Source organism: Aquarana catesbeiana, linkage group LG03, assembly GCF_042186555.1.
Source record: "Aquarana catesbeiana isolate 2022-GZ linkage group LG03, ASM4218655v1, whole genome shotgun sequence".
NCBI classification, from domain to species: domain Eukaryota; kingdom Metazoa; phylum Chordata; class Amphibia; order Anura; family Ranidae; genus Aquarana; species Aquarana catesbeiana.
Window position 1 is genome coordinate 552,737,302 of NC_133326.1, and position 72,089 is coordinate 552,809,390.

Below are 72,089 nucleotides of genomic sequence, written 5' to 3' on the forward strand. Positions count from 1 at the left end.
TGGGGTGTCTGGGAGGGGGGATAGGAGAGGGGGTGTCTGGGAGGGGGGATAGCAGAGAGGGTGTCTGGGGGGGATAGGAGAGGGGGTGTCTGGGGGGGTAGGTGAGGAGATGGGGTGTCTGGGAGGGGGGATAGGAGAGGGGGTGTCTGGGGGGGTAGGTGAGGAGATGGGGTGTCTGGGAGGGGGGATAGGAGAGGGGGTGTGGGGGGGGTAGGTGAGGAGGTGTCTGGGAGGGGGCATAGGAGAGGGGGTGTCTTCGGGGGGGGGGGGGGGGGGTGAGGAGGAGATGGGGTGTCTGGGAGGGGGGATAGGAGAGGGTGTGTCGGGGGGGTAGGAGAGGGGGTGTCTGGGGGGGATAGGAGAGGGGGTGTCGGGGGGGGTAGGTGAGGAGGAGATGGGGTGTCCGGGAGGGGGATAGGAGAGGGGGTGTCGGGGGGGTAGGTGAGGAGGAGATGGGGTGTCCGGGAGGGGGGATAGGAGAGGGGGTGTCGGGGGGGTAGGTGAGGAGGAGATGGGGTGTCCGGGAGGGGGGATAGGAGAGGGGGTGTCGGGGGGGTAGGTGAGGAGATGGGGTGTCCGGGAGGGGGGATAGGAGAAGGGGTGTCGGGGAGGGGGGATAGGAGAGGGGGTGTCGGGGGGGTAGGAGAGGGGGTGTCGGGGGGGGGTAGGTGGGGAGGAGAGGGGGTGTCTGGGAGGGGGGATAGGAGAGGGGGTGTCGGGGGGGTAGGTGAGGTGTCTGGGAGGAGGGATAGGAGAGGGGGTGTCTGGGTGGGGAGGAGATGGGGTGTCCGGGAGGGGGGATAGGAGAGGGGGTGTCGGGGGGGTAGGTGAGGAGATGGGGTGTCCGGGAGGGGGGATAGGAGAAGGGGTGTCGGGGAGGGGGGATAGGAGAGGGGGTGTCTGGGGGGGGGTAGGTGGGGAGGAGATGGGGTGTCTGGGAGGGGGGATAGGAGATGGGTTGTCCGGTAGGGGGGATAGGAGAGGGGGTGTCGGGGGGGTAGGAGAGGGGGTGTCTGGGTGGGTAGGTGAGGAGGAGATGGGGTGTCCGGTAGGGGGGATAGGAGAGGGGGTGTCGGAGGGGTAGGTGAGGAGGAGATGGGGTGTCCGGGAGGGGGGATAGGAGAGGGGGTGTTGGGGGGGTAGGTGAGGAGGAGATGGGGTGTCCAGGAGGGGGGATAGGAGAGGGGGTGTCGGGGGGGGTAGGTGAGGAGAGGGGGTGTCCGGGAGGGGGGATAGGAGAGGGGGTGTCGGGGAGGGGGGATAAGAGAGGGGGTGTCTGGGGGGGATAGGAGATGGGGTGTCTGGGGGGGGATAGGAGAGGGGGTGTCTGGGAGGGGGGATAGGAGAGGGGGTGTGGGGGGGGTAGGTGAGGAAAAGATGGGGTGTCCGGTAGGGGGGATAGGAGAGGGGGTGTCGGGGGGGTAGGTGAGGAGGAGATGGGGTGTCCGGGAGGGGGGATAGGGGAGGGGGTGTCGGGGGGGGTAGGTGAGGAGGAGATGGGGTGTCCGGGAGGGGGGATAGGAGAGGGGGTGTCCGGGAGGGGGGATAGGAGAGGGGGTGTCGGGGAGGGGGGATAAGAGAGGGGGTGTCTGGGGGGGATAGGAGATGGGGTTCTGGGGGGGGATAGGAGAGGGGGTGTCTGGGAGGGGGGATAGGAGATGGGGTGTCCGGTAGGGGGGATAGGAGAGGGGGTGTCTCGGGGTTAGGTGAGGAGATGGGGTGTCTGGGAGGGGGGATAGGAGAGGGGTGTCTGGGGGGGTAGGTGAGGAGGAGATGGGGTGTCTGGGAGGGGGGATAGGAGAGGGGGTGTCGGGGGGGGTAGGTGAGGAGGTGTCTGGGAGGGGGCATAGGAGAGGGGGTGTCTGGGAGGGGGTAGGTGAGGAGATGGGGTGTCTGGGAGGGGGGATAGGAGAGAGGGTGTCTAGGGGGGTAGGTGAGGAGGAGATGGGGTGTCTGGGAGGGGGGATAGGAGAGGGGGTGTCTGGGGGGGTAGGTGAGGAGATGAGGTGTCTGGGAGGGGGGATAGGAGAGGGGTGTCTGGGGGGGTGGGGTAGGTGAAGAGGAGATGGGGTGTCTGGGAGGGGGGATAGGAGAGGGGGTGTGGGGGGGGTAGGTGAGGAGGTGTCTGGGAGAGGGCATAGGAGAGGGGGTGTCTGGGGGGGTGGGTGAGGAGGAGATGGGGTGTCTGGGAGGGGGGATAGGAGGGGGGGTGTGGGGGGGGTAGGTGAGGAGGTGTCTGGGAGGGGGGATAGGAGAGGGGGTGTCTGGGGGGGATAGGAGAGGGGGTGTCTGGGGGGGTAGGTGAGGAGATGGGGTGTCTGGGAGGGGGGATAGGAGAGGGGGTGTCTGGGGGGGTAGGTGAGGAGATGGGGTGTCTGGGAGGGGGGATAGGAGAGGGGGTGTGGGGGGGGGAGTAGGTGAGGAGGTGTCTGGGAGGGGGCATAGGAGAGGGGGTGTCTGGGGGGGATAGGAGAGGGGGTGTCGGAGGGGGTAGGTGAGGAGGAGATGGGGTGTCCGGGAGGGGGGATAGGAGAGGGGGTGTCGGGGGGGGTAGGTGAGGAGGAGATGGGGTGTCCGGGAGGGGGGATAGGAGAGGGGGTGTCGGGGGGGGTAGGTGAGGAGGAGATGGGGTGTCCGGGAGGGGGGATAGGAGAGGGGGTGTCGGGGGGGTAGGTGAGGAGATGGGGTGTCCGGGAGGGGGGATAGGAGAAGGGGTGTCGGGGAGGGGGGATAGGAGAGGGGGTGCCGGGGGGGGTAGGAGAGGGGGTGTCTGGGGGGGGTAGGTGGGGAGGAGAGGGGGTGTCTGGGAGGGGGGATAGGAGAGGGGGTGTCGGGGGGGTAGGTGAGGTGTCTGGGAGGAGGGATAGGAGAGGGGGTGTCTGGGTGGGGAGGAGATGGGGTGTCCGGGAGGGGGGATAGGAGAGGGGGTGTCGGGGGGGTAGGTGAGGAGATGGGGTGTCCGGGAGGGGGGATAGGAGAAGGGGTGTCGGGGAGGGGGGATAGGAGAGGGGGTGTCTGGGGGGGGGGGTAGGTGGGGAGGAGATGGGGTGTCTGGGAGGGGGGATAGGAGATGGGTTGTCCGGTAGGGGGGATAGGAGAGGGGGTGTCGGGGGGGGTAGGACAGGGGGTGTTTGGGGGGGGTAGGTGAGGAGGAGATGGGGTGTCCGGTAGGGGGGATAGGAGGAGATGGGGTGTCCGGGAGGGGGGATAGGAGAGGGGGTGTTGGGGGGGTAGGTGAGGAGGAGATGGGGTGTCCAGGAGGGGGGATAGGAGAGGGGGTGTCGGGGGGGGTAGGTGAGGAGAGGGGGTGTCCGGGAGGGGGGATAGGAGAGGGGGTGTCTGGGGGGGATAGGAGATGGGGTGTCTGGGGGGGGATAGGAGAGGGGGTGTCTGGGAGGGGGGATAGGAGAGGAGGAGATGGGGTGTCCGGTAGGGGGGATAGGAGAGGGGGTGTCGGGGGGGTAGGTGAGGAGGAGATGGGGTGTCCGGGAGGGGGGATAGGAGAGGGGGTGTCCGGGAGGGGGGATAGGAGAGGGGGTGTCGGGGAGGGGGGATAAGAGAGGGGGTGTCTGGGGGGGATAGGAGATGGGGTTCTGGGGGGGGATAGGAGAGGGGGTGTCTGGGAGGGGGGATAGGAGATGGGGTGTCCGGTAGGGGGGATAGGAGAGGGGGTGTCGGGGGGGGTAGGTGAGGAGGAGATGGGGTGTCCGGTAGGGGGGATAGGAGGAGATGGGGTGTCCGGGAGGGGGGATAGGAGAGGGGGTGTTGGGGGGGTAGGTGAGGAGGAGATGGGGTGTCCAGGAGGGGGGATAGGAGAGGGGGTGTCGGGGGGGGTAGGTGAGGAGAGGGGGTGTCCGGGAGGGGGGATAGGAGAGGGGGTGTCTGGGGGGGATAGGAGATGGGGTGTCTGGGGGGGGATAGGAGAGGGGGTGTCTGGGAGGGGGGATAGGAGAGGAGGAGATGGGGTGTCCGGTAGGGGGGATAGGAGAGGGGGTGTCGGGGGGGTAGGTGAGGAGGAGATGGGGTGTCCGGGAGGGGGGATAGGAGAGGGGGTGTCCGGGAGGGGGGATAGGAGAGGGGGTGTCGGGGAGGGGGGATAAGAGAGGGGGTGTCTGGGGGGGATAGGAGATGGGGTTCTGGGGGGGGATAGGAGAGGGGGTGTCTGGGAGGGGGGATAGGAGATGGGGTGTCCGGTAGGGGGGATAGGAGAGGGGGTGTCGGGGGGGGTAGGTGAGGAGGAGATGGGGTGTCCGGAAGGGGGGATAGGAGAGGGGGTGTCGGGGGGGGTAGGTGAGGAGGAGATGGGGTGTCCGGTAGGGGGGATAGGAGAGGGGGTGTCTCGGGGTTAGGTGAGGAGATGGGGTGTCTGGGAGGGGGGATAGGAGAGGGGTGTCTGGGGGGGTAGGTGAGGAGGAGATGGGGTGTCTGGGAGGGGGGATAGGAGAGGGGGTGTCGGGGGGGGGTAGGTGAGGAGGTGTCTGGGAGGGGGCATAGGAGAGGGGGTGTCTGGGAGGGGGTAGGTGAGGAGATGGGGTGTCTGGGAGGGGGGATAGGAGAGAGGGTGTCTAGGGGGGTAGGTGAGGAGGAGATGGGGTGTCTGGGAGGGGGGACAGGAGAGGGGGTGTCTGGGGGGGTAGGTGAGGAGATGAGGTGTCTGGGAGGGGGGATAGGAGAGGGGTGTCTGGGGGGGGGGGTAGGTGAGGAGGAGATGGGGTGTCTGGGAGGGGGGATAGGAGAGGGGGTGTGGGGGGGGTAGGTGAGGAGGTGTCTGGGAGAGGGCATAGGAGAGGGGGTGTCTGGGGGGGTGGGTGAGGAGGAGATGGGGTGTCTGGGAGGGGGGATAGGAGGGGGGGTGTGGGGGGGTAGGTGAGGAGGTGTCTGGGAGGGGGGATAGGAGAGGGGGTGTCTGGGGGGGATAGGAGAGGGGGTGTCTGGGGGGGTAGGTGAGGAGATGGGGTGTCTGGGAGGGGGGATAGGAGAGGGGGTGTCTGGGGGGGTAGGTGAGGAGATGGGGTGTCTGGGAGGGGGGATAGGAGAGGGGGTGTGGGGGGGGGAGTAGGTGAGGAGGTGTCTGGGGGGGGTAGGTGAGGAGGAGATGGGGTGTCTGGGAGGGGGGATAGGAGAGGGTGTGTCAGGGGGTAGGAGAGGGGGTGTCTGGGGGGGAGATAGGAGAGGGGGTGTCTGGGGGGGAGATAGGAGAGGGGGTGTCGGGGGGGGTAGGTGAGGTGTCTGGGAGGGGGGATAGGAGAGGGGGTGTCTGGGGGGGTAGGTGGGGAGGAGATGGGGTGTCTGGGAGGGGGGATAGGAGAGGGGGTGTCGGGGGGGGGTAGGTGAGGTGTCTGGGAGGGGGGATAGGGGAGGGGGTGTCTGGGGGGGGATAGGAGAGGGGTTGTCTGGGGGGGGTAGGTGAGGAGATGGGGTGTCTGGGAGGGGGGACAGGGGAGGGGGTGTCGGGGGGGTAGGTGAGGTGTCTGGGAGGGGGGATAGGAGAGGGGGTGTCTGGGGGGGGTGGGTGGGGAGGAGATGGGGTGTCTGGGAGGGGGGATAGGAGAGGGGGTGTCGGGGGGGGGGGGTAGGTGAGGTGTCTGGGAGGGGGGATAGGAGAGGGGGTGTCTGGGTGGGGAGGAGATGGGGTGTCTGGGAGGGGGGATAGGAGAGGGGGTGTCGGGGGGGTAGGTGAGGTGTCTGGGAGGGGGGATAGGGGAGGGGGATAGGAGAGGGGGTGTCGGGGGGGGGGTAGGTGAGGAGGAGATGGGGTGTCCGGGAGGGGGGATAGGAGAGGGGGTGTCGGAGGGGGTAGGTGAGGAGGAGATGGGGTGTCCGGGAGGGGGGATAGGATAGATGAGGAGTATTATACTCAGTATATGGAAGCAGGACACTATTTATATGGAGAAAAGGGTACAATCAGTTTGTCTATGCCCCGTGTCTGTCGAGCTGTACTGAGCTCCACCCCCTCCTTCTAAGATCTTCCCATTGTTGATGTTCAGATTACAGGGTGACTCCTCTTCTTACTAGAAACTTCTAGTATCTCCAGGAAGTTTCCTCCTCCCCCAGTGCTGACAAGTGGAGGGGGCGGGGCTCAGAGGTGGCAAAGCCACTCCGGCCTACAGAACTCCCAGCCAGATCTGTGCATGGACAGCACTGCACGCTGCAGCCTGACCTGCGCTGCTGACATTGCTGCACCCACAGAGACAGAGCTGGAAGACATCTTCACCCACACATCCAGAGCTGAGATCCTGCTGCCCCCAGAAATCCTGAACCTCCAGCACCCAGATCTAGAAGTCAGTTGCATTTACAGATCCAGAACCTGCTTCACCTGGAGAACCCCTGAGAGTATTGGCAAATATCAGCAGCTCAGACTAACCTGAAGGAGATCACAATGACAGCGGAGGAGATGAAGACAGAGCAGGGACCCCAGGAGATCTCCATGGAGGGGATAGACATCAGCCCAAAGGGAGATCATGGTGTGCTAAAGGTAAAGCAGTGACTGACCCTTGCCTTGTGTGATTGCATGCACTGTGCTGCAGCATGATCTGCAAAGTGCAGGCATTGAGGCAGATTTAAAAGATTTGTGAGGTTCGGTGGGCTTGCACTCCAGTGCTCAAGCAGTTTTTATAAGCGGGCTCAACATTTTTTATTTTCTATTATTTCAAGTCCAGCTGATGTGTTTGTTGTATGAATTGTAATGGCTGCATAGAAGGGTGTGTGGGCTGGTATGGAAACATGAAATGTTGGTAAAGATCAGATATTGCAAGGTACAATAATCCACCAGGTCTGGAACGTGTACATGGGATCCCTTGTGCAATGGGTCAGTAGTTTATTGCTAGAGCTGGAAGTCTGTGCACATGTGAAATTCTATGAGCCCCCTTGTATGCACAGAAAGCTGGTTACAGGACCAGAAAGAGAAGCACTCTGGGATTTTGCACATGCCAACCTGCTAGAGACCCAAGTTGGGTCTGAGCATTATGTGGGATGTTGGTCTAAGATGGTGCCACCGGAGCAGAGTGGGGAAGAAGAACTTTGAGATGGAAGGAGGACAACGCTGGACTCCATGGACTTGAAAGTATTTTTTTTTTTTTTTTTGTTAATTTACACACCGGAACAATTCCCATGGAAAAGAAATATCATTTTGGGTAGGCAGGCTGAAGTTCCTTTTTTAAAGGAGAATTTTGGGGTTTTAGAACAAACATGCATACTCCCCTCAATGCTGCAGCATCGGTAGGATGCTGCAGCTGTCCCCCGTTGGCTCTAAAGTCAGGAAACTGAGCGATCGCGTGACCGCTGATCGCTCAGTTCTCGGCTTACTCTGGGTGTCAGTCACCGCTCTCTGCTGTCCTCCTCCAGCACTCACTGGAGCGCCAGGTGGGAGCGGCTGGCTCATGTTCCCCATTGCGTGCAGAGCCAGCTGCAGATCAGGCATCTGGGTGGATCCCGACAATATGGTAGGGATCCTTTCAGAGTCTGGAGTGGCTCTGTGACACAAGTAAGTGCATTCCTGTGACCCAGAAGTATTGCATGAAAATCTTTGTCCATACTTCGCTTTTAAAGACTAGCAGGCATGGAAACCAGCCAAAATGAATGATGGCTGATACACCATACCTGACCCATGTACCCCAAATATATCCAAATGTTGGTCAGTATGATTAAAATGTTTGGCATTCTTTAGTGTACAGTAATGTTGAAGAAATTGCAAATATATCTTCTTTCTTGAAGTATTTCTTCCACATCTGTGACTTATTAGAGGTAGGTTTGCCCAAGGCCTCCATAAAGATGATCGGGACTGCATATGGGTCAGTTCTGCATTGGTTGAGCGATGAAAAGTAGTATGCTCCCACTTAGAGTGAGCAGCAATAAATGTTGGGCTGTGTAGTTCAGTAGCTGGAGAGAAACTGACTGCCCAACCAGGGCCTAGATCCTTCTAGAAAATTCTGCAGAGGTACAATACATCAAGAAAGAAAGTTTATAGTGACAGTCTGGTAGCTTGTTGGTTAGCCTTGTACATCATCCCTCTGTTTTCTGGGGTTTCTTCTGGGTCTTTTGTCCCTCATTCTGTAATGTACTGGTAAAGTAATAGTTTTAACCAGAGTGAGCCTACCATGGGTATGACTGTGGTGAGGTCTTTAGATTGAGTTATGACCATGACGGGGTCATTAGACTGTAAGCTCCTTTGGTTCAGTCAGCATTTTATCTTGCTGCCACCACTGCAAGAGTTTATGCAGCAGGTCACAAAGCAGTTTACCTGTATGAAAAGACTCAGATGGAAGCTACCATTGAGTTCTGGACCATACATTATTTTGAGGTTGAAACGTTCAAGGGCATCGTTACCCGGTGTTTCACTTTGACTTAAAGGGAGTCTGTCACAATCTATACGCTCCTTCTGAGGCTCTTAAATGTCATGGTGTAGTGACAAGCCATAAAATCAGCAAATGGACCTTTAAATATTTTAACACTGCACTTTCTAGTAGTGGGTATGCCCTAGGCCACGTACACTGGGCATTTATGCCCTGTCCATCCAATCCCAGAGCCCCACTCCTGCAGCCTGTCCAAATGTAGCACATGCTGACAGACAATGAGGCTGGACACTGTACCAAGTGACACGCGTGTTTAGAGCCCTATGCCTCTTCGCCTCAGCCAATCATAGGAAGCTTCGTATTCATTCAGAGAATACAAAGCTGCATATGAATGGTTGCGTGCTGCTCAGCCCCACTCCATTTTGTTCCGGGTGTGTAACAGGATGTTAACCTTCCACAGCCACAACAAAGTGCTGTATACTGTATGTAGCTGAGGCTATTGTGGGCACTTGTGTTTTTGGCCAGCTTGGCCCAAATTAACTAATTAAAGCTGTATTAAACCCAAAAGCAAACCTTTAATATATTGCAGCTTACCAATTCTTAGATGTGATGGCTGTATTTTGTTTTCTTTTTTAGGCTTTCTTTCTACTATTTTCATCTAGTTATCCAGCCAGCAAGTCTGGTGTTTTTTTTTTTTTTTTATTACAAGCTCCCCAGCAGAACGTATCAGTTTACATGGATGAGACAAACCACTTAACACTGGCAGGGATGATTAAGATGATCAGCTTTTATTTATTCCTGCAAAACTATTTGCTGTAACTGATAACTGATTATGAAATGGAAGCTGGAGTTTGTGTTCAATTTTTTAGTGTATTTAAATCTGCTAATTTACCACTGCCCTCCTCCCCAGACTGACAATGCCCCTATCCACTGTGCCTCCTGCTCTCATCCAGAGTTGTGTCACTAATACCGGAGGTGTATTAATGGCCAGATCACCAGGTAAAAACAAAACAAAGCAAAGAAAATGAATGCAGCCATCAAATCTAATGCTTGGTAATTTGCAATATAATATATTTTGGGCTTAAAGCGGACCTTCGGTCTTCTTCCTTTTTTTTTTTTCCCATCTATTAAATCTTCTGCCCTTGTTGTTTTAACTTTGGATAGTAAAACATTTTTTTCTGCCAGTAAATACCTTATACAGCCCACTTCCTGTTTCTTGTCTGGTCACTAGCCTAGACTTATGGCTCGGTTCACACTGCAGCAATGCGGGAACCCTGCACATCGCATGTTTCCCGGTGGCAGTTCATACTGCCCTATGCGAACTGCTAGGAGTGTTAATTGAAAGTTAATGACACCCCCCACAATCACAATGTGAACTGCAAATTTGGACAGGAATCGGATTGCATAGGTTTTTACATTCTGCGGTGGACCAAAAAACAGGTCCTGTGCGAGTTTGGTCTGAATGAGATACAAATTCAGCCATACTGTCTGTATGGCTCAAATCGCATCGCACAGAGATCTCATGTGATTTGCAGTGCGGTGCAAATCACATCTGATGTCGGACATTGCATCAGTGGAAACCTGACCCATTGACATCATGCACAGCTCTCATTTTTTGAGTTTGCCAGGAAGGGAGGGGGGATGGGTCATAAGAGAGACAGTGAGGGCTGCAGAGCTGGAGGTGTGCCTCTGTGTGTCTGTATATATCCAGGAAGTGAACAGGCAGCAGCTTCAGCTACCCACAGTTAAAATGGATGCAGCCAGACTCAGTGGAGGGAGATTTCTGCAGCATATTTGGCACAGTACAGAATCACGGAATATTTAAAATAATATGCAAAGTGGTTGGAGGGAAGCTTCAGAATGGCAAAGATGTTTTTATTACAAATTATGTGAACAGACTGCAGTTCCGACCACTTTTAAAGTGAAAATAAAGCTGGAGATCAGCTTTAGGGTTTTGCAGTAGGTTAACAAATGCAGCTCAGCCTGCAATAAACACGCTGTCCCTAGCAGTAATCATTTTTCACCACAAGATGTCCTCAGGAATGATGCCTGGTGTCCCCTATACTGGAAGACTGAGGCCATCCCTGTGGGTGCAGGGGGCTCTTCATTCACAGTGTAAAGATGCAGAGAGCATTCCTGATGTCATCACATCAACCTCACTTGTTGCTCAGCTCCAGCGAAGAGAAAGGGGACACCATCTGTAAAACAAATAAAAAATGAATAAATAAATTATTTGTGGGTTAGAGCCTGGTGTTTAACAGGTCTGTGATATTAAAAGAAGAAGAAAAAAAATCTGTTGCAGTTTCTATGATGTAGGCATCAGGTTTGTCTTGGCATGGTAGACCACAAGTCATTCCTACTTCCTGTGTAAGACCTGGACACAGATACAAGGTATTTGCTGCCCGACATTGCCGTAAATGAAGTGTATGTTTTGTACACTTCAAATAAAGCTTGTACAAAACAAAAAAAGGGGGGTGCGCTGAATCATGCACCACACTGGCCACTAACTGGAAGTTTTTGACTGCATAAGCTACTTTCTGGAAAAGGTGAACTCAGCCTTTCAATGGCCCCTCCTCCACCACTTACCTGAATTGTGACTAGCTTCTCCCTGCAGACATCTGTTGATTTTTGAATTTAACATGGCTCATCCTGCACAGCTGTACCGTCCATTTACAGGTAAATGGGAAGACTACAAGTCCCAACTGCCACTGTGGTGGAGGGGCTTACACATCACTCAGGCAGCAGGGTGGTGACGTCCCCATGTTGATAAAGTCGGCAACCAGGAGAGGATGAATAAAATGTCTCCATTTCATCCAAGGAGTACACATGTTCCAGAGCCAACCCAACGTGTTTCAGCCTATCAAGGTCTTACTCATAGTCGATAGGCTGAAACACGTTAGTGTTGGCTCTGTTTGGAACATGTGTACTCCTTGGATGAAATGGAGACATTTTATTCATCCCCACCTGGTTGCTGACTTTTTCTACATGGAATGACTTTTTTGTGTTGTGTGGTGGAGATTGCAAGTCAGGCAGGTTGAGTGGAAACAGAGAGCTCTTTCCGGCCCTGATTGCACAATTGAGTTGCAGTGCCTTTATCTTGCATGTGTGTTTGGTGATGTCTAGAGCTGCAGGATTAATCATTAAAGAATCGAGATCGCAATTCAACCCCTGCCAAGATCTTAAAACGGCATTTCTAAGATTCAGTGTAGAGCTCTTCTCTGCTGACAGCTGTCAAAAAACCCCCCAGAAAACAGGCAACCTGCCAAGTTTATCACAACATGTTAGGGGGAGATGAAGAGAAACATTGTAACATTGTGTTATTTTAGATTAAAAGGATGAACTTTGGTTTGTGAAATGAGGGCAGTTTAACCATTTAAAGACTAAGCCTTTTTCTTACACTTGTTGCTTACAAGTTAAAATCTTTTTTTTTTACTAGAAAATTATATAGCTGAGACGCTAGAGAATAAAATGGAGGTTGTTGCAATATTTGTGTCGCACTGTATTTTCACAGTGGTCTTTCCTGACCCACACATGTGGCCCTAGGTTTCTTTGGCCCTAAGCCTAGTGTATGAATGTGAGTTAGGGACCTTAGATTGAGTGCAAGGACTGATGTGAATGTACAATATGTATGTAAAATGCTGCGTAAATTATATATATTAATTATATCTCTCTCAAACAGTCCTGCTGATGGGTTGAGGACCTCCAACGCCCCTGTCCAGCTCTCCTAGAGTAGCTGACGGTCTCCTGGAATCTCCTCCATGCTCTTGAGACTGTGCTGGGAGACACAGCAAACCTTCAGGCAATGGCAGGTGCAACCTCTATAGGGTCCTGGTATTGCCTCCTGCTACCGGTAGTGACACTGACCTTAGCCAAATGTCATTGGCCTCCACCTATAAAACCACTCATTTTTTGGAGGTCATCTCATTGTTGCCTATCTAGTGCACCTGTTGTTAATTTCATTAACACCAAAGCAGCTGAGACTGAATAATAACTCCCTCTGCTACTTAACTGACCAGATCAATATACCAGGAGTTTAATGGACTTGATGCAATACTCTGATTAAAAAGTGTTCCTTTAATAAAAAAAAAAAAAATATATATATATATATATATATATATATATATATATATATATATATATATATATATATATATATATATATATATATATATATATATATATATTATTTATACGGAAGCTCCATACAGGGCTGGGGGTAAACAATGCAGGAGTCTGATGATGCAATGATCAGAGTTGCACTGTTCTGATGGCTTTAGTGCAATTTAGTATCTGCACATTTTTTATTTTTTTCATTTTATTAATGTATATGTGTTTTTATTACACTTTTGCAAAAGTCGTTTATGCCTTTTAAGGTCACATTTCAGATTTTGTTCAGTCTGTACATTATGTAGTCTAAATGCTTATTCGCTGGAAAAACGTTGTCATTGATTTTAAAGGCCTGTCCCTTAAGCTCTGTTTTTTATGTTGCACAGTCGGGCATGTTTGCGCTTTCTCTTCTTTATAGATTTAATTAAAATTAATAATAGAGGGGATCTGTGGATGTCTGTTCTCAGGATTTCCTAGACGCTTCAAGATCTTCTGACAATATGCAGCGACGCCCAGAAACAGGCCACACCCCCAAGCTGTTGTACCGTGACCTTATTGTTTGGCTCCTCCTCTCAATTTTACCTAAAGGCTCAGGTGACCAAGACAGAGACAAAGGAAATTGCTGAGCTCATGCAACCTGTCTGGAGAATAAATAATAGATCTATACATAAGATTAGTGTGTTGAACTTATCGTCTTTTTATTGTTGTACCTTTTTGTATTCTGAACAAATGCTGCATAAAGTTGTAAAGAATGTTCTTTTAATGTTGAAGTTTAATTTAAAATGTATTATTTTTTTCCTTCCGTGGTTACCACTTTTTCGCCCCTTAACCACATGTTCATTTTTTTTTTTTTTTTTTTCATTTCTGTAATACGTACTAGTCCAAGATGTGATCACTAGGTCTCTGTGCTTCTCTGTGCAGTGCAAGTCAGATCATGGCTGGTGGGAGGGGCCAGCGGTGTGCTGTAAACTTCCTGAAAACAACACTGCACCCTGCCTCAGGCCTGCTCGGAGGAACGCTCAGTCCTGATGCAGGCATTTGGGTGGCTCTTGTAACGATCAATAGCTCATTTTGTCTAGGGGAGAAACAGTTTTACTTACCTGATCCTTTGCTTCCCTGGCAGGTGGAGCTCCCCATAATCCCCTGGTGGGCTAAGGACCCTGCTCTGGTCTGCATGATGTCAGGAGGGCACAGCCCCTCTACAAGGGGTTTTTTTTTTATTTTCCCTTCTTCTTTCTCCAGCAAATCAAGAAAGAGGGCAGTGGGACAGAGAATCCTATGATTGGGGATAAAGTCAGCGTCCACTACACTGGCTGGCTGCCTGATGGGACCAAGTTTGATTCCAGTAGAGACAGAAAGGACAAGTTCACCTTTGACCTGGGGAAAGGTACGGTCTTCAAGCCGCTGTCTGAACACCGGCTCCATCTAGTGGTAATGCAAAAATTGTACATAGAGTCTTCAGCATGTGAGCTACATCATAGGCCTCATGCACACTGGAGCTCAAAGAAGCTGCTTTGAGCTCTTCTGGGCTTTTATTTTTCTCTGCCTGTTAATTCCCCTCCATGTTATCCAATGACATGCACACTATAAGTGTTTTCTGAAGTGCTTTGGAACGTCCTGTCCTAGGATGACAATACTCGCTGTACAGAAGAAAATGTTCTTAACCAGTTCCTGATGGCTAGGCAGGGGTTTCATTGCTCTTAGTGGACGTCGTATGACATCCCTCAGAACGGCTGCTCATGCGCGCCAATCTGTGGTGCGGTGTGATGCTCGGACACACCGCATCACCAACCTTGGTAAAGAACCTATGACATAGGCTCTTACCATGTGATCAGCTGTGTCTATCAGTGTAAATAGGAAGTGCCTGTTATCGGCATTCCTCTACTCTTGCTGACCGAGCGTGAGAAGCGTCTTGCCTCACAGCGATCAGAGGTGCCTGTCATTTCCCACCACTGATGAATCAGTGCTGCATATTAGTGCTTCCTCGCACGCCTCATCCATGCCTGTCAGTGTAGCCTCATCAGCACACATCAGTGAAGTGAAAAACTTTATTTAGAAAATTTTATACCAATTTTTTGGCCTTTTTTCATTTGTTTAGTAAAAAATAAAAAAAAAAACCCAATGGTGATGAACAAAAGAAGTTTTATCTGTCACAAAATAAAATTTTTTTTTTTATCTCAACCCCCCCCCCCCCCCGCGCTCCACCTGGGTCTCCCATCCCACCGGGAGGCCTGAGTGACCAGCCGTCCGCCAGCTGCCCGAGGACCCAGATCGGCTTTCTTCGGGTCTCTGATCTAGTAACCCAGAGGCGCCAGTTTAAAAAAAAAAAAAAAAAAACCCTAGATCCCTCCATAAATAGTACCTGTCACTGTCTATTGCTGTCACAAGGGATGTTTTAAATCTACAGACTATCGGCACCTGATATCGGCTATCGGCCTGAGAGGAAGCCGGAATATCCAGCTGTCACGGCTCCCGATACCTGGCGGCTTCCGTGTTCCATCTTCAGCCTCCTGATTGGCCAGGACGCAAAACCAGAAGTGACGTGATGACGAATTTTGATTTGCTAAAGTCAAAAGTGGGAGGGTTCTGCGCCCCGAGCACACTGTAAAATAAGCCAATTAGAGCCTCAGGCTCTAATCACGTGCTTGTTTAACATTGACGGACCTAATAAACTTCTGTTAGTCCGGACCCCCTCAGTGCACTGTACACACATAGAACAATTTAAAAAAAAAAAAATCATGATATGACTAACGTTTTTTTTTAACTTGTTAGTCATATTATCATTTATTTAAAAAAAAAAAATCGTTCTATTAATTGCTTTCCTATGGACTGGCCACCACTGTCATTCAGTAATGATAATCTCCAGCTGTAAGTTCATATCATCTTCTTCTTACAGGTCAGGTGATTAAAGCGTGGGACATCGCTGTGGCCACCATGAAAGTTGGAGAGATCTGTCAGGTTACCTGTAAGCCAGAGTATGCCTATGGAGCATCAGGGAGTCCTCCCAAAATTCCACCAAATGCTACGCTCATCTTTGAGGTACAAGAGACATTTTAACTTCTTCTATTGGTGAACGTTTTGTGAGTTTTCATATTCTTCATCATCATTTTTTTTTGCCTCCAGATTGAGCTTTATGACTTCCAAGGTGAAGATCTGTCAAAAGAAGAAGATGGCGGTATTATTCGTAGAATTCGAGTGAAGGGCGAGGGATATTCCAAACCCAACGAGGGCGCCGTGGTAGAATGTAAGTGATTGACGATCCTGCTTAAGGGGGAATCTCATGTTGCCGTGTCCACATGGCCTTTTTAATCACTTCCGCCCTATATCTGTGCACCCCTTATGAACCACAACAGTTTTTTTACTTTTACACTATAGGCCTTTTTATTTAGAAAATTACAATGTAATACTTTTTTTTTTTTTTTTTTTGAGAAAGGGGGGAAAAAAAAGCTAGGCTTTTATTTGGCAATATTTCTTTGCAAAAATGTATATTTCGTAGGGACTGTATAGACAAAAAGAAATATGTAGTGCTATGTTTACAAGGAAGTGTCAGATCTCACACTACAGGCAGAGGCCATGCATTAACATGTGCAGTGCCATGCCTCATGTTTAAACTGAAACTACTGACAGGAATGTGAAGATTCCTTGTAGTGTAGACTCTGCGTATAGAACAACAAATGACACTGTGAGACTACATGATAAATGCACATCTTATGCGGGTGAAAAACACAAGGTGCAGGTGGGAATATTTACCATTTCTTGAAAGTGGTTGTAAAACCTCACATATTCCCAGTGAAGTGACTGGCCTCAGGTGATACACAGAGATGAAACAAAACCTCCTACATAAGTTGTACCTGTTCATTTGCAGTCTTCTCTTCTGAACATAGTCCAGAATTTCTAAATCTTGTCTAAGCTGTCAGAAAACACTATGCAGAGCTCAGTGAGGAGAGTTTCTGAGAGCTGATTGGAGGGAAGAGACCACCCCCCCCTCCACACAGCTGACGGGAACAAAGCTAAGGCTGTCAATCAGCTGGAGCTCCCTCCCTTGTCACCTTTGTTTTCTTGGTGTCAGGGAAAATTGTTAGAAGTGATTCATGCAAATAGCAGAGGAACGAAGAAGCAGACAGAAATGAAACTTGCTGCTCTTAATTGAGACAGGTACACACTATAGAGGGGTATGCTTTGTCCATATTTCATGTCTGAGGTTTACAACCACTAAGTGATGGTATATGGAGAATAAAAGAAATGCCTTTCCTTATATGAATGAAATCGCTTTTACACATGCATTTTGACAGTTGCTCTTGCTGTGTGATACAAAGCAATTACCGGCTGTCTATTTGCGGTGGAGAAAGTGGTGGCAGAAGGAAGAGTAGCTGGGAAGAAATGTGTCCTAAAATCTGATTTTTTTTTTTTTTTTTTTTTGACATATCTCTCGCATTCAAAATCTTTAGGTAGTTAAAGTTTGGAAGGTAAAGGACAGTTGTACCTTTTCAGTTACATTTAAAAGTTTCTAATTACTACCCACCCCCCAATCCTTGGCTTCAAACATTAGGACTCGTTCACATATATGCATGACAATTGATCGGAAAACCGTGCAGACTTCACTTGCAGAGACATCCGTTTCACATCAGTTTACCTCAGTTTTCATGCATGTGGACATCAGTTTTCATGCGAGTCGGTTATGTGCCCTATTCGCACAGTGTTGATGTCATGTTAGTCTTTAGTTTTCCTGTGCAGAAAACTGCATACAGTTTGCAGATTCCTGCGCAGAAAAAATCTGCACAGTGTCGTGTGAACAGGGCACATAAAGAACCCTTGTGTTTTTTTAATTTTTTTTTATTTATTTATTTTGATCCCTTGCCGAATGTGTGCAGAAAAACTCCTGTCTCTGCACCATGGTGTGAACAAGGCCTACGTTTTTAGAAGAAGCTGAATGTATACATGTCTAGCGACTTCACCCACCACATGAAACTGAAATATCTGTTTTTGTTGGAGTTCTTTGATTAGCCTAAGCATATTAGAAGATAGATCTATAGCAGTTTAGGGTCTAGTTGAGGACCATAGAATAATCTGTTTCTCTGCTATTTTAATACAGTGAAGCTGCAAGGAATCCACAATGAGCGCGTGTTTGACGAACGGGAGCTGCAGTTTGAAGTTGGAGAGGGAGAGAGCCTCGGGATCCCCCCGGGAGTGGAGACTGCACTGCAGCAGATGGAGAAAGGAGAGGAAGCTGTGCTCTACCTGAAACCAGAGTGAGCTGACTGTCCTGATGTGGTGGTTGTTTGTTTATTATGGACTGTGTCCTACTAGATTCTTGATTAACCACTTGACCTCCGAAATATTTACCCTTTTCATGAACAGGCCATTTTTTTTGCGATATGGCACTGTTGCATGACCGCGTAATTGTTAAAGTAACGCTGTACCCAAACAAAATATGTCTTTTTTTTTTTTTTCTTACCACAAACGGAGCTTTCTTTTGGTGGTATTTGATCACCTCCTGCATTATTATTATTTTATTTATTTATTTATTTTGCGCTTGGATGGCGTCTACAAACTTTGGGATATTTTTATTTGATTTTACTAGTAATGGTGGCATTCAGCGATTTGTAGCAGGACTGCGATATTGCGGCGGACATTCTGACATGTGACACTTTTTGGGGGACCAGTGACACTAATACAGTGATCAGTGCTAAAAATATGCGCTGTCACTGTACTAATGACAGTGGCTGGGAAGTGGTTAAACATCAGGGGCAACCAAAGGGTTAACTGTGTGTGTGCCTAGCCAGTGTTTTAGTGTACTGTGTGAGGTGCTTTTACTAGGTGAAGCAATGACATTTGTCCCCTGTCTTGCAGGGACACACATTCTATCCCTTTCCTCCCGTCAGAACGCCGTTCTGGCTTTAAATAGGTAGATCACCGTTCTGTGTCTTTTCCTCACGATTGGCAGATGCCAGCAGAAATCAAGTCCGCGGTACCCACAGATTAGCTCTCACTGTGTGTAATCCCGGCAGGAGTGAGCTGCTGGCGGCGCGCATGTGTGCCCCCTACCCGGAAGTGTCAGATTGTGTGTGTGTGTGTGTGTGTGTGTGTGTGTATATATGTATGTATGTATATGTATATGTGTGTGTGTATATATATATTCTTGCTTCACTCTAAAGTCAACTTCAAGAGAAGTGTTGATTACATTTATCTTGCTCTATATTTAAAGTGGAATTCCTGATTAACCTTTTAACTATTCTTAAAAATGTCCCCTCCTTTCTTAGGGAACCACCGGCATTCCCTTTCATTATTCGCATCTTTAGTTATGCTGAATCAATATGTTATCTGACTGAGTATTCAACTTCTGTAATATCATCTAGTTTTCTTCATGTTTGTTATATGCACTGTTTAATATTCATACTGTACCATGTACTGGATTTTATGAAACAGTTGCCTGTAAATTACCAATAAAATATTTGAAAAGAAAAATGTCCCCTCCTCCTTCTTCTGTCTATCCTGTCTACCCTATGTAAAAAAGATCCGTATACCTGTTTTTTAAGCCCGTTCTGATCCAGTCACGTGATCCTGTAGCTGGCTGCTCACTGACACAGGGGATCATGTGACTGGACTGGATTAGGCTTTAAAAAAGTGTGTATACATGTCTTTTTTTACAGCAGGTAAACAGGATAGGTAGTGAGAAAAGATATACCTGTGCTCAAATCCCAATAGCTTGTACATCTATTTTAAACTATCAGGTGCTAAATCCTGGATGAACCCTCTGCACACTGCTATATACCCTTTCCAGCAAACTTCGCAATGGAAAAAAAGGGATTTTTAGTTCACACATTGCAATACATGCTTAAGCCGGCCAACTACGTCCAAGAAATCCCCTTTTTATTGCCAGTACACTGTTTTGCCACTACAAATGCTACAGTGTACACCATGCCAACCTGGGGCATAAAGACACAAGGTGACATGGTGTCCACCATGGCAAAGCAGTGTAGGACTGGCCATAAGAGGGATTACTTTGACGCAGTCGGTGGGCTTAAGAATGTATTGCAATATGTGTGAACTAAATCCCTGTTTTTCATTGCATTTGCTGGAAAGGGTGTATAGCTGTGTGCAGAGGCTCCATCCAGAATTTGTAGTGTTAATATGTGGTCACTCCCCTTTAGCACCTGATAGTTTAAATACGTGTACAAGCTATTGGGATTTAAGCACAGGTATATCTTTTCCCTGTTGTAACGCAAGTCAGTGATCAGACCTGAACCTAGTAGTTCTCCCCCACCTTGTGTATTTATGCCCCAGGTTGGCATGGTGTCCGCTGTAATATTTGCAGTGGCAAAGCAGTGAAGGACTGGCCATAAGAGGGATTTATTTATTTTTTACGCAGTTGGCTAGCTTAAGCCTGTACTGCAATACGTGTGAACTAAAAATCCCTGTTTTTCATTGCATAGTTTGCTGGAAAGGGTGTATAGCAGTGTGCAGAGGGTCCATCCATCCAGAATTTGTAGGATAGGTAGAGAGAGATTTTTTAGAATATGGTTATATAAGCTATGGTTAGACAGGAATTCCACTTCATCTCCACCCTCAATTCCTTTCCCTTCCCAAACAGTATTTCTGCTCTGGAAGAACAGTTCAATTGATGATAATAGACAGATTCAAGGCTGTAAATAACAATGTAATTCATTTCCATTGAGTAGTTTGGACACTTGTTCTGTTTGGGGAAAAAAAGGTGTAATATAAGACACATTATTCTGAACATTATCCAGCTTGTGGAACGTAATTACACTGATCATAGCATCATTCTGTTACAGATACGGTTTTGACAGCGCAGGCTATGAGCCATTTCAGATCCCACCCAATGCCGAATTGAAATACGAAATCAAACTGAAGAGCTTTGAGAAGGTGAGTGTTGTCCTCGGGCGGTGGTTTCTGGGTGAGTGTTGTCCTCGGGCGGTGGTTTCTGGGTGAGCGTTGTCCTCGGGCGGTGGTTTCTGGGTGAGCGTTGTCCTCGGGCGGTGGTTTCTGGGTGAGCGTTGTCCTCGGGCGGTGGTTTCTGGGTGAGCGTTGTCCTCGGACGGTGGTTTCTGGGTGAGCGTTGTCCTCGGGCGGTGGTTTCTGGGTGAGCGTTGTCCTCGGGCGGTGGTTTCTGGGTGAGCGTTGTCCTCGGGCGGTGGTTTCTGGGTGAGCGTTGTCCTCGGGCGGTGGTTTCTGGGTGAGCGTTTGTCCTCGGGCGGTGGTTTCTGGGTGAGCGTTTGTCCTCGGGCGGTGGTTTCTGGGTGAGCGTTTGTCCTCGGGCGGTGGTTTCTGGGTGAGCGTTTGTCCTCGGGCGGTGGTTTCTGGGTGAGCGTTTGTCCTCGGGCGGTGGTTTCTGGGTGAGCGTTTGTCCTCGGGCGGTGGTTTCTGGGTGAGCGTTTGTCCTCGGGCGGTGGTTTCTGGGTGAGCGTTTGTCCTCGGGCGGTGGTTTCTGGGTGAGCGTTTGTCCTCGGGCGGTGGTTTCTGGGTGAGCGTTTGTCCTCGGGCGGTGGTTTCTGGGTGAGCGTTTGTCCTCGGGCGGTGGTTTCTGGGTGAGCGTTTGTCCTCGGGCGGTGGTTTCTGGGTGAGCGTTTGTCCTCGGGCGGTGGTTTCTGGGTGAGCGTTTGTCCTCGGGCGGTGGTTTCTGGGTGAGCGTTGTCCTCGGACGGTGGTTTCTGGGTGAGCGTTTGTCCTCGGGCGGTGGTTTCTGGGTGAGCGTTTGTCCTCGGGCGGTGGTTTCTGGGTGAGCGTTGTCCTCGGACGGTGGTTTCTGGGTGAGCGTTGTCCTCGGGCGGTGGTTTCTGGGTGAGCGTTGTCCTCGGGTGGTGGTTTCTGGGTGAGTGTTAATGTGTGTTCTAGTTGAGTATTGTCCTCAGCTGGTGCATGCTGGGTAAGTGCTGTTCTCAGAAGTTGTGCCTGCGTGGTATGCACTATGGGAATGTTGTCTTTGGGCAGTACTTGCTGGTTTTTTCCTGAGCGGTGCATGCTGGGGAAATGTTGATGTGTGCTCGAGTGGCATCCTCAGCGGCAGATGCCAGGGGGAAGAGGGAGTGTTGTCCCGGAGATTACATATTAGGGAAGTGTTGTCCACAGGTCGTGTCTGCGTGGAAAGAGTTGTCCTTGGGTGATGCGTGTCGGGGTTTTTCCCGGGCTTTGCTTGCTGTTAGCAGCAATATAACATCAATTTCTTACAATGCTCTCTGTAATACTATTTTTTTTTTCCCAATCAGGCCAAGGAGTCATGGGAGATGAATAGTGATGAAAAGTTGGAGCAGGGAGTTCTGGTCAAGGAAAGAGGATCACAATATTTCAGGGTAGGTGTCAAAAATAACAATTTTTAGTATATTTTGTCGGAGGTTTTATAAAGTTATGAGAACACTTTAACATATAATCGTAAACTATATTAGTAGCTCTCTAAAGAGCGCTGTATTATATTTTCAGTGAACACGAATTTAAGGTCATTTTACTGTAAAGTTTTTATAAAAGAAAATTATATTTTAGATTTAGCTGATCCGTCTAGCAGCAGAGATCACATGACTAAATGCTTTGGTATTTGATCATATAAGTAGCTGCCATGGAATTTTTAGCAGCCTTTATTTAACCACTTGACCTCAGGAAGATTTACAGCTCTTCATGACCAGGCACTGCGCTACTTTAACTGACAATTGCGTGGTCATGGAACACTGTATCCAAATATAATTTTATGTAATTTTTATCCCAGAAATAGAGCATTTTATATTCTAATATTTCTATTCTAATAGAGCATTTGTTTTGTTTTTTTTGTGCGATAAACAAAAGACCGACAATTTTGAAAAAAAAAAATAAATGTATTTTTCACTTTCTGCTATAAAACATATCCATTAAAAAAATCTAACTTCTTCATGAATTTATGCTAATATGTACTCTGTACATATTTTTGGTTAAAAAAAAAATTAAAAATCCCAATAAGCGTATATTGATTGGGATATACAGTGCCTTAAAATATTCATACCCCTTGAAATTTTCCACATTTTGTCATGTTACAACCAAAAAAGTAAATGTATTTTATTGGGATTTTATGTCATAGACCAACACAAAATGGAACATAATTGTGACGTCGAAGGAAAATGATCAATGTTTTTCCTTTTTTTTTGTTTGTTTGTTTATTTATTTTTACAAATACATGAAAAGTGTGGCGTGCATTAGTATCCAGCCCCGTTTTACTCTGATACCCCTAACTAAAGTCTAGTGGAACCAATTGCCTTCAGAAGTCACCTAATTAGTAAAAAGAGTCTACCCGTGTGTTATTTAATCTCAGTATAAATGCAGCTGTGCTGTGAAGCCTTCAGAGGATTGTGAGAACCTTGATGAGCAAACCGCATCATGAAGACCAAGGAACACACCAGATAGGTCAGGGATAAAGTTGTGGAGACATTTAAAGCAGGGTTAGGTTATAAAAAAAAATATGCCAAGCTTTGGACATCTCAAGGAGCACTGTTCAATCCATCATCCGAAAAAGGAAAAAATATGGCACAACTGTAAACCTACCAAGACATGGCTGTCCACCTAAACTGACAGGCCGGGCAAGGAAACCATAAATCAGAGAGGCCCATGGTAACTCTGGAGGAGTAACTCTTCCAGCAGGACAAAGACCCTAATCATACAGCCAGAGCTACAATGGAATGGTTTAGATCAAAGCATATTCATGTGTTAGAATCGTCCAGACCTAAATCCTATTGAGAATCTGCGGCAAGACTTGAACATTGCTGTTCAGACGCTCTCCATCCAATCTGACAGAGCTTGAGCTATTGTGCAAAGAAGAATGGGCAAAAATATCACTCTCTAGATGTGCAAAGCTGGTAGAGACATCCCCAAAAAGCCTTGCAGCTGTAATTGCAGTGAAAGGCGGTTCTAGAAAGTATTGGATTGGGGGGGCGCCGAATACCAATGCACGCCAAACTTTTCACATTTAGTTGTAAAATAATTTGAAAACCATTTATCATTTTCCTTCAGCTTCACAATTATGTGCCACTTTGTGTTAGTCTATCAATAAAATACATTTACGTTTTTAAATGTAACTTGACAAAATGTGGAAAATTTCAAGGGGTATGAATAGTTTTTCAAAGCGCTATATATACTGGAGTTTTTAATTTAATTTTTTTTTTTTTTTTATATATACTTGTAATGGCAGTGATCGCCGACTTAAAGTGGGGCTGCAATATTGTGGTGGACATACTGACACTAACATACACTTTGTGGGAACCAGTAACACTAATGCAGTGATCGGTGCTAAAAAATCTGCGCTGTCACTGTACTAATGACAGTGACTGGGAAGGGGTTAAACGGCTAGTGTGTTTAACCACTTCAATACTGGGCACTCCCCCTGCTCCCTTCCTGCTCAAGTCCATTTCAGCTTTCAGCGCTGTCGCTGTTTAAATGACAGTTGCCGGGTCATGCTACGCTGTACCCAAACAAAATGATAATTTTCTTCCCACAAATAGAGCTTTCTTTTGGTGGGATTTGATCACCACTGCGGTTTTTATTTTTTGCTAAACAAATAAAGACTGAAAATTTAGAAAAAAAAAATTTTTTTTTTCTTTGTTTCGGTTTATAAAATTTTGTAAATAAGTAAGTTTTTCTCCTTCACTGATGAGGCTGCACTGATGGGCGGCACTGATGATGGGCACTCATAAGTGGCACTGATTGGCATCACTGATTTGGAGGCACTGGCAGGTATTGCTGGTGGGCACTGATCGGCATCATGTGTGGGCACAGATTGCCACCAGGGATGCCATCCCTGGTGGTCATCAGTGGTGGCCATCCCTGGTGGTCCTGGGTGGGCATCGGAGGGGGGGGCTGTGCTGATAAACAATCAGCGCAGACCCCCCTGTCAGAGGAGCAGCCGATCGTCTCTCCTCTACTCGCGTCTGTTAGACGCGAGTGAGGTGAACCCGATAAACTGCTCTTTCCTGTTCCTGTATCAGATTAATCATCATTTGCTCAAGTACTCTTGCAAATGCTTGGTATGGGTGCAACCCTAATACCAACCATAAAAACATTCTTTGTATTGCCTACTGCAGTGTGCAAATAAAATGTTCATGTATAATTATTTATTTATTTACTCCATCTCAGGTAGGGAAGTTCCGTCCAGCTGTCATCCAGTACAAGAAGATTGTCCAGTGGCTGGAACACGAGAGCGGATTGTCAGATGAAGAGAGCGCAAAATCCAAATCCCTGCTTTTGGCGGCATTTCTAAACCTGGCCGCCTGTTACCTGAAGCTGGCAGAATACAGGCATGCTCTGGAACATTGTAACAAGGTGAGGACAGAGCAATTCTTATAAATATTTCATATACAGTAAAACCTTGGATTGTGAGCATAATTCAAATCCAAAGCACTTGTATATCAAAGCGAATTTCCCCATAAGAAATAATGGAAACTTGGATGATTCGTTCCACAGCCATTTATTCATAAGTCCTTCAGTTTATAGTCCATATAAAAAGATTATAGCAATGTGACCAGGTTGTGTAACCATAAAATGTCCATCCACAAATGGAAGCCTCCACAAGGGGATTAGAAGCGAAATCCATCAGGAGCTCCAGAGTATAAAAGAGAAGAGAGGCGCCTCGAAGTTTTGCAATATGTTGCTAAATGTTGTACCTTCATTAACCATATTGCTACATTTAGAGGCGCCTCTCTTCTTTTATACTCCGTTGTGACGCTACTTGTATATCAAGACATCGCTTGTATATCAAGTCATAATTTAATAAAAAATGTAGCTTGTCTTGCAAAAGCTCTCAAACCAAGGTTTTACTGTACTGTATACCACATATAAACAGCAGAGGGAGTACTTGAAGGCACTTTTCAGCAGCTTTCCACCAGCATCGCTTACTGCTATGCTGTGAATTGCCTGAAGAGTACAAGTTTTGAAAATCAACATTGAAGTGGACCTTTCAGGAGCTCTACAAGTCATAAATTGCTGACTTGTCACAATACATGGCATCAGTAAAGCTTCCAAATATCCAAAGCCATCCTTGAGCTCCAGTCCAGTGACTTTGCTTATGAATAGATGATGTATTTGGTCTGCTGCAGGCAAGAGGAAGCATTTCCTCAGCTTTCTCCTGCTTTCCTTGTGATCAGACTGCAACATTGCAACTCTGTAGTAAGTCACAAGGGGAGAGGCTGCTGCAGGAATTGATCTGTCAAACATTTGTGAACACAGACATAAGGCCCGTACACACGATCAGAAGCCATCTTCTGATCGGAAGTAAAATTTCATCCTAGCGAACGGTCTGACGTTTTTCTGATCATTAGAATGCTGCTTTCGACAGCCGATTTCAAATTTTCAGATGACAAAAACTGGACGTGCAGGCTATAAAATTTTTCTCGTATGTGAACACAACATCCGATTTTCGTTTTAATTAGTACGGTTTTCATCTGACAAATCGTAAGACCAAGACTACGCATGCTCAGAAACGAACAAACACATACAAAACCATTTAATACATTACATGAAAATTTACTGTATGAAAAATTTCGTATGTAGAGTAACCGCTTCTCTTTCGATATGAGACTTGCATGCAACAAAAAATGGACGAAAATTTGTCCGATAATCTGATCTTGTGGACCAGGCTTTAGAAATTTAGAGGCACCAGGATTTGCATGATTCTGTCATCTCTGAGCTGGCATCTCGGTCCAGGAAGTAAATGGTAACTGTGGATAATGCCTGAGCAAAGATTACTCCAGCCTTCTGGAATAAAAAAAAAAAAAGATGAAGACATAGTCAGGGGAAGTACTGTGCTGTGATCTCTGTTAGAGGTAGTAAATACCTGGAAGTGTTACACTGACACATTACCTAGCATGATCGGACTTAACATGAGAAAATATATCTAACACACCTCCTTCCCCCTTCATCAGTTCGCTAATTACATTTCTAGATAAAACCTTTTCATTTTCATTAGGGCTGAAACAACGATTATAATTTGATTATTTTCATTATTTATTATTATAATAATAATAATAATAGTTGGTCAGCCAGTTAGTTGGCCTGCATACAGAATGCATTATTTAGTTACATATCAGGAAATAGAGTGCAGCACACATACAGCTCAGTACACCCTCCATACATGTCAGTAAGTGCCTGATGGCTTGTGAATGTGTGAGGAGCAATGCTTCATGGAACATGCAGTCCTGGGCAGGAGACGGAAGTGATTTAAAGTGATTCTAAAGTCAGAAGTTTTTTTACCAGAATGCATTCCATGCATTCTGGTAAAAAAACCTGTGACCAGCTCATCGTATACTTGCCTGATATCAAACTAGTACTGTACCTGAGAGCAGCAGCACCCCCTTCTCCCCCTCTCCCCTCACAAGACTCAGATGCAGCAATGGGAGCCATTGGCACCTGCTGCTGTCAATCACAGCCTGTGAGGATGGAGCAGGGGGCAGATCCGAGACGCACTGTGTGTGTCAACAGAGGGGTTCAAGCCCACACAAGTACCTCTATAGCAAGCGGCTTGCTATAGGGGCACTGAAGCCAGAAGGAGGCAAAAGCACTGGTGGGGGACCCCAGAGGAGCAGGATCCGGGCTGCTCTGTGCAAAACCATGACACAGAGCAGGTAAGGATGGCAAGTTTGTTGTCTAAAAGAAAAAAAAAAATCAACCTTTTTACAATCCATTTTAAGGGCTCTGTGTGGGGAAAATACGCACCTTAACACAGAAGCTGGAGGCTGATAGACTGGAGGTAATAGAAGGCAGGGCTCAAAATTTGAAGTCCTGAGCTACACATGCCTACCACTGCAACATGCTTTTATGATGTGTTTTTGAAGCTTTGTACATAGGAGTCATTTGTAAGTCAAATGTTTGTAACCCAGGGAGCGCCTGTATATCCTACTTCTGGGAATTATTTATTATTCTACATATGATATATATACTGTGTGTTTATTGCTTTCACTGTTTCACAGTATAAATTAACCCCTTATAGTAGTGATTATCTGCAGCTTTTTTTTTTTTCACTATAAAGGGATCGTTTGTTTTTTAACCCTATCATGACAAGTGATACAAAAAGCATGCTGCTTCTTCTAAATGTCTTAATGAATGCTGGCACAGGCAGCTTGTTTCAAGCAACCTGCCTATGACAAGGGAGTATCGCAATGCATGAGTTTGTAGATGTCCGTCTGGAAGAGGAGGCATTCCTAGGCAGACTTAACTTGCATGCAGTCCTCCTTAGATAACACCCACATATAATGCTGAGCATCCATGATTAAAGGAACTGAAATCCAATTAATGAAAAGGGTGGGCCAGGGACAGTCGGGGTGGGGAGCGGAAAGCTATATGGTGCTGGACATCCTCGAGGCATGATTGAGGCAGTTCGATCTGACTTGCTGCATTTTTAAATGCACATTGTTGGAAGATCGCAGTGAAACCAGAGTAAGTAATTTCAGTACAGGAGAGGAGCCTGTACAACTGTGTAAGACTGGAGTGAAGGCAGCTTTACCAATATATTTGTCTCCCCTACAGGCACTAGAATTCGAACCCAACAATGAGAAAGGATTGTTCCGCCGGGGCGAATCCTACATAGGAGTGAATGAATTCGAGCTGGCAAGGGATGACTTCACTAAGGTGATCCAGCTTTACCCCAATAACAAGGCAGCACGAACTCAGATGGCCAAGTGCCAGCAGCGTATACATGAGCAACACCAGCGGGAAAAGAAGATCTATGCCAACATGTTCCAGAGGCTGGCGGAGAAAGAGGAAAAGGTGAGAGAGCGCGCATTGTGGTTGGAGTGGCAATGTCTCATCAGGAAAACTTTAAATTAAAAAGCATTCCTTTAAAAAAGATTCAAAAGGGAATTTGGATAACCCAAAAGAGAAAAAACACAATTGAAAAGCATTAGTAGTCAGGTGTTCATGTTCTGCTATTAACCTTTAATGTGTATATGTCTCCCAAAAAAAAAAGATATTGTTGAAGCATTCAAAGCCCCTGTTGTGTTTTTACTAACATCTGGGGCTCCAATAGAGTGATTTCCCATCACTTCCTGTCCTGGTTGACCATGTCTTACGTAGACTAAAATACAAATCTGACAGGGGTTCTAGCCTTCCCTACTCTACTAAAGAAAAGTATTTTATTCCTGTCTGATGCTGTTCTATAGTTCCCTCACTTCTTTTCTAGTGAAACATTTTCAGCAGGAAAGGGAATATTGGGAAATTTCCAAAACTGAGCCTCAGGCAGCAGTAAAACTTGGCAAGGGTTCTAATATAATAAAACTATAATCCTGCCCTTTTTTTAAAACTGGTTCGGCCACATCTGGAGTGTTCTGGTCAGTGACGTCACTAGGGTTGGTGTCACCTGGTGCGGTAAAACATGGTGTCACTCCCCTCCTGTGTAAGCTGCCCAGCACCCTGCAGGCAGCGTACAGTCACGGGGTGCACCCCAAACTGCCCCCTGTAAATGATAGTATAGGGTGGTAAAGTGACAGGTTAGGGTAGGTTGGGGTGGTATAGTGGCAGGTTGGGATGGCATAGGGCAGGTAAGGATAGTATAGAGTGGTATAATGGCAGGTTGGGGTGGTATAGGGCAGGTTAGGGTATTATAGGGTGGTATAGTGGCAGGTTGGGGGTGGTACAAGGCAGATTGGGGTGGTACAAGGCACCCCAACAGTGACAGTGTGCTGTGCAGTAACTTATAGCATACCTCATGCTTGCAGATGAAGACCCTGGCGGATGGGAGGGGCTGCTGTGTCCTCACCTCTATCTCCTTCAGCTGTGGGATCAGCGTGAACGGGTCTGTGAGAGGAGTGGATGAGGCGGCCACACCCCCAGCTCCGCCTACCTACAACGGCTGCCTCTGGAGATATTTGAGATCGGACCCTGAGTGACAGCTGGGGAGTGTTATAGGCAGCCTGAGCCACTCCTGCACGGCTGAATGCCCTCCTCGCACTGCTCCGGTGCAAGCTAAAGTGTTTAATGGGTGGTCCCGGTGTCACCCCTCTGGCAGGTGTCACCTGGTGCGGGCCGCACCCCCATAGCAACGCCACTGGTTCTGGTCACCAGTCCTCACAAAGGATGTGCTGAAGCTGGAGAGAGTCCAGAGAGGGGCAACAAAATTAATAAGGGGACTGGAGTACTACAAGCACTAAACCTATTCTCTCTGGGGGAAAAAAGGCACTTGAGAGGAGATATGATAGCAGTATACAAATACCTCAATGGAGATCCCAGCGTAGTAAGAAAAAACGTTTCAGTCTCGGAGTGTAAGAGGACACAGGGCCCACAACGAGATTGGAGAAGTGGTTTAATCTTAAGCTGCACTGGGGGGTTTTTCACTGTCGGGGTGATGTGGAACTCTCTTCCACAATTAGTGGTGTCAGCGTGGAGTATTGATATTTTTAAAAGACTCTTGGACCTGCATCTTAGTGAACACAACATACAGGGATATGGGAAATGATTATCGACACTGACACACATACACCATCACAGGTTGAACTGGATGGACTACTGTCTTTATTCAACCCTACCTACTATGAAATATTTCTCACCATATCTTAGACTGCTTTCACACTGGGGCGCATTACAGGCGCTATAGCGCTAAAAATAGCGCCTGTAAAGAGCCTCTCCTCTCACTCCAGCGTGAAAGCAGGAGGGGTTTCACACAGGAGCGGTGAAGTCCTGCAAGCAGCATCTTTGCAGCGCTGTAGGAGCAGTGTACACACCGCTCTTAAAGCGCCCCTGCCCATTGAAATCAATGGGCAGCGCCGCCGAATCGCCAGCAAAACGGCGCTTTGCGGTGGTTCTAACTCTTTTTTTCAGCTGTTAGCGGGGGTTAAAAGCCCTCCACTAGCAGCCGAATAGCATCGGTAAAGCACCGCTATGTTTATTTTTTTTACTTTACCGGCAACGCCCCAGTGTTTAAGTAGCCTAAGACAAAAATAAAACGTTTTGGGAGCATATACACATTAAAGAGACCTGTCGCCACACTATGAATTTCAACTAAAATCTGCCCATACGATCATATGTCCATTTAAAGGGTAACACCGCTTTTGTGGAGGGGGAGGGGGGGGGGGATAGCAAAAAATTATAAATATATAGCATAAACATTTGCATCTCAAGTCATATTGTAATTGAATGTTCTTAAAAATAACCTTTTTTCCTTTTCAATCTGCACCGCTGTAAAATGCAATGCAATATGGCTACCTGGAGGCCTTCTGTACAAAGATACGCCCCAGAAATGTAATTTCCGGCTTGTGTGATTTAGCTTACTGATTTTCCCAGAAGTTTGCCCTAAGATGCCAGTCAGATTTTTGGCATCCCCTGCAACAAAAATTTCATTTTTGGTGAGATACTCCCAAAGGGAAGTCATGTCTAAAGGGATGCAGACCCCGCCACCTTCCTCATTAGAGCTCTGCAGGTGATTGATAATTATAAACCCACTTCCATACAGATTCACAAATACCATCATGCCTCTGGAAGTCATGCCTATGACTGTCAGGCTTGCAATGCCATAGGAATTGTAGTTCCACAACAGCTACAGTGCCAAGGTTGCCTACCCCTGCTATTGTCTAGTCTTCACCTCTGCCCTGGCAGCTACTTAAAAGGGTATGTAGGGTGGGAAGGGACAGAGGAGCTGGGCCAGCACAGACTGTAATTGGACACTCCCTGAAGAGGTAAGGGCTATGACCTGCACGGAGTGAGGAGGCCTTGCTAGGGAATTGGCTCTTCCCGAAGTGTCAATTCCATAGCAAGTTCACAGTCACATTGACACTTGATTAACCACTTCAGCCCGGAAGATGTGGCCGCTGAATGACCGGCCATTTTTTGTGATTCGGCACTGCATCGCTTTAACCGACAATTGCACGGTCGTGCGACGTTGCACCGAAACAAAATTGATGTTTTTTTTATTTCCCACAAATGGCACTTTCTTTTGGTGGTATTTGATCGCCTCTGCGTTTTTGTTTTGTTTTTTGCACTATAAACAAAAAAAAGCGACAATTTTGAAAAAAACACTATTTTGTACTTTTTTCTATAATATCCCCATTGCTTTTAAAAAAAAAAAATAAATAAAAATTTTTCTCAGCTTAGACCGATATGCATTCTTCTACATACTTTTGGTAAAAAAATTGCAATAAGCTTATATTGATTGGTTTGCGCAAAAGGTATAGCATCTACAAAATAGGGGCTAGATTTATATTATTATTATTATTATTATTATTATTATTATTATTATTATTATATATATTTTTTCTTTAACTAGTAATGGTGGCGATTTGCGATTTTTATCGGGACTGCGACATTATGGCAGGCACATCAGACACTTTTGACACATTTTTGGGACCATTGGCATTTGTACAGCGATCAGTGCTATAAAAATGTCACTGGCAGGGAAGCGGTTAACACCAAGGGGTTAACTGTGTTCCCTGTTTGTGTTTCTAAGTGTGGGGGTGGGGGGGTGGTGGACTGACCTAGAGGAAATGACAGATCGTGGTTCCTAGCTATTAGGAACTCACGATCTGTCACTCCTCGCAGAACAGGGATTTGTGTGTTTACACATACACGTTCTTGTTCTGCCTCTCGTGCCTGCGGTCGCTCGTGGCCGGTGATCATCGCGACTGTCGGCCATGAGCATCGGCGCGCCTGCTATCCCGATCCCACGAGCCAATGTATAGCTATGACGGCTCGCGGGATCGTGACAACCTGCTGCAGTATAATGGCAGCGGCTGGTCAGCAAGCTGTTAAACATTTAGTTATATAAAGGAGAGGACTGCATTTAAAATACTTGATTTTTCTGTGCAGTATTTTTTTTTTTTTTTTTAAAGTTGGTGATAGGTTAAGTTCATTTATCATTATTTTCTGTTCTAGGAGTCTTCTAAAGCTCCCAAAGAGCAGTCCCTGGCCACCACTGACGTAGAGATGAGCGAAGCAACATCCACAGAAGAGGCTCAGCACAACGGAGCCACAGACATCGAAATCAGTGAAGCATAGGAGTAAAGGAGCGAGTCCCTTTTATACAAATCAATCCATCTCTGCGCCAGTAGGGTAGGGGTTATGAAGATTTGTTATGAGAGGAGGGTGGGGATGCGGTTATCTGTACAAACTTTCCACACGCCAGTATACCCATAACCGCTGTACAATCTCTCTTCATTCCAGCCTGTTCACTCATTCTATCTCAGGAGTTTATATCCCATCGGCCTATCGGGAAAGAGCACAAGTGAGATCCTTTCATCTGATTGGCCACCGATGGGAAATTGTTTACCTGCACTCTATCGTTCACACTAAGGGTTTTGAGGAGTCACCTTGTCAATACACCCCTCCTAGGGGCCTTGCTTGGTTCAGCTCTTAAATCACAATTTCCATGTCAGACTGGTTTAGGTGCTTTCTGCCCCTTCTTATCTGCTGCAATTTTTGTTTCTTATTTTATTTTTGTTCATTTTTGTAATGTTTATTTCACTGTGTTCATCTCCTGTAAATAATAAATAAATGTATTATTGGTGCTTATTTTTGTGATGCTTTTTTATGAATATCAAAAACTTGGTCGTGTATTAAAATGATAGGAGTATTTAAATAGGGGAAAAAAAGCAATAGATGGAAAGAAAATGGTCATTAGCAGAGGGGCCTTGGGCTATGAGGCCCCATGTTGTGAGGGGTGCAGTTAGGGTGGGGACGTCTCCTGCCTCTGCATTACCTGGTCCTATACTGTGCGGAACTGAGTTTCCAAACTGCTAACTCAGTCTTGCAAATCACACTAGGAGACTAACGATCTACTGTTGTAACCGGCGGTGCTCCACTGTCAGTGTGACAGCCATCTACTTTCTTTTCAGGAGCTCTGTGTTCCTGATTAACTGAGTACAACCCCTGGCTGTTGCAGTTTACACAAGGAGAGCCATAGCTGTCCTTTTAGAGGCAATAGATAACAGAGATCACAAGCAAGCCCTTTAAATCTCCCCTCCTGAGTCGATCTTACTTTCCTGACGGCTCCATGTCAGTAGAGCTGGGATGAGGCCCCACCCAACCCCTGCATAATCAGGACCTAACTCCTAAAACTGTGCCCACCTGTAGCTTTGGCATTCCTTTTCCTGTCTCCTGTATAAGGACATGCAGCGTCTCCCTTCCTATCTGTTTCAATGGGCTGGTTGTCCGTCCAGAAGTATCTAGAGGCTGGACACGGTGCTCCACAATCTGAGGTGCAGGGAGCCCCACTGCTGGTCCTCGGGGTGGTGGTATGCTGGCTAAGTAAGTCAAAACCAGAGAAACTTCCCAGCTCAACTCATCAACCAGTCTGCTTACCAACCGAATTGACCTGTCTAACACTGTGTTAAAAACAGGGGTTTAGTTGGCACACATTTGCAAACGCATGCATAAGCTGCAGAGCCACTTCACTGTACTGTATTACCTGCAGAAAATAGGTAATTATATACATCTTTCTTACAAAGCTTAGCTAGCATAGGTGTTATCTCCCCAATGGGAATTAGTATCCCTCCCTTACCCTATCCAAAAAAAAAAAAAAAAAAGGCATGCCTTTAGCTCTACTTTAAACTGGAGCAGACAGAATCTGACATTGTGTGCAATGTCTAGATGTCACAGATGAACTCAAAACACGTTAACCCCTCCAAAAACAATTTCTCAATCATTGGTGGTCAGTGGCATTTGACCACCAATGTTGGATTCTGTCTGCTCCAGTCTAAAGTAGAGCTAAAGGCATGACTTTTTTTTTTTTTTTTTTTTTTTTTTTTTTTTTTGGATAGGGAAAGGGAGGGATACTAATTCCCATTGGGGAGATAACCCCTATGCTAACTAAGCTTTGTAAGAAAGATGTATATAATTTACCTATTTTCTGGTTCAGTCACTTTACAAGCCATCAATGGAGTACTTTGTCCTCTCCCATGCAGCCGCTGCTTGCTGACACTGGGATGAACATATGACCAGACTGTAGAGGCCTAAAAATAGGTTGTATATACAGATCTTTCTTACACAGGTTATTTAGTGTAAGTGTTAGAAGAGGGAGGAGGCTAGTTAGGGTAAACAGGATTATATTTGAACATCCAGTCCCAGGCAGACAACAAGGGACAAAGGGCTCTGCTTTCATTGGATGCTATGAAGGCCTTCGATAGCATCGAATGGGAGTATTTATGGGGTGTTCTCCAGAGGTTTGGATTTGGGGATGTATATATCTCCTGGGTTCGTCTGCTATATTGCTTTGCCCAGGCAGCTATTAGGGCATCGGGTAGAATGTCTCGTACTTGTGCTGGGAAGGGGCACGAGACAGGGGTGCCCTCTGTCTCCCCTGCTCTTTGAGCTAGCTATTGAACCTTTGGCAATCACAATCAGGGTTCACCCGGGTATTACTGGCTTCTGTTATGGCGACAGACAAGAGAAGTTGATGCTCTATGCGGATGATACTATGATTCTGCTGGGGGACGTTGAAGGTTCCCTTCGGGAAACTATGTCAACCATAACGGAATTTGTCACTTATTCGGGGCTACAGATCAATTGGACAAAATCGTCCCTAATGCTTATAGATGAGGAGGGCAGGCCTCCCGACAACAATTCCATGTCCACATCCTTTAGGTACTTGGGAGTCCAGGTAATGCCAAGCAGTAAGAGACTATGGGAGATTGAACATCTCCCCACTACTGCAGAAATTCCAAGACTGAATTAAGACATGGAATTCATTGTGCCGGTCGATGGCTGGTAGGGTGAATCTGATCAAGATGATCCTCATGCCCCAGCTCCTATACGTACTCCACAATTCTCCAGTAGTGGTTCGTCTGAAAATGTTTAGAATCGTAAACTCCTTATTCCGCCTGCTAATTTGGAAGAATCGCCCCCCCAGGATAAAACTCTAACATTTACAGCGCCCTAAAGATGAGGGGGGACTAGCCCTACCGAACCCATGGTTATATTATTTACCAGCGCAGCTCCAACATCTAATAGGGGTTTTGGACGGGGAGACGGAGGGGACGAGTATTACCCGTAGTTCTTCAGAGACTGTGATGCTACACACAGTAAAATGAGATTCAGTGCCAACGGCACTTGAAGCTCTAGCCTTTGGGAAACCAAATAAAAACTACCCGACCTACAATCTTCTCCAGAAAACTTGGAACAATATTATATACCTACAGGGAGTGACAGGATACACGGAATTCAGTCCGATATGGTCCAATGGGACATACTTTGAACTAGCGCAGTTACAGCATGGGGCCTTATGGAAAAGATTTGGAGTGATATACATTAGAGATATTTTTCAGAACGGTATTCTATTACCCTTGGACACTCTGCAGGAAAGGCACGGCTTGCCGTCTAATATGCGATTCCATTATATGCAATTGGAACATGCTGTGAAGGCTCAGAGCAACGCTTCAGAGTGGTCTCCTTCACCAACACCATTATTTAACCTAGTCATGAGAGCCACAAACACTAAAGGTTTCATCTCTCAATGCTATAATATGCTCTTGCAGAGCTTCTTGACTAAGCATCCCTTGAGAATGATGGGAAAAGTGGGAAAGAGATGTGGGGCAGATGGAGACCAGTGGGAGGAGATTCTACAGGCGGTGCCCATAAGCTCGTTGAATGTGTCACAAAGGCTAACACAACTGTACTTAATTCTGAGGGTGTACTATACTCTACATAAATTACACAAAATGGGTCTTAGATCTACTCCGATGTGCACCAGATGCAAAAGGGACCATGGGGATCTAATCCATCTACTGAGGTGCCCGAAGCTTCACTCCTATTGGGGTGGAGTGGTGGATACCATAAACAGGGTATTTCAGATCTCAATGCCCACTGACCCAAAACACTGCTTATTAAATGTGCTGGAGGTCTATGAATGGGAGGAGAGCATTAGAATAGCAGTTACCAGGACCCTATTATTAGCACGTAAGATGATAATGCTCCACTGGATATCAGAGGACCCTCCCACCGTTAAGGAATGGATTTCCGCAGTTGGGAACATGATCAGAATGGAGAGAGTGGTATATCAGCATAGGGGATGCACTTGAAAGTTTGAGAAACTCTGGGGCCCGTGGTTGGATGTGCCTGGACTAGTTTCGGTGGATCTGGTGATGGGGAGATTGCTGGGTCTAAATGCTGGTTAAATACACTTGTATAGTTTATTGCTCTGTACGAAGGACCCCACTTAGGCAGGGAATTCTGCCAATTAGTGATGAGAATTTACAATATATGCAATGTAACTGTGTATTGTCGAAGCCTGGTTATGTTTGTGTATGTTGAATTTAATAAACTTATTTGGATAAAAAAAAAAAGTTAGGGTAAACAGGAATTCCGCTTCAAGGAAATTCCCCTTAAAGGAGGACTGTCTACAAGCTCTAATTAGCCCAATGCACAGTATTTTGGTGATCGGGAACATACGTCTATGGCCTATGGGAATACTGTCCCGGTAGCCGTTGTCGCATGTTAACTGGAGCACAGCCGTGGCAGTTTTATGTTCTCTTGACAAAACAGTAGTAGGTTGCCGGGCCATTTTTTTCCACATTGTAAGTCCGATGTTGTCGCCATTGTCATGTCAAACCTGATCTTCCGCCTTCAACACTGCCCGTCGGCTGCTGCCCAGACGGGTGGTACATCATTAGTCTGGTATCTCCGCCTGAACCTGCCCACCATGGGGGACCCTGCCGGTATTAAGACTACCGATGGCATAGCTTTTGGCTTCATAGACACACGCAACTCCCGGCAACGCAACAAGCCTATGTACCATGTCTGGGATTTCCAATACCATGTCGTGTCAGGCAGGGGATGTATCTTGTCAGTGTTGCCTTATGTGTTTAACCTATATCATGAGGCCATCTTCAGAAAAGCTAATTTGGAAGTAGAGTCTGTTGGTATCAAGTTGGCAGCTGAAACATTAAACAGTCTGCGCTTTGCAGACGACACACACGCATCACCTGCAGCAAAGAAGATATGCTGCATCTACTGAGAAAAGTCACAGCATGCTTGGTACACGTCTACGGCCTACAGGAACCCTGTTCTGGTACCCGCTGTCACATTTAAAAAAAAAAAAAAAAGGCGCAGCTGTGTGCCACACACTGACAGGGAAGATTATCTCTTTCTCACATTGATAAGAGAGCCCCCCAAGGGCCTCAACCTCCGCACACAAACAGCAAAGGTGGAGCCCCTTGAAAGTGCTGAGGCACAGAGCCTATGAACTACCTTCTCCAAAGCTCCTGAAGTGGATTGGCCTATACCAATGCAGAAAGGGGTACAAGAAGCAAGCTCCACTAGGGCAACAAGCATCATTTTGCTGGGGCTCCCTGCAGCTCTTGGTCAGTTAACGCTTGTCTTGTTGACCTTCCCGGAAGGTGTAGAGGAGAGCCGCTTCTTCTCCCCACTGACGGTGGCTGAGGGTGTACCGGGTAAGATGGTGGATGCAGGGGGCGTGGCCTGGACATGGCTGAGTGAGGCTGCTTTTCTTCTGAGCTCCTGGCCTGTCCCGAAAACCCCGGCTAAATACACATTGCTAGAGGCATGCTACCAACTAAACGGCATAGGACAAGAGCATCTACCCGGGGTACACCCGTTGGAAGGAGCCCAGGAGAGATTCGCCACTATTTCCAGCAATTACAAGGCGCATCTCCGGGAGTCACTGTAGCAGTGCCGCGAGGCCTACCACGCGGCGAGAAGCAGAAAACCCCCAGACAGAGCGGACACCCAGCATTATCCTGTCTCCGGGACGCTGTTAACAACTCTCCGGACAGTAACGGAGGCCCTACGAGGGGCACAATGGCATCCCCACGATCTCCGGAACCCATCATGCTCGATCAGGACATTCGGGCCCTGCTTCAGGCCCTCCCCACCCGTTCCGACATTGAGGCGCTCATCCTCAAGCTGGAAGAGACACACTGGAGGGATATGCAAGAAGTAAGGGGTGAGGTGGCTATGCTGGCGGAACGAATGACCACAGGGGAAACATCGGTATCCTCTTTGGAGGGGAGAGTGGCAGCGCTCGAGCAGGAGAGGGATCATCACCGAGACTCCGCCGTTGCCTTGCAGTTACACCTCGAGGACATCGAGGACCGGAGTCGCAGGAACAATCTGCGGCTCCGGGGGATTCCAGAAGAAACCACCGCGAAGAGACGGTCAAGGAAATATTCCGTACTGTGCTGGATAACCCTGAACTCAACATCGAGTTAGACAGAGTGCATAGAGCCCTTGGCCCCAGGTCTGAAGACCCGAGCAGACCGCGAGACGTGGTATGCAGATTGCACCGCTACACTCAAAAGGAGACTATCCTCCGCCTTGCCTGGGAATATGGTGAAGTGGAAGTGAGAGGCAAGCAAGCCAGAATACTCCCAGACTTATCGAGGGCCACACTGAGACGCAGAGCCCTCCTCCGTCCTCTCCTAGAACTTGCCTTGCAAAAAGGCTTGACATACAGATGGGGATATCCGTTGTCAGTAACGTTCCGCAAGGACACAGGCTCTTTCTCCCTTCAAAAAACCACAGATCTACCAGCGCTCTTCAGATTCATGGAAGCAGAACCAATCCAAGTACCTGACTGGCTCCAGTTTTTACCACGTCCACAAGGACGATCGGGTCCCCTAAAGCTGCACGGACCCCTCCCTCCTCGCCATCAAAGGAACAGAAGGAGACGCAGGACGGCTTCAGAGGGAGAACCGCGTGAGTAGGCCTGTGGCCAACCCTCCCCCTATCCAGCCTTACTTAATTCAGGACAGACCGCAAGGAACTTAGTCCCCGCACACAGGGAACTGTAGCTTGGTCACCTTTGCTGTTTAGAGGGAGAGAAAATTAGACAAACTGTACCCTAATCTCCCCCTACCTAACCTCCCCTCCCTCCCTCCCTCCAGCCTCAAGGAGTACACTGGGCCTGGTGATGGACGGAGCTGTGACCTAGAAGATCCCTTGACATTCTAGAGGGAAAACATAGGCATAGCGTCTAAAGGTACCCGCCCCTCTCCTTAAGTCACACCTGAACTTGTTTGTCTTCAGGCGCGGTACCTGTCCTCTCCGGTCCATCGTAATTAGTCCTCCCCCGCATACCTGAACGGACTTTACGTAAGGCACTCAGGAACCTTTCTTTTTTTATTTTGTTTGAAACTATGCAAACTAAACGGATGCAGGAGGCTGAGTGATATGGGAACGGCAGGTGATGAGTCTTCACCGATACTCACCGCTACACGCCTCACATTTGGGGATAAGCGTACCATGGAACTATTGAGGCGACAGAAGCCACACACAGTGTGACGACCCGGATTCACTCAGCAGTTACTGTTATTCACCATACTGCTAGGACACAAGCCGGTATTAAAGGTCTGACACTTATGCTATGAGGGGAGGAGGAGATCCACCATAAGTTTGCCAGTTAAAGGTTATTGACCATGTAAAAGTTTGACCACTTCGTCAAGGCCTTGTGCGGGACTGAACACTCATGATTCTGAGGTCTCATCCTGTACATGGAACTGTTGAGCTCAGGTTGAATGTTCCCCTTACTATACAGTTTACTTTTAGTACATCCCATGCGGCTCAACAATTTTATACGCCACTGGATGGGGAGGAAAATATGACTTTACGTCATTGCACTTGCCGAGTTATTATGTTTACATAATTGTGTTCGTTGGGCTCTAGATAGGAGAGCTCCACTCTTTCATTATTTTTTTTTTTTTTTCCCTTTTGTGTCTCTCGTTATACCATGCCCTCTTAATGGTAATATTTAGAATGCTAATGTGTCTGGAATGTTACAACTTATTAGCCTGTTATGTTACTGTTAATGACACTACGCACACACATATTGAAATCATAGTTAGCCGGGGGTGGAGGGAGAGGTTTGGGGGCTCACTCCCTGGCCCTGTCTATCCACCGTCCCACATAGGACAGCGCTCCAGTCCCAGTATATTGTCTGGGGAGCGTAATAGCCTAACTGGCTAATTTAGTAGTTGCACTAAGCTGCACTATCTAGTGACAGCCTCTCTATTTTCTCCTTCACTCTTTCTTGAGTTCATTCATCTTCTTCTACTTGACCTGCTTCTCACCCTCTTTACTCACCCCTTGCTAGTCCCCCCCCCCCCCTCAACTCCCCACCCCCTCTCTGGGATTCAGTCTTTGAACACCAGCAAACCCATCACCCACAACCATGACCTCCATAAACATAATTTCTCTTAATGTAAAGGGCCTAAACACGCCTGAGAAAAGAGGTATGCTAACCAATGACATGAGACGCATGGGAGCTGAAATTGTTTTTTTGCAGGAGACCCACTTCAGGGAGGGTGCCCTACCGACACTACAGAACAGATTTTTCCCAGTGGTATACCACTCCAGATACACAGAGGCTAAGTCTAGAGGGGTCTCCATTCTAATCTCATCTAAAATACCATGGTCACTTACGGAAGTAAAGTATGATAGAGAAGGCAGATTCCTCTTCGTAAAGGGGAAGATAGGGGACACAAAAGTAACCCTAGCTAACCTGTACGCTCCCAACACACAACAAGACAGATTCCTTAAACGTCACCTAGACCTACTATCACAATTCTCAGACGGACACCTGATCCTGGGAGGAGACCTTAATATTCCCCTCACCCCTACGGAGGATACTTCCACTGGAACCTCCTCGACCTCGCGAGATCTACGTAAACGTATCGTTACGACGTTACACAATTCACAACTGATTGACGCCTGGCGCCTTCTCCACCCGGGAGAAAAGGATTTCACTTTCTTTTCCAAACCACACCAGACGTACTCCAGAATCGATTACTTCCTGATCCCCCACAGAGATTTACAAGCGGTTAGAGAGGCCACTATAGGTTCAATCACATGGTCAGACCATGCCCCGATTACACTGCGATACGTTCTTCCAGACTTGAGGTCGACACAGAAACCACCGTGGAGACTGAATGAGGGACTACTGAAAGACCCAGAAGTTCTAGCTGAGATAACTAGAGAGATAGGACACTATTTCTCCTCTAATTCTACCCCTGACTGTGACACAGGACTAGTGTGGGAGGCACACAAAACCGTTGTCAGGGGGATACTCATCAAACACGGCTCACAACTTAAACGGCAAAGAATCGCACAATTGAACACTTTGCTTAAAAAATTAGAAACACTAGAAGTACGTCATAAACAGACACCCACCAAACAACTGGAAATAGAGTTAGACACGACCCGTACACAGATTACCGACCTACTGCGCTATAAAGCAAAAGCGGCGATACAAATTAGCAAAAGGAAACATTATGAATCTGGTAACAAATGTGGGAGACTGTTAGCCCAATCACTACGAGAGCAGAAAATAGCTTAATATATACCCCACATTATGTCCCCTAAAGGCCAGAAAGCCTCTTTACCACAACACATTGTGCAGGAGTTTAGCTCCTTCTATTCATCTCTATACAATTTAAAAGAGACACAAGCTACCCCCGAAAAAACGACAGATTACATATCATCCTCCCTGATGCCGACCCTCCCTGACGATGCAAAATCCATACTAGAAGACCCCATCACGCTAAGCGAACTACAACTTGCTTTAAAAAGGTCTAAATTGGGTAAAGCGCCAGGCCCGGATGGGCTCACAATACCTTATTATAAGACCCTTCTCCCCTCCCTAGGTCAACATTTGGTTAGACTCTATAACAATCTAGGCACTGGGGGAAAATTTCATAAATCCACATTACAGGCACAAATCTCTGTTATACCATAAGAGGGCAAAGATCCAAGCCAATGTGGCTCCTACCGCCCGATCTCCCTTTTGAACACGGACCTAAAACTCTTTACAAAGATCATCTCCATCAGATTGCAACAACACCTTACCTCACTAATTCACCTAGACCAAGTAGGCTTCGTCCCAACTAGGGAAGCTAGGGACAATACGATTAAGGTCCTCAACCTACTTCATATAGCTAACAATACCAAATCACCATGCATTTTACTAGGAACAGACGCCGAGAAGGCGTTCGACCGGGTCAGCTGGAGGTTCATGTTTGCAACGCTGAAACACATAGGACTAGGTGATAGAATGTTACACTGGATCTCCGCAGTTTATTCAGACCCATCGGCCAGAGTAAGAGCGAACGGCGTGATTTCGGAAGCTTTCCCAATTACTAATGGGACCCGTCAAGGCTGCCCCCTGTCACCACTGCTTTTCGCGCTATCCCTGGAACCTTTCCTATGCCACATTAGATTGAACCCAGACATTACAGGAATAGAAGTAAATAAAAAGCAATTCAAAATATCTGCATATGCTGACGACTTGATGTTCTCCCTCACGAACCCAACCATTTCTCTCCCCAACCTTATGAAAGAATTCCACACTTATGGCCAACTAGCTAATTTGAAAATTAACTTTAGTAAGTCCGAAGCGATGGGTTTGGGAATCCCACAACCACATCTCACACAACTCCAAAATAGTTTCCACTTGAAATGGACCACTACAGCTCTGAAATATCTAGGCACACACATACCCCCCGACATTCTCCCAATTGTTTAAGCTTAACTTCCCACCCCTATTAAAAAAAGTCCAACAAATGCTAGATAAATGGAATGGGGGTCTTCACTCCTGGTTTGGACGTTGCAATATCCTCAAGATGACAATTCTACCCAAATTTTTGTACCTTCTGCAGACTATCCCAATACACATACCAGCTGACTACTTCAACCAAATACGATCAATATTTATCAAATTCCTTTGGGCAGGTAAAAAACCACGACTACACAGGATCCTCTCATTGCCCAAACGATACGGAGGAATGGCAATGCCTGAACTCCAAACCTACTATAGAGCTACACATCTGTGTAGGCTCATCGACTGGTGCAGACATACAACCACCAAACTATGGACGCAACTTGAACAAGCGCAAAGCGCATTCCCTATACACAGGATCCCATGGTGTTACACGGCACTCCCAACAGACCTCAAACGCCACCCGTTAATAGGCAACACGACACGGGTCTGTGCACATCTGATAGACTCGTCCCCCCTATTTGCCCGTAATTCACCACTTAAGCCCATATTAGGGAACCCTCTATTTGAACCAGGAATAGGGGAGGGAAGATTTCGGGAATTAAGGGAAGTGGGAATATACCAAGCCTCACATTTCAGTGTTGGGGGGAGGTGGAAGACTATCACAGAGTTGTCCGACCCTGAAGGACAGTTCTGTCTGGATTTTTTACGATCATTACAGCTCCACCATTTCCTCAGTAGTATGCCACCACCCAATGCTACTGATCAAACCCTCACGCCCATGGAAGATCTATGCTCGGGAACGGAACCCTTGCTACACTCACTTTCTCTAACCTATAGCATGTTAATCACTCCAACAGGAGATTATAAGTTACGGGGCCTCTCCAAATGGGTAAAAGATCTAAAATGTCAGTTCACCACCAACAAAACGCATCACATCCTGCAGTTCACCCACAAATCCTCTTTATGCACCAAAATTCAAGAAACAAATTTTAAAATCCTTACTCATTGGTACAGAACACCAGCTCTGCTTAACAAATTATACCCCTCGTCTCCGGATGTCTGCTGGAGATGCCAGGAGGAAAAGGGCACACTCCTCCATATTTTCTGGTCCTGCCCTAGGGTCCAGAACTTCTAGAGAGAAGTCTGCCAGCTAACGCAGAGATTTACAGACCGTGTTGTACCAGATGACCCAGCGTACTTCCTATTATACGCCAACGACACCCCCGCACGGGTTTACAAGAAATCGGTGGTACGACACTTGCTGGATGCGGCGAAAACTTGCATCCCAATCTTTTGGAAGTCCACCCAACCGCCAACCATAGCTCTCTGGCTCCAAAGAGTGGAGGAAATAAATCAGATGGAGGACTTAATCCTCACAAGCCAAAACAGACAGGAAATATACTCCAAAACTTGGCAATTATGGAATATGTTCAAGTACTCAGAAGAGGGCCAGGCACTCCGAGGTAGATGAGGTTATCATACACTCTGTTCCCAGGATTTTCTGCGAGTAGATACAGGCAAATACACGTACTCGTTAATCAATATTCGAATCCCCAACCCCCCCCCCCCCCCCCCATACCCCTCTTCCCCTTCCTTTCTAACTTTGTCTATTCCCATTTCATTTTTCTAATCTGTTCTTTGGTACACTAGATACTCTTTTAGTCTCTTGGTTCTTTCTCTTGAAATAATAAAATAAGTGGAGAGCCGCTTGATCCGGGACTAAGTTCCACCGCGATGCTGAAGACACATGCAAGACACACTGACAGGCAGAGGACTAACAGAAAGTACATGATAGAGGGTTTCCTAGTTTTATGCCATCAAATGGAAAACAGGTCAGAAACTAGGTGGTAATATAACCTGTACGTTATCAACCCTGTAATATGTTTTTTATGCCTCCAAATTATGGAAAAGAGATGTCATAACTTCCATTTCTGTCAGTGTACAATATATATTATTTTTTATACTTACGTATGTGCTTATGTTGACTGCAGTCATACCATTGTTGTATGTCCCGGTGAACCGGTTTTCTAACATAAATAAATAATTAAAAAAAAAAAAAAAAGATGGTGGATGCAGACGAGCACTCTGTGGTAATATGGGGGTCGGGGGTGTATCAATTAATCAGTGTGGTGCCATCTCTTTAACATCTGCTCCCTTAGGTTTCCCAACAAGCTCCTGCACCCCTCCTTTTGATATTCCTCCCATCTACTCCCTTGTGTACCCCCACAAACTCCTGCACCCTTTCCTATCTTACTCCCTTGGGTACCCCAAAAACTTCTGTACTTTCCCATCTACTCCCTTGGGTACCCCAAAAACTCCTGCCCCCCTATTTTTGAAGCTCCCTATCTACTCCCTTGATACCCCACCTTTTGCTTTCCCTGTCACCCTTCTCCCCACACATACTGCCCCTGGCAGGCAAACTATGCCCCTGTCCCCCAGCATTCCACTCTCATGTCACTATGCACTCATATGTCTCCTCCCACTGAGCTCCCCTGCTTTAGCTGGCACATTCTTTTTTTTTTTTTTTTTTCAGGTTACAATGGATAAATAACTTACAATGAAATGTTACCTAAAGTTTATGTAAATGCTATGTTACATATGGAGTGTAATCTCTTTCTGTTTGAACTCCTGTGTTTTCACTCCACTTATTCCAAGCCACTTGTTTGCAATCCTTGTGAGCAAGCTCGGTGAGTTGTGCACTTGCTTATATCACAGCTGCAAATACTAAAAGTGTTACTAAACCCACAACAGTAAAATCAGTCTGTATATGCAGTAAAGCATGCTTGTTATACTCACTGTGGAACCTAAGGGGTTAATCTTCTGCATTGTGTTAAAAAAAAAAAGGCAGTTTGATTCGGTCTTGTCTGATCCTCTCCTTTTATTGTCCCCAATCAATCTGCTGATAGAACAGAGCCTTGGGGGAAAGTTGCACATGCTCAGTTTGGTGTGTATTGCTAGAAATTTTTTTGTTTTTTTTCTTGGGACAGTGCATGTGATCAGCACAGGGCCAATTGGCACTGTCCAGACAGAGGGTCAGGGGTTCTGCAGCCTCATAGGACAATCAGGGGAGACTGAATACTCCTCCTACAAGCTTTAACCAGTGCTCTGCTGGACACTGATAAAAGTCAGAACACTGTTCTAACTGCTGGTTAGGAAAGGTATTTAGCAGTTTATATTTACTAAAATAATTGCATTTCCATGTTCTGTGTACTGTGGGAGACCAGATATAGTGAATGCAGGGTCCTGGGTTTAGGAACACTTGAAAGAGGAGCTCCAGTCTCCCCCCTACAAATACTGTAGCTGCTGACTTTTCATATAAGGACACTTGCCTGTCCTGTCCAGGGATCCAGCGCGGTCCTCACCTGAGCTGATTCTTCAATCAGCTTCGGGTGCAGGCGTCAGCATCTTAATTAAGAGAAACCAGCAGTAAAATCTTGTGGCTTCACAGCCGGTTTCCTACTGTGCATGTGCTGCGTAAATGGTCCCACAGTCTTCTGGGACCTGTGATGTGTCCCAGAAGGCTGCAGGGGGGATGGTTGAACTTCCGCTTGAATCGCCACGTCAATCCACCAGAAGTGGAAGCAGGTACTTGTGAAAACCAGGTACCCACTCCCCCCACTCCAAAAAGTGCCAAATGTTAAAGAGGAGGAGGGGGATGCAAATAAGCAAAACTTCCTCTTCAGCTTTAACTGCAGAAGAATAAAATCAAGTCTCTTTCACCCCCTTCCTGCCCAGGCCAATTTTCAGCTTTCATCGCTGTAACATTTTGAATGACAATTGCGCGGTCATGCAACACTGCACCCAAATGAAATTTTGATAATTTTTTTCACACAAATAGAGCTTTCTTTTGGTGGTATTTGATCACCTCTGCGTTTTTTATTTTTTGCGCTATAAACAAAAAAACGACAATGTTGAAAAAAAAAAAACAATAAATATCCCAATTTAAAATAAAGCAAAAAAAAAAACATTTTCTTCAGTTTAGGCCGATATGTATTCTATTACATATTTTTGGTTAAAAAAAATCACAATAAGCATATATTGATTGGTTTGCGAAAAAGTTATAGCGCCTACAAAATAGGTTATTGATTTATGGCATTTTTATTATTATTTTTTATTACTAGTAATAACGATGATCTGCAATTTTTTATTTTTTTTTATCGTGACTGCGACATTGCGGCGGACAGATCGGACACTTTTTTGGAACCATTGACATTTATACAGCGATCAGTGCTATAAATAGCCACTGATTACTATATGAATGTCACTGACAGGAAAGGGGGTTAATACTAGGGGGCGATCAAGGGGTTAAATGTGTTCCCTGACTGTGTGTTCTAACTGTTGGGGGATGGGACTGACGGGGGGAGGAGACCGATTGGTGTTTCTATATACTAGGAACACACAATCTGTCTCCTCTCCCATGACAGGATGTGGATCTGTGTGTTTACACACACAGATCCACGTTCCTACTCTGTCACAAACGATCGCGTGTGCCCGGCGGACACCGCGGCCGCCGGGCATGCACATTGGCTTCTTGGTGACGCAGGGGGGCGCGCACCTCCTATGCCGGCGGGAAGCAGAGGACATCATATGACGCCCACCTGGGATAAGAGTCCCCCTCTGCGTACGTCATATGACTATGGGTGGGATGGGAAGTGGTTAACATAAAAAACAGCCAATGCGTTTTCAGGGCCCAAATTTACTCCTCTTTCATCAGCGCTTAAGGTATAACTAAAGGCAAAACTTTTTTTTTAAGTGCAGAGAGATTAGAACACCTATTAGGTTTTTATTGCTACTTCTGCGCCCGTTGGTTATATTCCCCCTCTCTATTTGTCCTGTTTACCATTATCATTTAAAGCAAAAGTAAAAGGAAATCCCAAATTTTGTGCTGTCCCCAAAAAAGTGGGAAAACCTAGTTCTGGTGACCCCAAGAGATTCTTTTAATTTGCAGGGATTTCCTCTCACTTTCTTCTTTTGGCTATGGGACAGCAAGTGAAGGTAAATCTCCCCAGGTGGCAAAAAAAAAAGAAAACTGACAGGGGTTATAATCCTTCTTTACTCTATTCAAAATTAACAAACTATCATGTTTTACTTACTGTACCTGCTCTGTGCAATGCTTTTGCACAAAGCAGCCTTCGATCCTCTTCTTCTCGGAACCCCCGCTGGTGCTCCTGTCTCCATAGTATGCAGTAGGTTAAACTCTGCAGATGTGAATTCATTATTCTATCGTAAGGAAGCAGACTAAAGCAGGGTACACACATTCAACAGGTTGAATGAAGAAAAAAAACACAAACAGATCCCTGCATCAACACAAATGCCACTGCTCGCTTGTTTTCTGACAGGGAACCTCCCCCCCCCTCCGCCCATCAGAATACACAGATCAGTGCTGCAGCCATTGGCTGCATGTACCTCTAGTAGAACCTGGAATGTTGACATCACCCATAGGCTTCAATAGCCCATCCATTGTTGATGCTTCCTCCTCTCCCCTGCAGCAGTGCTGGCTGACATAGGGGAGCCAGATCATATGACTGGACCAGAGCGGACTGAAAATAGATACATCTTTCTTACACAGGTTAGTTAGCATATGTGTTAAAAGGAGAGAGGGGACAGTTTTTGAGAGTAGTTAGGGTAAGATGGAATTCCACTTTAATTGATATCAATAAAAGTTTTTGCTTTTATACACTATCCCCAAGTGGTACTAGTAAAGTCTTTTAAATTATTCCTTGTTCCTTTCCATATATAATTCTTAAAGTGATTGTAAAGTCTCGTTTTTTTTTTTTTTTTTAAATACCAAACATGTTGTTATACTTACCTGCCCTGTGCGGTGGTTTTGCACAGACCAGCCCAGATCCTCTTCTTCTTGGGTCCCTCTTTGCTGCTCCTGGCCCCTCCCTCCTGTTGAGTGCCCCCACAGCAAGCAGCTTGCTATGGGGGCGCCCCAAGCCGAGCTGCAGCTCTGTGTGTCCATTCAGACACGGAGCTGCTGTCAAGCCCTGCCTCCTCTCTCTCCTGATTGGCCAACTGATTTTGATTGACAGTCGCGGGAGCCAATGGCACCGCTGCTGTGTCTCAGCCAATCAAAAGGGAGAATCATGGATGGCCGAGGGACTTGTGGACATCGCTGGACAGAGATGGGGCTCAGGTAAGTATAAGGGAAGGGGTGCTGGGGAGGCTGCTGCACACTGGGTTTTTATCTTAATGCATAGAATGCGTTAAGATAAAAAACCTTCTGCCTTTACAACTCCTGTAACTTGCAATGTGCATTTGAACTTGCTAGAAAATTTGACTACTCCAGGAAGAGTCAATCCCCTAACATAGTCCCCACCCCTCTTGCACTTTATACCCGTCTTCTTCTTGGAATGTCTAATTATTGCCTGTGCTGGCCCAGTGTCTTCACTCCTCCCTTCACCTCCTTATATAACCTTTTATGTACTTTCCCAGGGACCTTTCCCAGGTACCTTCAAGGGAGAATACTCTAGTGTGGCACTTGAGTTACAACTTTGAGACTGCTGGGGCTGCTGGCATTATCACATCCAAGATAGCGGTGGTGGTGGTGGTGGTGGGAGGGGGGGTCTTTAATACACTATATCTGCATTCTGAATTCATAGCACTAGGTGGTGCTGGTGTACTGCACTCATTTTAGCACAGTATTCAGGATGCTGAGCACAGAATTTAGTGTACAGTATAACATATCAGACAGTGTATGCCAATGTTTATCTCTTGCCTGTACCAGCAGCAGCCTTCCAGCTGAGCATCTGTATGACACAGTTTGCCGTGAACAGTTTAGAACAAGTTATACTGGATGTTGTAGTTCCTTAGCAGCATCTACTCAGAGTCTGTATAACTGCTAGGCACAAAGGTAAAAAAAAATGGGCAGTTTATTTTACAAAACAAGACCGTTGCATCAGGAGGAGGGAGCCAAAAGTGCATAGTTTGTGATGGTATCCAGTCCTAGGACTACAAAATATCTGATTGGAATTCGGGTCTAAATAATAAAATAATATAAAGGCTGTAAAGAATGAACCATTGCATTTTCAGATTTGGGGGTTCTTTAGATTTCCTGGCTCCCCCCACCTTTTCCATGTGTCATGGTGAGTGGCAGCAGCCCAGTGAAGCACAGAAGAGAGCAGCCTGGTCGGTTTTGTGAAGTTTGGCATCCCCAGTCTGATGGGTTGTGTGAAATTTGCCATCCCTGCAGTACACAAGATATGAAATCAAAAGTATTGAAAAAATAATGCGCCAACCAGAAAGCAAAGCAGCCAACACCACAATCAGACAAATTGCAAAAAGGTATGGAAAATAAGTGTGGCGCTAAAAAGATGTACGTTGTTGGGCAAAGCCGGACAGAATGGTATCTGAAAGGTAATATGCACTACAAAATGTATTAATGAGAGAAGATTGTGTGGGAACTGTTAGTTGGCACTAGCAGAAAAAAATTAAGTATCTAAACCAAAAGTATATAAGTAAATCATATAGGTGGATCGTGAATAAATCAACTATAATGTGACCCCTGAAAGAGAAAAAAGTAACACAACACTGTATATCAATAAATAAAGAGAAAAGGACTGCCCATCCTAATTCTAGGGAAAGGCAGTTCTATACATGTGAACCTGAATGATATCAGGATTTAAGAAAAATGTTAAATAAACATAAGTGAAAATGTCCACGTGATATGGAATAAACTAAAAAATAGTGACAAAAAATATATAACATATGAACTGCCAGTGAGACTAAAAGTCCATCCAAAACTGATATCTCAAAGTCCACATGAGGCAATATAGAACAATCAGCGGCCGTTGGGGTGGATAAAGGAAAACCAGAGAACCCCAGATTGACATCCACAAGATACGATAACAAACATCTGTATACAGGGGATAGGTGTAGATACCCTTACCGGAAATGGTGGACTCCCAGCCAATGACTTGGGAGTCAAACTGGCTTGTATTGGAGCAAGGGGAGTAGCTCCTGGTTCCCCACGGCTGGAGATGATAAAGGAATGGCGACACTCACCGACTCTACCATTCAATCTCACTGACCAGTAGCATCAGAAATGTCAGTGGCGGGTACTCGTTGCAGATCCAACTTCCTAGGCGGGATGTCATTCTTCAAAAATAAAGGGAAAGAAACAAGGGCTTCCCCATAGTGTAAATCCGCTTGGGACTAGCTTTATTGAAACAGAATAATAAAAAACAGTCCAATTCTTCAAAGAGGAGTAAAAAGTAAATATAGCGCTAAAATAAATGGTGGCAAGACAGGCAAATTTGCCTGCCTTGCCACCATTTATTTTAGCGCTATATTTACTTTTTACTCCTCTTTGAAGAATTGGACTGTTTTTTATTATTCTGTTTCAATAAAGCTAGTCCCAAGCGGATTTACACTATGGGGAAGCCCTTGTTTCTTTCCCTTTATTTTTGAAGAATGACATCCCGCCTAGGAAGTTGGATCTGCAACGAGTACCCGCCACTGACATTTCTGATGCTACTGGTCAGTGAGATTGAATGGTAGAGTCGGTGAGTGTCGCCATTCCTTTATCATCTCCAGCCGTGGGGAACCAGGAGCTACTCCCCTTGCTCCAATACAAGCCAGTTTGACTCCCAAGTCATTGGCTGGGAGTCCACCATTTCCGGTAAGGGTATCTACACCTATCTCCTGTATACAGATGTTTGTTATCGTATCTTGTGGATGTCAATCTGGGGTTCTCTGGTTTTCCTTTATCCACCCCAACGGCCGCTGATTGTTCTATATTGCCTCATGTGGACTTTGAGATATCATTCATATGTATGAGTTTTGGATGGACTTTTAGTCTCACTGGCAGTTCATATGTTATATATTTTTTGTCACTATTTTTTAGTTTATTCCATATCACGTGGACATTTTCACTTATGTTTATTTAACATTTTTCTTAAATCCTGATATCATTCAGGTTCACATGTATAGAACTGCCTTTCCCTAGAATTAGGATGGGCAGTCCTTTTCTCTTTATTTATTGATATACAGTGTTGTGTTACTTTTTTCTCTTTCAGGGGTCACATTATAGTTGATTTATTCACGATCCACCTATATGATTTACTTATATACTTTTGGTTTAGATACTTAATTTTTTTCTGCTAGTGCCAACTAACAGTTCCCACACAATCTTCTCTCATTAATACATTTTGTTGTGCATATTACCTTTCAGATACCATTCTGTCCGGCTTTGCCCAACAACGTACATCTTTTTAGCGCCACACTTATTTTCCACAAGATATGAAATAGCTGAAGGAGTTGTAAAATTCTCACTTAATTGTTTTATTCTTTATGGCTGTAAAAATAACAAGAGCAGCTATGCAGTATGCATTTAAAATGTTACTAAACCCACAACAGTAAAATCTGTCTGTATATGCCAGGGATGTGCAATTAGCGGACCTCCAGCTGTTGCAAAACTACAAGTCCCATCATGCCTCTGCCTCTTAGTGTCATGCTTTTGGTTTTCAGAGTCTTGCCTCATGGGAATTGTAGTTCTGCAAAAGCTGGAGGTCCGCTAATTGCATATTCCTGGTATATGCAGTAGATCATTCTTATTATACGCACTGTGGAACTTAATGGGTTAATCATCTGCATTGTGTAAAAAAGGCTCTTTGATCCCTTTATGGACAAATCCCCCCCCACCTGCAGGGTCTCTCTTGGCAAGTCCAGATAAGACACAGTGAGGGGTAGTACTGCTGCACATGCTCAGTTTGGTCTCTATTGCTGGAGAGAACATTTCCTTGTTCTCAGAGCTAGCCAGGTCACATGATATTGACATCACACATGTGGGTGTGTATACAGATCCTAATTGACAGCCCAGTCCCTCCCTCCTCCTCCATGCCCAGTAACTAAAAAAGAACACAGTGGGTGGGATGTCTCATCTTGATTGATGGATGATCCGCCTCCCATAACAGCATGAGGACACAGGCTGTAATGGAAATCTCCTACCTGAACACTCAGCACTCAGGCAGATCCTGCAGTTTATCATGTGACTGTGGTATACAGATCAGCCAAAAAAGTATATAGTGGCAGTATTTTAATGTAAAAAGAAGATTTATAAGCTGTGGGCACTGTGGGGGGGGGGGGGGGGGGGGGAATTAACTATTTTCATATTACTTGGGTTTAGTAACACTTTAACCACTTCAGCCCCGGAAGGATTTACCCCCTTCCTGACCAGAGCACTTTTTACAATTTGGCACTGCGTCGCTTTAACTGCTAATTGCGCGGTCATGCAATGCTGTAACCAAACGAAATTTGCGTCCTTTTCTTCCCACAAATAGAGCTTTCTTTTGATGGTATTTGATCACCTCTGCCGTTTTTATTTTTTGCGCTATACACGGAAAAAGACCGAAAATTTTGAAAAAAAATGATATTTTCTACTTTTTGTTCTAAAAAAAATCCAATAAACTCAATTTTAGTCATACATTTAGGCCAAAATGTATTTGGCCACATGTCTTTGGTAAAAAAAATGTCAATAAGTGTATATTTATTGGTTTGCGCAAAAGTTATAGCGCCTACAAACTAGGGTACATTTTCTGGAATTTACACAGCCTTTAATTTATGACTGCCTATGTCGTTTCTTAAGGTGCTAAAATGGCAGGGCAGTACAAAACCCCCACAAATGACCCCATTTTGGAAAGTAGACACCCCAAGGAAATTGCTGAGAGGCATGTTGAGCCCATTGAATATTCATTTTTTTTTGTCTCAAGTGATTGAATAATGACAAAAAAAAAAAAAAAAATTACAAAAAGTTGTCACTAAATGATATATTGCTCACACAGGCCATGGGCATATGTGGAATTGCACCCCAAAATACATTTAGCTGCTTCTCCTGAGTATGGGGATACCACATGTGTGGGACTTTTTGGGAGCCTAGCCGCATACGGGGCCCCGAAAACCAATCACTGCCTTCAGGATTTCTAAGGGCGTACATTTTTGATTTTACTCCTCACTACCTATCACAGTTTTGAAGGCCATAAAATGCCCAGATGGCACAAACCCCCCCCCCAAATGACCCCATTTTGGAAAGTAGACACCCCAAGCTATTTGCTGAGAGGCATGTTGAGTCCATGGAATATTTTATATTTTGACACAAGTTGCGGGAAAGTGACAATTTATTTATTTATTTATTTATTTTTTTGCACAAAGTTGTCACTAAATGATATATTGCTCACACAGGTCATGGGCATATGTGGAATTGCACCCCAAAATACATTCTGCTGCTTCTCTTGAGTACGGGGATACCACATGTGTGGGACTTTTTAGGAGCCTAGCCGCGTACGGGACCCCGAAAACCAATCACCGCCTTCAGGATTTCTAAGGGTGTACATTTTTGATTTCACTCTTCACTGCCTATCACAGTTTCGGAGGTCATGGAATGCCCAGGTGGCACAAACCCCCCCCCAAATGACCCCATTTTGGAAAGTAGACACCCCAAGCTATTTGCTGAGAGGCATGGTGAGTATTTTGCAGCTCTCATTTGTTTTTGAAAATGAAGAAAGACAAAAAAAAAAATTTTTTTTTTCTTTTTTTAATTTTCAAAACTTTGTGACAAAAAGTGAGGTCTGCAAAATACTCACTATACCGCTCAGCAAATAGCTTTGGGTGTCTACTTTCCAAAATGGGGTCATTTGGGGGGGGGTTTGTGCCACCTGGGCATTCCATGGCCTCCGAGACTGTGATAGGCAGTGAAGAGTGAAATCAAAAATTTACGCCCTTAGAAAGCCTGAAGGCGGTGCTTGGTTTTCGGGGTCCCATACGCGGCTAGGCTCCCAAAAAGTCTCACACGTGGTATCCCTGTACTCAGGAGAAGCAACAGAATGTATTTTGGGGGTGTAATTTCACATATTCCCATGGCATGTTTGAGCAATATATAATTTAGTGACAACTTTGTGCAAAAAAAAAAAAAAAAATTTGTCTCTTTCCCGCAACTTGTGTCACAATATAAAATATTCCATGGACTCGACATGCCTCTCAGCAAATAGCTTGGGGTGTCTACTTTCCAAAATGGGGTCATTTGGGGGGGGTTTGAACTGTCCTGGCATTTTATGCACAACATTTAGAAGCTTATGTCACACATCACCCACTCTTCTAACCACTTGAAGACAAAGCCCTTTCTGACACTTTTTGATTACATGAAAAAATTATTTTTTTTTGCAAGAAAATTACTTTGAACCCCCACACATTATATATTTTTTTAAAGCAAATGCCCTACAGATTAAAATGGTGGGTGTTTAATTTTTTTTTTTCACACAGTATTTGCGCAGCGATTTTTCAAACGCATTTTTTGGGGAAAAAATACACTTTTTTACATTTTAATGCACTAAAACACACTATATTGCCCAAATGTTTGATGAAATAAAAAAGATGATCTTAGGCCGAGTACATGGATACCAAACATGACATGCTTTACAATTGCGCACAAACGTGCAGTGGCAACAAAATAAATACATTTTTAAAAGCCTTTAAAAGCCTTTACAGGTTACCACTTTAGATTTACAGAGGAGGTCTACTGCTAAAATTACTGCCCTCGATCTGACCGTCGCGGTGATACCTCACATGCATGGTGCAATTGCTGTTTACATTTGACGCCAGACCGACGCTTGCGTTCGCCTTAGCAGCGGGACACTATTTGTGCTTGCCACCTCACCAGCTTGAACTGCACTTATGGGACTCGCCACGTCACCAAGTGTTACTGCAGTGCTGGTTTGACTACGACCGGGGTGTACTAGGCCGCTGGCGCTTGCCAGTTCACCAAAACGCTACCAAAAAAACTGTTAACGATCGCAGGGATCAGGCCTGACTCTGCGAACGCTGCAGTTATGCGTTTAGTGTTTTGTAAGTGATAGTGATTGATCGATACTGCACTTGGGTGGGCTGGGCCGGGCGGAGGGGCAAAACGCAGGTGCTAGCAGGTATCTGGGCTGATCCCACTAACACTGCGTTTTTGGGAACCCTAAACTGCTGGGGACGCCAGTATAGATCTGATCGGATCAGATCAGATATTGATCAGTTCAGATACTATACCACTAAGGGAGGTGTACGGTGCGTGCGTGGGTGTTAGCGCTACTGGCACTAACCTGACGCTGCCTGGGGCTGGTGCTTGCCAGTTCACCAAAACGCTACCAAAAAAACTGTTAGCGGTTGCAGGGATCAGGCCTGACTCTGCGAACGCTGCAGTTATGCGTTTAGTGTTTTGTAAGTGACAGTGATCGATCGATACTGCACTTGGGTGGGCTGGGCTGGGCCGGGCGGAGGGGCAAAACGCAGGTGCTAGCAGGTATCTGGGCTGATCCCGCTAACACTGCGTTTTTGGGAAGCCTAAACTGCTGGGGACGCTAGTATAGATCTGATCGGATCAGATATTGATGCGTTCAGATACTATACCACTAAGGGAGGTGTACGGTGCGTGGGTGTTAGCGCTACTGGCACTAACCTGACGCTGCCTGGGGCTGGTGCTTGCCATTTCACCAAAACGCTACCAAAAAAACTGTTAGCGATCGCAGGGATCAGGCCTGACTCTGCGAACACTGCAGTTATGCGTTTAGTGTTTTGTAAGTGACAGTGATCGATCGATACTGCACTTGGGTGGGCTGGGCCGAGCCGGGCGGAGGGGCAAAATGCAGGTGCTAGCAGGTATCTGGTTTGATCCCGCTAACACTGTGTTTTTGGGAACCCTAAACTGCTGGGGACGCTAGTATAGATCTGATCGGATCAGATATTGATCTGTACAGATACTATACCACTAAGGGAGGCGTATGCTGCGTGCGTGGGTTTTAGCGGTACTGGCGCTAATCTGACGCTGCCTGGGGCGACGCATATCACCGCCGGGCGATCAGGGGGCTAAATCTTTATTCGGTAATAAACGGCGGGTGCCCTGACACTATAAAAAAATAAACAAACTAACCAGCGTCACCCGTAACGGTTATACAGTGATCAGTGGTGAAAGGGTTAACTAGGGGGCAATCAAGGGGTTAAAACATTTATTAGATAGTATATGGGGGTCCCTGTCGCTATAAAACGCTGACGGCGAACCTAAATATTTACCTCACTAACTAGCGTCACCAGCGACAATAATACAGCGATCAGAAAAATGATCGCTTAGTGACACTGGTGACGGGGGGTGATCAAGGGGTTAAAACTTTATTAGGGGGGGTTAGGGGGGTATCCTAGACCTAAAGGGGGCCTAACACTCACTGCCCTAACACTGTAACTGTCACAAACTGACACCAATACAGTAATCAGAAAAAAAAAAAAACCTGCTTGGTGTCAGTTTGTGACAGGGGGGGGGGTGATTGGGGGGGGGTCGGGGGGCGATCGGGGGGGGGATCGGGGTGTTTTGTGTGCCTGGCATGTTCTACTGTGTGTGTAGTGTGTTGGTGCACTCACATTGCAGTCTTCTCTCCTCGGCCCGGAACGGAAAATACCGAGCCGAGGAGAGATGACATCATTTCCTCTGCCTCTGTGTACAATACAGAGGCAGGGAAATGATCCCATTGGCTGGGAGCGATCGCGAGGGGGGGGCCACGAATGGATGGCCTCCCCCTCACCACCGATCGCCGGGGAAGATTTGCCGACCGCCGCAGGCACCGGGGGGGGTCCGATCGGACCCCCCACCCGCGGGCAGGCAAGGACGTACCTGTAAGTCCTTTTGCCTGCCTGTGCCATTCTGCCGACGTATATAGTCGTGCGGCGGTCGGCAAGTGGTTAATGACTGAAAATCCTTACAGCTAAATGCTGATGCAAAAGAGCATTATATGTACGTATGAGGTATTCCCCTGAATGTAATACTTTTATGTTCAAGCATGTACAGTCATTCACTTCCAACTAAAGTTGTCCAACTTTACATGCCACTTGCATCTCCCCGGGCACAAGAAAATTCTGGGAACTTTACGCTAGACCACCTTTGCACCTACAAATGTCCAGGTACATGATCCTTAACAGTGAAGATAATCTCAAATAATAGGTCATAGCTGATAACTCAGCAAACACATGTTTTGGTTATTAATAGAATGTCAAGAGAAATCAAGAGGCACCCGGTGTGGAGGATTGATACCACATGTTAGAAAAGATCCTTACCCTACCACTGGTGTTTATCCATCATACTGGATGCCTTTTGATTTCTCTTAAATAGAGATGGGAGAGATGGGAGGGCCTGGAAAAAAATTTAAATTTGGGAAAAAAATAAAGATTTATGTTTTTCCCCAGAAAAATTTGAAAAAGAAATGTGGAATATGTTCTTTTACAATGATAAGTAATATATATGTAACATGGTATTCAAACTATATAACATTAAGATCTTAATGAAAGATTTCTGAGACTTTACCTAAAGTATTAAGTTATTGCAAGTTCTCTCAGCTGAAGACAAGTAAATCCTGGAATACAGTTCAAGTAACACTGTACATCTCAATGCAGTTCTCAAACAATAGAAATATGCATTTCTGCTACTAGGGGCACTGCATGGGAAAGGCTCCAGTTTAGTTTGTTTGTGGGCTCCTTGTACTTCCTACAGTTGGGTGATTGTTGGGGCACGGTAGATTATAATTTCTGTCCTCTCAGGCATTAATTGACAGGTAATACTGTAAATTTGTCTAATAAATTTGTTTATCTTATATAACCTTTAAATCATTCCTATTAATGTTCTCCACCATCACAGCATAATGTTTTCCTATAGTCTGGTCAGTAAATTGTTTTTTATTTTGTCCTCTCAGTAAAATGGCGAGACCAACATCTAGAAATTGGAAACATTTCCACAGGGTAATCTAGTGCTGTGAACAAAGCTGCAATTTGCAAATATTGTGAAGAAATATTATTTTCTGAATGCTACAAGGATGACAAAACACATCCTAGCATGCCAGAGGTGCCCTGAAGACATTGAAAAATATTTTATATGATGGGGACCAGAATGAAAGTGCAAGTAGCTTTTCCCTCCAGAGTTCTTATTACAGAAACACTCTTTCTGCTGCTTCTAGATCATGAAGAAAAACAAACACCAATGCAGCAAAAGCGACAAGGTGTAAACAAGGAGGGTGGGACTTTTGCTTCTGGATCATCACAAAGTGTTTCTTCACCAACAGCATCTTCAAGTAAGGAAGTGTTAAAAACCACAGCCTCCCAAAAATCCCTTCATTTATAGATGAAATGACATCTGAAAATCAGGAGAACATTTATCAAGCTCTTGTAAGAGCAATATATGCTTCTGGATCAGCATTGTCAATAACTGATAATGCATATTGGCAGGAAGCTTTTAAATATTATGAGGTAAAGGGGGGTGGTTACCTGTTCTCATGTATAGGTGAAATGTTCTTAACATATACATCCTTGTCCCGTCCATTTGTAATAAAAAGTAAAATTTTAAGAAGCAAGTTTACTTTATTTCCTGAATAAGCTGCACATTTATTTCAAGCAAAATACTTTTATATACACTACATTTCAACTTCCCATTGTAACAAAATTAGTTTCAATTTGTAAATCTAATCTTTTTTTTTCAAACTTTCCATTTTTTTCCAGAAAAAAACAGGGAAAAAAACTTTTCTTCCCATGGCTTTAAAATTTCCTAAAATTTTACATCTCTACTCTTGAATATTTTTAATGATCTGTTATATGAGATTACCTTCACTGTTTGAATTGCATATGCACCCTTGAAAAAGTGGACTTTGTTCAAAGAAATGTACTGGTTAAAATCAACATATGCAAGATATTCTGCAATGCATGGCATGTAATTAGGAGATGTCTTGTTTTTATATGAATAAAATATGAACATTGCTATATGTGTTAGTATTAAAAGTCTGCATATTATAAATACCCCTCTTCTCTTTCCTCTATTGCAATGTTGCTTTATAAAATATCAGTTAGAGAATTAAGAATAAAACACTCATGTACCTTCCCAGCAAGTGAGATATTTTCCCATTTAAATTTTTCCATTTAAGTACCAGTATTTCAATTCTTATCAAACAGTAAAACGGAAAATTGTATCATACTTACCGTAATTTTCCTTTCCTGACGCCAATCTATGGCAGCATATAATAGTGATAGGCTCCGCCTTTCTATCCTCCCTCAGGACCAATGAAATAGCATAAATTAAAGGCCAGTTAGGCCCCGCCCCATTCTTCGTAATTAGCTAGATACCGAAACGCACAAGGGTGGGTCCGTATGCTGCCATGGATTGGCGTCAGGAAAGGAAAATTACGGTAAGTATGATACAATTTTCCATTTTCCTGATGCCACCATGGCAGCATACTAGTGATACATATCCTAGCTGACAGGGTGGGTTCTACTTAACAAACCAAAATAATTATTTTATATATTTTCAAATGGGAGAGAAGACTGAACAGTCATTCCTCCGACGCCCACTGATGACAAGGCACCCAGATCTATTCTGTAAAGGTTGAAAAGGTATGCTGGGAAAAGCATGCCACTTTCCTTTAGAATGAATCCATAGATGCTTTCAACTGGGCCGCCTATGAGGCCTCAACCCCTCTCGAAGAGGATGCATCCTGCCACTGAAGGAGGCTCACGACCCATTTCCCATCTGCACAACCAATCTTGCTAAAGTCCAGGAGGCAACCTCTCTTGCCTGATGAATTCCATCTGGAACAGTGAAAGACTTATCATATGAACTGAAAAGAGCAATTGTGCACAGAAACTTCTTTAAAGCTCTGGGAATGACCAATTTGTGTGGTTTTCTTGCTTGAACGTCTGGAAAGTTAGGCAATGGACAGATGATTGATAGATGGAGGGCTGTCGCTACCTCTGATATAAGCTGAACTACAGGATGCAGCTCTACTCCTGTAACAAAAGTAATAGCCTTTTCTGAAGCTCTAAGGGCTTGAAACTCAAACCGACTTCTGTTTGACGATTTGCGCTAAATACTGGTTAGTAAGCGATGTCTTAAACTGAACACTGCCCTGTTGGAGTAAACAGTTGAAATAAACCCCAACAGCATCGAAAGATTTTAATTGTGAAAGATTCTCTCTAGCGGTTGACGAAACCTCCTGACTGTCTTCAAAATTTTGCAAACTAAAAGGGCCTTTGGCCAAATTAAACCTTGTTCTTGCTGACACCTGCAACCTCAAAAGAGTATAGGGTAAGGTTCATGTCCAATCTGACCTACAAGAAGACCAGAACAGCTGCCACCAGAGGCGCAGTAAGAATAATATCTTGCCATGCAAAATAGAAAAAAAACACAAGTTTGTTCCAGATCTTGGCATAGAGGCTGTTAGTAGAGTGTCTTTCGCACCCCCCAAAGTAGAGCTCACTCTTGGAGCAACTCTGGAGCAATCTAGGTTCTGCGGCTTCCCCTTCCCGCCATTATGCTTGCATCTCTGGTCTGTGCATGTGTGAAGGGGAATCGACTTCTGTATTCTGAAGTAGATAGCCAGGAAGCACTAAGACTCCTATGGTCAGAATAGAGGGGTGGTCGTGACTACCATGCTCATTCTTGACAGCTTCCAGAGGAATTTCATTACGAGAGAAGTTGGGGAAACATATACAGTAGATTGCAGCTTCATGGAGAAACTCAGCTTCTATTCTCTGCTTTGGGGAGCGGAAACCGAGTCAGACCTCTTCTTAAATTGGCATTTTCTGTGAGAAGCAAAGAAGCCTGTCTGTGGTAGGCCACCTGTGGACAAGCCTCCCCCTCATGCTCTGGCAAGCTTGCATGATGGACATGTCCGTGTATTCCAGTATTCCAGTCCCCTAGGAGGTAAATTGCTTCCGGAATTTGCTGGTGATCTTCCTACCCAGACATTCTGGGTTCTACATCTCTCAATAGCATATTGCCGCGAGATCCTCCCTGGAGCTGAAAATACGCAATTGCTGTCCTGTTGCTCAACCACCAGATGACTGGTCACCCTTGATTCTGTGTAGCAAGGTCAAAGTGCTAAAAAAGGCTGCCTGACCTTCCAGCGCTTTCGAGACTACCTTACTTGGCTAGCAAACTCCGCTTGGCTTGACCGACAGACCCTCGCAGTGCGCCTTCCAGGCTGTCTTGTCGATATGATTCATCACATGAATCCAGTCAGATGGTTTGTGACATCCTCAAAGTCTTTCCATCACCGCAGACCGCTATACATACTGCGTGACACTGACCATAGCTGCCCTGGATCCTGTTTCCTCTGTTGTAGTTGAAACTAGCAACGGTGCCCATGTACCCAAGGAATCATCGGTATGAATGACAACATTATGGCCAGAAGGCTGAGACACCTAGAAGTCCTCCAGGTAGTAGAGGAATCTGATCTCAGAACTCTCCTTATGATCATCACCGTCCTTTTCTGATGGAAGCAAAACAGAGGAACCAGTAGAGCCCCCACAGGCACTTTAACTGTTGGAAAACAAAAGTTGGCTTGTTTTTTTTTATGTAGAAAGGAATGACGCCCAGGTAGTGGCGAATCTGGAGACCCTGTTCTCCAAGAGGAACTTACATGGCACTGAAACCTCTGTGAATATTCTTAGAGATATTCATAGGCTAAAAGGTAGGCTGATAAAGCGGAGATGTGTCCAACCAATCGACAAATTTACTTACTTTGGAATAAAAAAGAAAAGAAAACATTTTTGGGTTGTGAGGCTAAGAATCCTGACGATCTAGTGAAAGCCTCCAGCCATCTGTTGCAAGCGAATGCTTCTCTCCAACCCCTGTGACCTACAAACAGGGGTGGGTAGGAAACCTACAATATCTCCTGTGAGATGGGACCAGGACAGCTCCCCTCTGAGTCTGAAGTGTCTGTAAGTATTGTAACCGCCGTGGTTGCGGTGGATCTGGCAGCTTCGAGGGGGAGAAAAAGGTCCAGAGAAGGAACAGTGAGGAATCCACCGAAGTGACCATGAGTGCCTATCCTCCAAGGATCTGCACAATCCACTGTCCAGTAACCCATGATGCGTGCCCACTGGAACTTACCTTAAAAGTCTGGGCATGCACCCGGTAAAAGGGTTTTGTGGGTACCTGCGGTACACCCAAAAATTTTCATTTATGGTCCTTATGAAAGGTTGCCCCTAGAGGAGCGGAACCTAGCGGGAGAAACATATTTCTCCCTTTATTTTTTTTATTTATTTATTTTTAGTTATATACCATATATATATATATATATATATATATATATTTTTTTTTTTTTTTTTTTACTTTCCTGTTTTCTGTTATGGGAGAAGAACAGATCCTCCTCCTGTCACTTCCGACGTGGCTGTCTCTGGTTTCATATCAAACAGAGATCTTGCACTATAAAGTGACTATTCCAATTTTGTTTGAGTATAGCATTGCCTTGGCCAGGCACCAGGTTGAGACTATTGCTGCTTCCGCAGTGAAATTTGCCGATACATCTTGGCCAGGTCCCATGATATCACCCCTAAGGATTTCCTCTCCAACCATATCCTGGGAGCAGAAACCCAAAGTACCAGTCACCAAGGTAAGGGCCTCCGTTGAGTGGCAGGCCCTTCCCAGCCGCCACCCTATTGGACAACAGCCGGTCCCACTGTAGGCATGGATTTCAGCGATGCTATATCCGCCTTGAATTAAACCAGTTTCCTAATGGAAAAGTGATTGCTCATTGAAAGGGTAAATATGACTTTGTCTTTTTTTCTTGTGAAAAAAATATGACTTTGTCTTTTAACCCATGTAATGGTCTGCATGACTGCCTGGATGCACAGTTCTCCAAAGAAAAACTGACACCAAGTAGCTCCAGGTTTTCCTCTGGTGCAAGGGAGCTAAAATCATTTGCAGGCTGCGCCCCCTCCTCAGGAGTACTGAGAGGATGAGTGATCCATGAGGCAGATTGTTCTGCTAGTGGCTGGACCCGCAACAAAGGGGCTGACTAGCTAGAGTAATTACAGCGAGTTTAAAAAAGAAGTTTTGTGCCACCTTATAGGTAATAAGGACATTCAGTATTACCTGTCAGCTGCAAACTTCAACCAGGCCGACTTCACTCACCAGCCTCCTGGGCATAGGCACTGCGCCACAGGTCCTGCAGGACTCTTGTTGAGGTGCTGGGTCTGGGAAAGAAGAGCTAACACGTTTTCCTTGGAACCTCTCTCCTGAGTGGGAGCGGCATCCGTGCTATGCTCCTCTGAAGAACGTCCGCCTTTCTATGGCCTCTGGCTCTGGCCTTTGAGAGCGTGGGCGCGCGGAGCTGAAGCAAATCAAAGCAATCCGCATGAGAGGGCACTCTTTTCCTGAAAACTTACTGACACAGTGGTCACCACCCTAAGTGTTGAGGGTCTTTTGTATGGGTGGTGACTGATACTCGAACCGTGGAGAAATGGGACGACCAGCTGAGAGACGTACAGCCGCAGAAAGACAGAGAAGAGGAAAAATAGATAAGGCAACAGCGACTTCGCTTCTCCCTCTAATAATGTATATCTAAATATATATATCTACACACTCTCTCCTTTCCCCCTTTTTTTTTTTTAAACAATATGCATGCATATAAAAATACATGCACATATACCGCTCCATATAACACCCCACACACACATACATACATACCAACCAACATAAGAACACACACATATATACACAAACATATACATACTGCAGAGGGTAAGCCTGGGGCAGGGATAAGAAGGGGTTAATCGAAGAGGGCAGATATTTCCCCTTCAGACCTGCTAATTGTCAGCTGGGCTGAAAGTCTCAGAGAGGAGCTGTTTGAGTAGGAATGAGAGACACAGCAGCACGCTGTGTGAAAATGTCCATTGCTGGAAGGTGTGCTGGGTGAGCTTAACCACATAAAGACTGTAGCTCTGATTGGAGCCATGAACTGTTACCTATAAGCCTGTGTGCTGCTGAACTGTGAGCTGTACCTGTGTGCACAACCATGTGACAAGACAAGTCTGTCTTATCTTATGTTTAAAGCGGGGGTCCACCCACACTGCCAAAAAAAAAAAATATTAAAAGCCAGCAGCTACAAATACTGCAGCTGCTGACTTTTAATACATGGCCACTTACCTGTTCCAGGGTCCAGCGATGTCGGCAGTGGACGCCGAGAACCTACTCGGTTCTCGGCAGCTGCCGCCGCCATTCTAGGTGAGGGAATCAGGAAGTGAAGCGTTGCGGCTTCACTTCCCGGTTCCCTACTGCACATGCGCGAGTCGTGCTGCGCGTCCCAAGTGGTCCCGCTCTCTCCTGGGAGCTGTGTGTTCCCAGCAGACAGCGCGGTGGGGACGGGAAGTGGCGTAGACTCCCATGGGAGTCTATGCTGGAAGTGGGTGCAAATACCTGTCTTAGACAGGTATCTGCACCCCCCTCCCCCCTGAAAGGTGCCAAATGTGACACCGGAGGGGGGGAGGGTTCCGAAAAGCGGAAGTTCCATTTTTGTGTGGAACTCCGCTTTAATTTGACATTTTGCTGAATAAAGCCACTTTTGTTTTAATGGGCTGTCTCTGAGCCAGCTGTCCACCCCTCTGATCCCCTACAATACACACACATACATATCCATATATATATATATATATCTATATATATATATCTATATATATATATATATATATATATATATATATATATATATATATATATATATATATATATATATATACATATACATATACATATACATACACACACACATACCCCCCTATTACCAAACCTATACATACACAACCTAAAACATAATCTATACCTACAGCCGGCCTAGGACAGCAAAGGACAGAGAACCTGTCTAGGGGGAGTAATGTACTCAGACTAGTGCCACTGCAGGAGGAAAAGAACAGGAGGTACAGAAAGTGAGAAAATGACAGAAGACAAACAAAGGCAAAGGTAAGAAGGATGCATAGCTGGCCTTCCCAAACCCAACAAGCGTTGCAGACACCAACCTTAACCTCCCTGGCGGTTTTCCCGAGTGTGGCTCGGGGTTAAAATTCAGTACCATTAGCGGTAACCCCGAGCCACACTCGGGATCGCATTGCAGGATCCTGGGGCGGCGTTACTTACCTTGTCCCCGGGATCCTGCGATGTCCCCCGCAGTGTCCGAGGGCTCCGTCCTCCTCCGAAGCCTCTCCGTGCCAGGCTCCGTTTCCTGCGAGCGGCGCGACGCACGGGGGCGGATCCTGGCGGCAAATTAAAAAAAAAGTAAAAATCATAACACATACAGTACTGTAATCTTACAGATTACAGTACTGTATGAAATGATTTCACATCCCTTTTGTCCCCAGTGCTTTGTCCCATGCCCTGCATGCAGTTTTACATGATATACACTGTTCTTTCTGCCTGGAAACTGGAGATTGTCCATAGCAACCAAAAAGTGTCCCTTTACGTCAAAAGTGGCTTTAGACCAGCTAGAAAACAGCGATAGTAAATTAGAACACTTGCAGAATTGAGCGATAGTGAATTGTGGGGAAATTTATTTTATTACTATTTTTTTTTTTTTTAATTATTTATTTTTATTTATTATATTATAATTTATGTTTTTGTGTTTCAAACTTTATCATACCCGGGATATCTACTAGACTCTGGTTTGGACAGATTTAAGTGTGTTATTGTTAAGATTTACAGACCTACAATATAAAACGCCAAATTTCCATGCAAAATAATGGTACCGCTTTCAGCACCTAAAATCCGAAATAATCATACCGCCAGGGAGGTTAAAGGCAGATTTCATTCCTAAAGAGGAAAAACTGCTCAGCTCCATCAAGACCCACAGAAGGAGCTCCTAAGCTACTCTGGCGCTTTTAGCAGCCTGATACTGGGACTTTGCACTGGGAGAGGCTTAACCCAGCCGGCAGCTGCCTGGAGGCAGAGGGGGGAACATAGTACTGCTTACTCTTCACTGGTGCGTGGAGGTATGAGGACAAAAAGAAGAATGGAGAGGGGCCTAACTGGCCTTTAATTTATGCTATTTCATTGGTCCTGAGGGAGGGGAGAAAGACGGAGCCTATCACTAGTATGCTGCCATGGTGGCGTCGGGAAAAGAGATTTAAAACAATTCCCCACTGACCTCTGTAGCTGCATGTACTATGAACTATTAATCACCATGATAAAGTATGTGTTTGGCTTCATGTACACAGATATCTTCAAAGTCCCCTAGCTTAAAATCCCCATCGCATTCCCCAGGGAGCCGCAATCCTGCGTACAGCCGCCCTTACATGTGAATGTGTGTTTACCCACACATGCACATATGGTATATTACCCCAAATTTTCCACTTTCGCTTGAGGGGAAATATTTCATATGTACATGTGCAAATAATCAACATTTATGCAAATATGACTGTGGGCAGCTGTATGTGGCACCTGCATCTCCCAGGGTGCCAGAAAGCACCAAGAATTTTTACACTAAAGACTTTAAAGCCTGTAGATGTGTGGTTCTTTTATTACTTGTTAAGGATATGCAAATACTTTAATGCTTATAGTCTGAGTATAGGAGCAGTGTTAAAAGCTCCTTTAGTCTAAAATGAATGCCAGTTTTTTTCTATTGGACAGAGTGAAGAAGCGTTAATAATTTCCGTGAGGTTTTCATTTCTGTCTGCAACTCTACTAGGGAGATTGCTCCTCACTTCCTGTCCCTGTGACACCCTTGCAAGAAATCGGGGGGGAGCAGTTATTACCAGGAAAGGAAGGCACAGAGAGCAAATAAAATGAAATGAAATAGAATGTAACCCTTACCTACTTCTGCCATTTTGATTCTGTCTCTGGACTAACAGGGTTTTCAGTTTGTATTTCACAATTCTCTCTCTTTGATTAATGTCTTTTAATAAAGCTTCACCGAGACCCCAGGCTGTCAGATGTGGCTGTCTGTGCAGTCAGGGTGTGACCTGGAGACTTCAACACATTAACCTCTTTCATCCATTTTAATAATGGCCATCCCTAGAGTTTAGTCTGGATCATCCATCCCATGCCTCCTTTTTTTTTGTCCGTCTCCTTGGCTCTTGTGTCACTCCTATACATTATGAGCTACTTAAAGCGGACCTAGCAGTAAAATGCAAGGTCTGCTTATCCGGTCTGGTCCTCTTCCCCCTTTAAAAACTGCCTAATGTTCAAAATTCCAAAATGTTCCTCTAAATAAAAAGTTAGATTTATACTTACCCCCAACTGTCGCCCGCGATGCCTATTGAAAGATGATGTCAGATGGTGAATACAGAACAGCCGAAATCTTGGGAGAAGACACTCTTGAAATAGAATGGAATGTCATCTGGTTAGATTTCACATGCTCTGCATTTCCCAGGAATATTTAGGGAATGTTGGTGATGTGACGCCCAGTAAAGTAAAAGACGGTGGTAAGGTAAGTAGAAAACTAACTTTTTTCTTTACAGATACATTTTGGAAGGACTAACAGCAGCTATTTTTTAAAGGTAAAGACGTAATTTAAAAAATACATTTCAAACATGTCATACTTACCTGCTCTGTTCAGTGGTTTTGCACAGAGCAGCCCCAATCCTCCTCTTCTGAGGTCTCACACCAACACTACTGGCTTCTCCCCCCTTCCCCGCCGCTTGCTGTGGGGGCACTCATATGGGCTCAATCCTGGGTTTGTGCTCTGTGTGTCCATAGACACACACACAGAGCAGCTCGGCCTGCTCCTGCTCACTGGCTGTGATTGTAACAGAGGTATGCTGGACTGATGGAGTGGATGCAGGCCCAGCAAGTCTCTTCTAATGCATCTTACATCAGACAACATCAGACAACAGTGTACACTTTTCAGAGGAACTCTGTAATTTTATTACTGCGCACAGTAATACGGCTCATCTCACAAGCCGGGGAACTGCCTTAATGTTGGAGGCTGCTCTGTGTAAAACCACTGGGCTTTGGCGAAAGAGAGCTCTGCTGTGCCACCAGCTTGCAGAATGCAGGGAGGAAGCCACTGTGGGGACCATGTGCTGCTGCAACCATTTTCCTTTGCTGAGTAGCTGAGAGAAAGCACTGCAAGGTTGCTTTGAAGAGGGAGCAGCGGTGTGTGGCTAGAGTTTCCTGGAGCTATCTGATGATGTGACGCCCAGGTGAAGAGGGCTGATCAGAGAATGCTGCTGCCATCATATTGTGTGCAATGCTACATGTGAGGGGATGGTCCTGGAAGCAAGTCAGCAGCTGCTGGGTGAACAAATCCCTGCCACAGCTGACCACAATCGGGTGAGAACTCAGAGAAGCAAAGAACTGAGAACCCTGCCTGGGGGGATCAGACTTTACTAGAGAGCACTCTCACCACTTGTAAGAAAGGAAAAGAGGGACTGTCTCAGCAGGATTGAAAATAGTGATCATCACTATCTGACTTGAACTGGAGTTTTAGTGAATTAGAGCACATACCCAGAGACCCAGAAGTGGGTGTCCTGGGTCTGGTAGGAGACTAACATCATACAAGGCAAACTATTTGCTGGGAACTATTGTACTTTATTCAAGGGCCCCAACTTTGCTAGCCAACATTTTATTTTTCATCGATCACAGGTCACCATGGACTGTTATAGCAAGTTAGTACTGTCTTTATTTACTGTTGCTAGGTAAATGCAGTTCAGTTTTGTTAAATACTGTACGGCAGAATATTACAGGTATTAATCATATATCTCAAGGTAATGTTGTCTTATTGATTGTTTGTCTATGTACACTTGCCAAACCTCTCTTCTTTTAGGCTATTCTTGGCTAAATACATTTTTTTTGAAATACCTCAAGTTGTGTCAGTAAGTGCTGGGTGAACAAGGTGTGTCATCTTCAGGTCTGCAGAGAAGAGAAATCACAAAACTGTTCAGTGGCTCCTCTGGGGGTAGTGCTACACTGCTATGCTAACGCATAGGGGGGCTGATAACAATAAAGGTAAGTATAAAAAAGTCATATGTAATAAATAAAAAAAAAAAACTTTAAGGCTTTCTGCCCCCACAATCACGCATAAACTGTACATATGAAAAGGGCAATTATGCTACATATTTTAGGTATTGCAGCACGTACCAAAGTGAGAGCAGTAATTTCAAATCCATCATTCACAATTCACTGTAAATTGATAACTTGTAAAAGCTTTGCCTATGGACAATCTTGGGTACCAAAGTTTTTCACCATTTCATGGGTATGTGCAATGTTAACACCTGACATGTTTGGTATTTCGTTTTTCGAGGCAACCCCATCTTTTATATTTTACCCAAAAAATTGGGTAATATATTGTGTTTGTGTGCACTAAAATTTCCTTTATTTTTTTACCAAAAATATGGGTTTGATAAACGTACACTAATATCATGTGGCATAAAAAGTTGCAATTGCAACCATTTTGTTCTCCAGGGTCTCTTTTTTAGAAAATATAACAAAAATGGCTGTGGACAAGTAATAAAAGTCATTTATAACCAAACAACAGGAAATAAATGTCACATTGACAATAAACAATATTAACTACTTGTCACCCAGGCCAATTTTGACATTTCTCTCCTACATGTAAAAATCATAATTTTTTGCCAGAAAATTACATAGAACCCCCAAACATACATTTTTTTTAGCAGACACCCTAGAGAATAAGATGGCGGTCCTTGCAACTTTTTATCTTGCACGATATTTGCGCAGCAATTTTTCAAATGTGTTTTGTGGGAAAAAAACTGTTTCATGCTTAAAAACAACAAAACAGTAAAGTTAGCCCAATTTTTTTGTATAATGTGAAAGATAATGCTACGGCGAGTAAATAGACACCCAACATGTCACGCTTCAAAATTGCACACGCTCGTAGAATGGCGCCAAACATTGGTACTTAAAAATCCCCATAGGTGACGCTTTACATTTTTTTACAGATTACATATTTTGAGTTACAGAGGAGGTCTAGGGCTAGAATTATTGATCTCACACTAACGTTGGCGGCAATACCTTACATGTGTGATTTGAACACCGTTTACTTATGTGGGCGCGACTTACGTATGCGTTCGCTTCTGTGAGCACACGGAGACAGGGGCACTTTACATTTTTTTTTTTTTTTTTAATTGTTAATTTTACTTTTATTTTTCTAGTTTGACACTTTTTTTTTTTTACATGTTTTAACACTTTTATTACTATTACAAGTAATGTAAACCTCCCTTGTAATAGGAATAAGCATGAAAGGTCCTCTTTACAGTGAGATATGGGGTCAATAAGACCCCACATCTCACCTTTTGGCTGGGAAGCCTGAAATAAAAAAAAAAACTATCTCAGCTTCCCAGCTGACACGGCACCATTTGTTTGAATACAGAGGTTGGGCTTGTAGAGAATGCAGAGGCCGGTACGTCATAACATCGGGCCCGGCCTCCGAGCGATCGTAGAGACTCCGGGGACCATCTCTATGGTCAACATCTGGGGCCAGCAGATCTGTTCTCCAACTCACCTATGTCAGTGGTGAGTCAGTAGAATCACCGGAGGGCGGCGGGAGGGGGGGATGAGCATCTGAACAACCACTATGATCATTCTTATGGTGTAAGGAATCGCCTACTCTAAAACACGGTATCTGAATGATGCCTATAGCTACTCAAAGTCAAGGACGTCATATGACGGCTGACCAGAAGTGGTTAAACTTAACGCTGCTCCTATGTAAACTAACATATAAAGTGCTAGTGCAACCATAGAGTTCAAAATAGTGCAATCATAAGTGAAAGTCCATCCGTGCAGATAAAGTGCCAAACATAGTTAATTCCTACTTGTGAGGATTCCAGTGCCACTCTGTGCTCCCCTCCTGGGTCTCCACTCACCAGCAATATAATTTAAACCACAAGGTCTTTATGATGCATCAATGGATGGGATATCTCCTTCCTGCTCCTCCGGTTAATAGGTTCCCATTGTGGTGGTATAGGGTATACAGTATACCAATGAAGAGAGAGATGTATATAGCATAAATACTGTTTTGTTTATTAAAAGTTAAAAACAAATGCACTTACAGCATAAAAGATCATATGGGCATGTAAATGAAAATCGCCATCTTGGCGTGCGTTCCAGCCATCAGTTTGTATCGTCTATCTAGTCCCCTCTTGATGCATTTCGCCCCTCCCACTGGGCATCTTCAGAAGCTGAGGGCGCTCGTGACTGGCAGTCTTTTATGTGCTAAATCCCACCCACTACACCGAACCTCCTACTCCTCTCATAGAGCTTAGTGAATACTTATGTCACTTCCTACTTCCGCCGGAAGTGTAGCGGCCACCATATTGGTACTCCCTTTATATTATTATTGCTCCCTGTTTCCACAGGAAGTTTTTTGGCCGCCATACTTGAACTCTGTACTATATGTATATCAGTATGTTATGTTGTGAGTCCTGCATTTAACTACACCCTTCATATGCACGGTATTATAACTATATTTTAGCATCACAATGCCACATATACACTAGATACTAGTTTTAATAGTTATAATACACTGCCTAATATCTAATAACTAAAATAAATGCAATTAGTTACA

General features: G+C 45.6%; 1 protein-coding gene across 1 annotated transcript; it reads left to right on the top strand.

Annotated features, from left to right (window-relative positions):
- Nucleotides 1-6,039: 6,039 nt before the first annotated feature.
- FKBP4 (FKBP prolyl isomerase 4) lies at nucleotides 6,040-32,855 on the top strand. The gene is made up of 10 exons (XM_073621671.1): nucleotides 6,040-6,475; nucleotides 13,641-13,785; nucleotides 15,295-15,437; nucleotides 15,522-15,642; nucleotides 17,491-17,647; nucleotides 20,192-20,282; nucleotides 21,623-21,706; nucleotides 24,504-24,689; nucleotides 27,888-28,127; nucleotides 32,220-32,855. The coding sequence occupies exons 1-10, from the start codon at nucleotides 6,380-6,382 to the stop codon at nucleotides 32,340-32,342; spliced, it is 1,386 nt and encodes a 461-aa protein (XP_073477772.1). The 5' UTR covers nucleotides 6,040-6,379; the 3' UTR covers nucleotides 32,343-32,855.
- Nucleotides 32,856-72,089: the final 39,234 nt, after the last annotated feature.

Bases quoted from the DNA above. Each gene is read 5' to 3' on its own strand.
- FKBP4 (XM_073621671.1), top strand. From the start codon at position 6,380: ATGACAGCGGAGGAGATGAAGACAGAGCAGGGACCCCAGGAGATCTCC. The intron at 17,648-20,191 runs GTGAGCTGACTG...ATTCTGTTACAG, and splicing joins GTGCTCTACCTGAAACCAGA to ATACGGTTTTGACAGCGCAG. The intron at 24,690-27,887 runs GTGAGGACAGAG...TCTCCCCTACAG, and splicing joins CTCTGGAACATTGTAACAAG to GCACTAGAATTCGAACCCAA.